The sequence below is a fragment of the Coregonus lavaretus genome (genome assembly GCF_964263955.1).
Source record: "Coregonus lavaretus genome assembly, contig: HAP1_SCAFFOLD_2335, whole genome shotgun sequence".
In the NCBI taxonomy this organism is placed as follows: Eukaryota; Metazoa; Chordata; class Actinopteri; order Salmoniformes; family Salmonidae; genus Coregonus; species Coregonus lavaretus.
The window spans coordinates 7-72,095 of NW_028161529.1; the positions used below are offsets into that span (position 1 = coordinate 7).

The window sequence follows — 72,089 nt, forward strand, 5'->3', positions numbered from 1 at the left end:
ATTTTCCTTCCTCATGATGCCATCTATTTTGTGATGTGCACCAGTCCCTCCTGCAGCAAAGCACCCCCACAGCATGATGCTGCCACCCCTGTGCTTCACGGTTGGGATGGTGTTCTTCGGCTTGCAAGCACCCCCTTTTTACTCCAAACATAACGATGGTCATTATGGCCAAACAGTTCTATTTTTTGTTTCATCAGACCAGAGGACATTTCTCCAAAAAGTGCGATATTTGTCCCCATGTGCAGTTGCAAACCGTAGTCTGGCTTTTTTATGGCGGTTTTGGAGCAGTGGCTTCTTCCTTGCCGAGCGGCCTTTCAGGTTATGTCGATATAGGACTTGTTTTACTGTGGATATAGATACTTTTCTACCTGTTTCCTCCAGCATCTTCATCTTCTGGGATTGATTTGCACTTTTCTCACCAAAGTACATTCATCTCTAGGAGACAGAACGCGTCTCCTTCCTGAGCGGTATGACGGCTGCCTGGTCCCATGGTGTTTATACTTGCGTACTATTGTTCGTACAGATTAACGTGGTACCTTCAGGTGTTTGGAAATTGCTCCCAAGGATGAACCAGACTTGTGGAGGTCTACAATTTCTTTTTCTGAGGTCTTGGCTGATTTATTTTGATTTTCCTAAGTGTATGTAAACTTCTGACTTCAACTGTATATACATGAAACGTACATTATGGAAAACATATCTCACACTCAGGCATAGTTAGTAGTAGAATAATGGATTGGCAAGTATTTGGCACCGTCAACTTTTAGAAGGTTAGTAGGAAAGTTAGGCTAATCATTTAAACCATCTAAATACACTGAGTGTACAAAACATTAGAACACCTTCTGTTGATGGATGGCAGGGAGCTCGGCCCCAGTGATGTACTGGGCCGTATTCACCACCCTCTTTAGCGCCTTGCGGTTGGATGCCTTGCAGTTGCCGTACCAAGCGTTGATGCAGCCAGTCAAGATGCTCACAATCGTGGAGCTGTATAACTTTTTGAGGATCTGAGGGCCCATTTAACATTTAGAAGTTGTTCCTTTTCAGGTCTAGAAGAAGTGACTACAAATTGCTAACTCCCGTTTGTATAAGCTGGTAGCATAGCTAGCATACAGAAATCGGTGGTGGTAGTCAAAGTCGTTTTTAACTGCAATGCATTTTATTGGTGAAGATGACATGAACATGTATTGGGGTTGACATCCATAGAAGCATTATACTCAGATTTTTACCTGAACAGTGTGAAATACACATATAAACAATAAATGTAGGCACATTTTGCTGGGGGGCAATGAGGAGATTCGGGATCTTTCCCCCAAGAGTTTCCATGGCATTTCCATTGTTTGGGTCGAGTTCCATTGACCTCTTTACTGCATCTATTGGCTGCCTTTATTGCGAGGGGTATGTACGGAAATTCTGATTGGTTCCAAGTTTACTAGTTTGGCAAATTTGCCTGAGCAGACAGTATGAGAAAATGTGCAAGAATTGAGGGTGGCAACACATTTTATAGTCATCATAAGAATGTTTGACTGTCATATACCAAAAAAATAATAATCAGCTCCTCCCAGGGATCGATCAACTTCACGTTCTCAGACTTCGGCCCACCACTTATGTCTGCTGCGCTGCTTCCATCAACAGCAGCAGCACAATGCTTTCCGTTGCCTAGCAACTGCAGTAAACAAGTCTTAACATGCAGTCATCATACAGTTGCAGCACAGATAGAACAATGAGACAGATATTTCACCGGATGTATAAATGTGAAGCATCCGCTTGGCGTTTCCACTCACTACCAAATATGGTAGTGAGAGGAAGCCCAGTGGCTGGCAGTGGGAGAAGATGGAATGAGATGGATTTTGGCCGACATTCTGCACATTTTCTCATCAATCTCAATATAGTTTTTTGTTCTTAAAACTATAATCTGTTATGAACAGAGTGGACTAAGTTTTGTAGACTTTACCCTTTGACAAAGTTTTTAAAAAATGGCGTTGTTTAGATGGCATGCAAGGGCGAATATAGGTATTGCACACGCGCACTGCACAGAGTAGGCTTTCCCTAACTGAACCATGCAAATATTTGCTAGAACGCGCCAACAGGATCTTGCTAGCTTGTGCTTGGCTCTGCCCACCTTTTTGTTTGTCCACCTGCCTCTTGAGGATCGACCACAAGTTCTCAATGGGATTAAGGTCTGGGGAGTTTCCTGGCCATGGACCCAAAATGTCGATGTTTTGTTCCCCGAGCCACTTAGTTATCACTTCTGCCTTATGGCAAGGTGCTCCATCATGCTGGAAAAAGCATTGTTCGTCACCAAACTGTTCTTGGATAGTTGGGAGAAGTTGCTCTCGGAGGATGTGTTGGTACCATTCTTTATTCATGGCTGTGTTCTTAGGCAAAATTGTGAGTGAGCCCACTCCCTTGGCTGAGAAGCAACCCCACACATGAATGGTCTCAGGATGCTTTACTGTTGGCATGATACAGGACTGATGGTAGCGCCCACCTTGTCTTCTCCGGACAAGATGTTTTCCGGATGCCCCAAACAATCGGAAAGGGGATTCATCAGCGCAAATGACTTCACCCCAGTACTCAGCAGTCCAATCCCTGTACCTTTTGCAGAATATCAGTCTGTCCCTGATGTTTTACCTTGAGAAGTGGCTTCTTTGCTGCCCTTCTTTACACCAGGCCATCCTCCAAAAGTATTCGCCTCATTGTGCGTGCAGATGCACTCACACCTGCCTGCTGCCGTTCCTGAGCAAGCTCTGCACTGGTGGTGCCCCGATCCCACAGCTGAATCAACTTTAGGAGACGGTCCTGGCGCTTGCTGGACTTTCTTGGGCACCCTGACGCCTTCTTCACAACAATTGAACCTCTCTCCTTGAAGTTCTTGATGATCCGATAAATGGTTGATTTAGGTGCAATCTTACTAGCAGCAATATCCTTGCCTGTGAAGCCCTTTTTGTGCAAAGCAATGATGACGGCACGTGTTTCCTTGCAGGTAACCATGGTTAACAGAGGAAGAACAATGATTTCAAGCACCACCCTCCTTTTAAAGCTTCCAGTCTGTTATTCTAACTCAATCATCATGACAGAGTGATCTCCAGCCTTGTCCTCGTCAACACTCTCACTTGTGTTAACGAGAGAGTCACTGACATGATGGCAGCTGGTCCTTTTGTGGCAGGGCTGAAATGCAGTGGAAATCTTTTTTTGGAATTAAGTTCATTTTCATGGCAAAGAGGGATTTTGCAATTAATTGCAATCTGATCACTCTTCATGAAATTCTGGAGTATATGCAAATTGCCATCATCAAAACTGAGGCAGCAGACTTTGTGAAAATTAGTATTTGTGTCGATCAAAACTTTTGACCACGACTGTACAGTACCAGTCAAAAGTTCGGACACACCTACTCATTCAAGGGTATTGAATCATGTAGTAACCAAAAAAGTGTTAAACAAATCCAAATATATTTTATATCTGAGATTCTTCAAAGTAGCCACCCTTTGCCTTGATGACAGCTTTGCACACTCTTGGCATTCTCTCAACCAGCTTCATGATGTAGTCACCTGGAAATAATTTCAATTAACAGGTGTGCCTTGTTAAAAGTTAATTTGTGGAAATTATTTCCTTCTTAATGCCAATCAGTTGTGTTGTGACAAGGTAGGGTTGGTATACAGAAGATAGCCCTATTTGGTAAAAGACCAAGTCCATATTATGGCAAGAACAGCTCAAATAAGCAAAGAGAAACGACATTCCATCATTACTTTAAGACATGAAGGTCAGTCAATCCGTAAGATTAATAACTTTGAAAGTTTCTTCAAGTGCAGTTGCAAAAACCATCAAGCGCTGTGATGAAACTGACTCTCATGAGGACCGCCACAAGAAAGGAAGACCCAGAGTTATCTCTGCTGCAGAGGATAAGTTCATTAGAGTTACCAGCCTCAGAAATTGCAGCCCAAATAAATGCTTCAGAGTTCAGACATCTCAACATCAACTGTTCAGAGGAGACTGCGTGAATCAGGCCATCATGGTCGAATTGCTGCAAAGAAACCACTACTAAAGGACACCAATAAGAAGATGAGACTTGCTTGGGCCAAGAAACACGAGCAATGGACATTAGACCGGTGGAAATCTGTCCTTTGGTCTCATGAGTCCAAATGTGAGATTTTTGGTTCCAACCGCTGTGTCTTTGTGAGACGCAGAGTAGGTGAACGGATTATCTCTGCATGTGTAGTTCCCACTGTGAAGCTTGGAGGAGGTGGTGTGATGGTGCTTTGCTGGTGATACTGTGATTTATTTAGAATTCAAGGCACACTTAACCAGCATGGCTACCACAGCACTCTACAGCAATATGCCATCCTATCTGGTTTGCGCTTAGTGGGACTATCATTTGTTTTTCAACAGGACAATAACCCAACACACCTCCAGGCTGTGTAAGGGCTATCTGACCAAGAAGGAGAGTGATGGAGTGCTGAATCAGATGACCTGGCCTCCACAATCACCAGACCTCAACACAATTGAGATGGTTTGGGATGATTTGGACCGCAGAGTGAAGGAAAAGCAGCCAACAAGTGCTCAGCATATGTGGGAACTCCTTCAAGACTGTTGGAAAAGAATTCCAGGTGAAGCTGGTTGAGAGAATGCCAAAAGTGTGCAAAGCTGTCATCAAGGCAAAGGGTGGCTTCTTTGAAGAATCTAAAATGTGAAATATATATATATATATATATATATATATATATATATATATATATATATATATATATATATATATATATATTTTTTTTTTTACTTATTTGGTTACTACATGATTCCATATGTGTTATTTCATAGTTTTGATGTCTTCATTATTATTCTACAATGTAGAAAATAGTAAAAATAAAGAAAAACTCTGGAATGAGTAGGTGTGTCCAAACTTTTCACTGGTACTGTACGTTTGCTAGCCTAGCATGGATTTCAACTTCGGTTTATCACTTTTTCTCAGATTTACATTCACTTATAGACGGGTTAGCTGACAGTGTCACGAAAACAATGCGCACTCTTTAATGAGGCATAAGTCTGTGTGTTGTTGTTAGGGCGGCAGGTAGCTTAGTGGTTAAGAGCGTTGTGCCAGTAACCGAAAGGTCGCTGGTTCTAATCCCCAAGCCGACTAGGTGAAAAACCTGTCGATGTGCCCTTGAGCAAGGCACTTAACCCTAATTGCTCCTGTAAGTCGCTCTGGATAAGAGCGTCTGCTAAATGACTACATTTTTTATTTTTTAAATGTAAAAATGCTGTGATTCTGGATGGCCAGATAACTAGCAACAATGACAAGAAGCTACCATGTGGGGAATCATAGGTGGCTCGTTTCAGCTCATTGTATCTTGTTATTGATACCATGTCTTGTTTTGAGGTGTTTTGACTGATGTCACGTATATGCTAATATGGCTCACATTTTCTTGCTAGCTAACCAACAACTGTAACAATGTATTTGAGAGACAACAAGTGCTCATTGTGCAAATGCATTTATGTTTTCAATAAACAGACACAAAATATAGTTTACATGTTGTCAACAATCTAAGCCAACCCAATCTGTTTTGCCCCATAGTTGCTTACGCGTCGGTTTTGTTGCTAAACAACCAACCAGTCTATAAATGTCCATACTCACCAATAATTACATTTGGTAGTTCATTTCAGCATAGTTTTTGAATCTTTACAAACTGGACAAAATGTATAGACGGGTTGGTTGTTTAGCAAAAACAAGCCACTTACGATTCCCCACATGGCAGCTTCGTGTCATTGTTGGTAGCTATCTGACCATTCAGAATCATAACACCACACGGACCTCTGCTTAAAAATTCAATAAAATGAAAGTATTAGAACGGTTATGACGGTTATTTTCTTTTATTCATGGTCTTCATCCATAATCATTGGTTACACAGTTATACAATTACCGTGCTAGCCCTAATAATAACACTGCCATGGTATTGTTTTACAAAAATGTTCCCATTCTCTCGCAAACCAAAAGGATGTTGTCTATATATTTTATTCAGCACTATTCAAGCTGTAGATTAAACTGATTGGCCACATTTTGGTTGAATGCCACAATATAAACTCCATGCAGTGATGTTACCTCTCAGTGATAATGTTTCCTTTCTACCAGTCATTTACAAGTACTGTTTTGATGAGCTTACTTGACACCCCAACTGTTAAGAGCCCCTGAGGGTTAATGGGCAGGCATGAATGAAAGAGTAGATGAGTGTATGTAGTAACACAAGCACAAAAGACTCAATATCTTTGGCTGTAAGAATATACTTGCTTACAAAGACTAAAAGGAGGGAAGGGAATCTGGCAAGCAGCGGCTGATGCTGGATCAAGCGTTTGGCAGGGTTAGCTGTTGGCAAGGTTAGCAGGGATAGTAGTTAGCAGGGTAAGCAGTTAGCAGGGTTAGCTGTTAGCAGGGTTAGCTATTAGCAGGGTTAGCTATTAGCAGGGTTAGCTATTAGCAGGGTTAGCTATTAGCAAAGTTAGCAAAGTTAGCAGTTCGCCGGTGCTAGAGGAAAGTTGAGACTTACGGTTGCAGGCAGGGCTCTGGGTGTGGCGGGTGAGCTCGTCCATGGGCACAGCCTCTGAGCAGCGAGGGCACTGGCTGAACCTGGCCCTGTTCTCACACTCCCCCAACAGGTGCTCTGAGAGGCTGGCTATCTCAACCACCTGAAAGACACGTCAGTCACAAATAAACACACTGGTCTCCAACACAAGGACACACAAAACCACAATTCAATGTGTCTACGCACTACACGGTCAGATCCTTACACCCAAAGCTTACTCCACCCAAAGCTCCTCCAGGTTCCCCACTCTATGGTCCTTCTTCAATGAGTCATTTCATAGATAGGAGTTACTTGAAGTGGCCCTACTGGCCTTTGTGTACCTGTCTACATTGGTCACAGCGGTGCAACATAGGACAGTGCTTCCAGTAGTGCAGGTCCAATCCATCCTCAGTGAAGGACTCATCCTTTTCACCGCAGAATATACAGAGGCTGAAACCAATTCAGAATATACATACGCTATAACATTAAGAATACACAGACTGAAACACATTATTAATATACACAGGCTGAAACATAAAATTCAAAGGCATTCCATGTTGCCAATTAGGTGTTTTCCATTCTTTTATGTATTAGACTATTTTTACAGCATTTCAGTCAGTTTCGTAGCTTCCTTTCTGCTTTTGCTGTGCATCAACACTCACTTATCCAAGTTGTTGACAACTGAAGACTGGTTATCTCCTGCATCTTCTGGGTTGATTTGGGGAGCTGTTTTGACACCTGGAAAGCAACAGGGACACCTTTTTCACAGGTCACTACAAATTAGAGGGACAGTGTACTGTAGTCCCTAAAATAATGCCTCAAAGTGGTGCAACCAGCATTCTACCGTAAAAACAAAAACGTGAACCACAATGGGTTTGGCCAAAACCGTTTGTGGAATTTGAGGTGGGTTTTTCAAAGTTAGTGTACGTGTGAACAGTGGTTGAGGATAGGGTTCATACAGACCTGTTTTTACAGCTTTAACAGCCTCTTTCTTCTGTCCTTTGGTATTTCCCTTCTCTTTTTCCACTTTGGAATTGCCCTTCTCCTTAAAAAAAAACTGCAAATTCAACATCTTGCAGAGATACAGTAGAAGTGTTGTAAAACCATATACCTGTGCTTATATCCATACCAATGGTACATATGATTAATTGTCTTTTGGAAATAATCAATACCATAGAGACTATTAGGTGTGTGTTCTATTTACTTCAGTGGTCTATACTGTGGACATACAGTACAGTGGAATGAGGGTAGTGGAATGAGGGCACAACAAGGAGGAGTGACACAGACACGCTGGCCTGTTGAAGGAAATTAGGTAATAGTGCAGTGATGACAGCTCCACCTACACTGATCTCCTTCAAGGCAGCCAGCTGCTCCTGAAGACTGTGGATCTCCTCCTTCTCCTTCTCCCCCTCCTGCTGTGCGCCTCCCTTCTTTGACGTCTGAAACAAAATGAAAGAAGCATAGTGACACACTTAAGTGCAATTGTATAAGTCTCTCTCTCACACACTCATTCCTTTTCTCCTCTCCCTCTGTCGTTCTTCTTCTCCTCTCTCTTCCCCTCCTTCTCTCTGTGTTTGCCCGGGCTTCTCTAATAGCCCAGTCATGTCTGGAAGCCTTGTAGACAGTCTCCACTGCAGTGATGACGATGTGTCCTTAACTCACCCAAGGAGACATGGCCAGACTTTTAGCAGTGGAACATTACTTAATAGTAGCACGGTCATTACTTAACGGGACTAATGAGGTGAGAGAACACAAGCAACAGAAAAGAAGCAGCTTGTCACCCATCCCTAAACAACTGAGAACTTGTTCAGAATCACAGCTTGTCCAACGTTACGTCATAACTCATTCAAACACACAGATGGGCCGAGCCTTGCCTGGGACTCCACCGGCCGCCCATCGATCCTGGCGAAGCCGTCAAATATGTTCTTGTAGAGCACGTTCTTGCGTGTGGCGGCATCGTTGGCCGGGAGGTAGCTGAGGACGGCGTTTTTGTGCAGGCGGTACATGGCCAGGATGATGAGCACGGCTGTCTCTCTCACCTCTGACGCGCTGTGCTGCAGCGCACCTGTACAGAACTGACACAGAGGCACAGAGGTGATGAACAAGAGCCTTTAGAGAGCTGAAATGGAAACAAAAATACTGGTTTACCAGAAACAGACTAAGTCTAATCTTGGACATAAAATCCTCCTTAAATTGAGAATCTCCATTGAAAGTGCTTTTTAGTCCAGAACAAGGCTTAATTTGTGTCTGGGAAACCACCCTTAAGAGCCTTTACAGAAATTTAACAAAAACAAAAAGAGGATACAGTAGCATGCTAAAAAAGCTACAACATACTGAGTTTAGCATGATGTACCTGTACAGAGGATGAAATACAAAAGGAAGTTGCATGTCCGAAAAGAAGCTAGCATGCTAGCACCACTCAGATAGTGAATGAAACAACTAAATGTATCAATTACAGTTATTTCGACTGAATGAAAAAGCCTGCATATATGATTGATAAGTGGAAATTCTACAGATTTCATTGAAACATGATACTAATCAATGCTTGTTTAAACCAACAGTCATTATATTACGATAGTCTGGTGAGAATGATAGCTCAATCGCCGTCATAGCATATCGGCTAGAGAGCATTCAGAGAGAGCATTTACCTCAAAAGGTAAACTGTGTACTGTACAAAGGGCACCTCTCCTCTCCCTGAGTCAATGGGCTGGGGACAGGCAGCCATTATTCTATGTTGTCTCTCTCTGCTTCTCATTTTAATTACAGGAAATTCAATCACCTCTTTGCTCCGGCTCCATCTCCCAGGTAACGGGAGGGGAAAGGGAGAAATGTATCAGTCCTCGGACCAGGGGGGAATAACCCGGCTGACCCTGCACTCGGCAAAGAGCAAACTAGCAGTGTTCTCCCAAGGACATTTTAACAAGGTGGTGCTGCTGAGTACTGCCAGGGGGAGGCCTCAGAAATTTTTGCGTTTTCTAACACCTGTAACTGCCATTTCCTGCGATCTCTTACATTCTTTGGAGAACCCTGCCTAGGTGCAGGCTCATTATACTCACTAAAGAGAATGGGGAAATGGTAGGCTCAATTCCCATTGAGACCCACTAATTGAATTTTAGTCAAATTCAGGGTTCGTGCCAATGTGGTCAATGTGGCAAGCATTACACTAGGACATTTTGCTATAGCTATAGGCTACTATCTTAAACGAATATATTTGAGCCAGACACAAAAAGGTGCACAATCCAGACCTCTTCAGGTTTGTTTCTAGTTGTTATAGACTCTATTGTTATAGATTCAATAGTAGTCCCAAGCTACCTTGCTGTGCCCATCAGTCTCTGTCCGCTGTAAGAGGAGAGAGGGAGCCCGAGGAGGAAGGTGTGAAACTCAAGCAGTACGGCTCAGTTGCATAATCCCCATTGTTCAGTGAGACGATACAGGCCTGAGGATGGACATGAAGCCATCATCTCACAATAGCAATCAGGTGTGTTGACAAAACTGGAAAATTGGGTCTGGGAATTCACGTTTATGACAGAGAGACCGATTTTGATACAACACCTCACTGACTGAATACACAGGGTTTGACGTATTATGTGTTTTTAGGCCAAGTGGTAAGCCAAGACCCATGAAGGGCTGTCAACGAACACCAACAGTTTTCAACTGAAACCAATTCCAGTCTCAGGCAGCGAGCAAGCAGTATAGTGAAATGCCCTCCCACTATTGCCTTCGAATGCAACGCTTACCCCAAAAGTTCTCAGCAAACATTGAAAGGAGCTGACATAAAGGAGTCGGTGCATTTGCTAGCTGTCTGCAAGCACGCACAAACAAACATGCAAACACAGGCCACCGAGGAGAGTACCGTCTGTGGCTCTTCAACTTGAGAGAGGGACTCCGGTGCAGAACTTAACAATGTGCTCCCGCCTACCATAAAGCCAGCGGTGAAGCAGAGGCCGGTCAAAAGAAGTCTGACGTAAACTAGAAAGGACAGACAATCACACTGCACACTCTGTCAACACTTGGATAGTTGACACATAGATACTAGGTCACTGTTGGAAGTGAAGAGACACATACACAGAGAGAGCGAGACAGAGACAGACAGACAGACAGAGAGAGACAGAGACAGAGACAGAGCATACATTATCCAAGTGGGCACCCCCGGGACTTCGCTAATCGCTTTCTCCAGGAAACGAGTTGACAGGCTGCTGACCCAACTGCAGAATCTCGATAGGGGAGAGAAATCTCAAAAACCAGATTACCTGCTGAACTTTGCCACACAGACAAATGCGTGGGACCATGTTGACCATCCTAGCCGCTGGGTCTGTCTTCTTCCCAGGCCTGTTTATGCTCTCTAAGAAATTCCTCAAGTACATCCCTGCACTGAGGTGGAACGAAGGGGACGAGGCCTACTCACTCAGAAAACCTGGCTCCTGGATTCCTACCAAACATAGCTATACTTACCTAAATATGAAAAAACAGAGAGGGAAAATAAATGTGGTACAGTAACCTTTGATGCATGCAAGAAAGAAGATAATGAACCGGTTGTCTCATTAACATTTGTCTATATCACGGCTCTCCAACCCTGTTCCTGGAGAGCTACCCTCCTGTAGGTTTTCGCTCCAACCCCAGTTGTAACGAACCAGATTCAGCTTATCAACTAGCTAATTATTAGAATCAGGTGCACTAGATTACGGTTGGAGTGAAAATCTACAGGAGGGTAGCTCTCCAGGAACAGGGTTGGAGAGCCCTGGTTTATATGGAGAAAACACAAACTATTCCCTATGTTCATTGGGTACTGCTTCTTGCCATTCAGGGAAAAAAAGCATGTACTGTATATGCCATGATATGATTGTTATTATTTGTAAGTATTTATTTATTTGGTGGTTTTATTTGTGGAATGCATATTTCTGCATATGTGCGTATGCTTCTGAGCCTTATGTGAAGGCTATATTGTATATGATAGCTAAAATATTATATTCTGTCCAGAGAGAGAGAGAGAGAGAGAGAGAGAGAGAGAGAGAGAGAGAGAGAGAGCTGTGTCAGTCACTAATGACAGCATTCCCCCAACTGACCAGAGGTAACTAACGCCTATTTGAATTGAGTGAATTAGGGTGACTGATGCAAAACCCAGACATCAACTATTTGGCCATCCTCTCTCATCCTTCAATTCCACTGATCAACTTAAGATGATATAGATGTAGAACTGCATAGAAATAGACAACAGTCAAGATAAGTTGAGGCCTAAAGTATATGTTTACTCTGGAGTGTGTTGATTGACTTCTGGGGCGTCTTCATTCACTGCTTCTCCAGAGCTTGGATACTGGAACAGCAGATTCTTCTTCCAATCTAGGCCTGAGCCCAGAAACATGTGACAGCAAGTGGCACTAGGGTGACGACAATGCTCAAAAGCCTGAATAAACGTGCCAGAGTCTGGTGCAGTGGTAGTGTTGCTGACTCTAGACCATTCTGAATTATACAATAAATAAACAAATATGAAAGGGGAATGGATGACCACTGTTCTTAAAAAAAAAAAAGCCTGCACACATTGCAACCCTCCAGGAGTGGGAGTAAAAAAATCATGGCTGCCTTAGGTGTTTACCTTCATGACGTTGTCCAGAGTGAAGCCTGAGTTGTCTGTGCCCAATTCTCCCAGCAGCTTCTCCAGTAGCTTAGCCCTGCTCAGGGCCTGCCGTGTGGGGATGTTGGACTTAATGGGCTTCACCAGCTCCCCAGGGACCAATTGCAGGGCCCGCACCTCTTTAAACAAGGCCATGTCCTGCACAGGAGCGAGAGGAAGAGACAAGGCAGCCATTTTGAAACCAGGAGGTAGTAGTAGAGAAGCAGGAGCTACAACCAGGAATTTGAAGATTTAATAAACCCCAGAATGGGTGCTCAGTCCTTGGAGATGACAGAAGTGAATATGAAAAAGGTTCATGATTGCCCTTCAATCATGTTTCATGCTAAAAAACATCAACATGTTTTTCTCTATACTAACATGATATTGATACATTTAACATTTTCTAGAATGCGGACCTTAGGCACAACAATTGCTCCATAGAAAAGTAATAATAATAATAATAATATGCCATTTAGCAGACGCTTTTATCCAAAGCGACTTACAGTCATGTGTGCATACATTTTTACGTATGGGTGGTCCCGGGGATCGAACCCACTACGCTGGCGTTACAAGCGCCATGCTCTACCAATTGAGCTACAGAGGACCACAGTACTGGAGTTTATTAAATAACCTAACTCATCAATATGCTTTTTAAAAGACAGTTTACCGTCTATCCAGATATGTAAGAACACGATCAATGTGGGCACCATCTAAATTGCATATGCTTAAATCATAAGCGTCATTTTTATGTTGGCAAAGCCCATTCATGAAAAGCTACAATACAAACTCAGAACTTTCCAAGAACACTCAGTTGGACACAACCTCTTTGTTCGCTATTATCTTTAAAAGGTGCATAGTCAGACAGAGTCTTTAAGGAAATATTGTGCTAAAGTTCTATAATGTGTAAAGGGCCTTTAAAGGTCATTGCATGCTAACCTACAGTACCCTACCAATGTTTTGGTCACAAGAATGTTCTGGGAAAGTGAGATGAATGCATAATGAATAAGGACGTATTGTTGCTCCTAGAATGGACCTGATGACCCTTTCATGCTCTGTGTATTTTTATGCTACTACTAAAATAAAATAAATAGTTTAATTTGTGTATCCATTGTTGTTTATATAGAACAAGGCCAATACTGTTTTGCACACACACACACACACACACACACACACACACACAGTCCCTCCGTTTCCCTGTAGGGCCCCAACATTTCTAGTACAAAATGGAGCTTGTTGGAGAGTTTGGGTAAAGCATGAAAACAGCTACAACACCTCCAGCTCTTCATCCAAACAGAGCTACAGTATATGTTAGCTACATGTCTAAACATTCTAGATCGGGCGCGGGTGTAGGTGGCATGCAGTCAATGAGACGTTTGTAATGGAATGGTAACGGATTGTATAGCAATATTCCCTAACTAATCTCATCCACAACTACCAACATGTAGTTCCCACCTGGGTGATCGCCAGCAGACATTTTGTGTCTAAACGCCCGCCACACAATGGCCTTCTATCACAGTGTAGGTTAGGAGCGTACTACTATAGCAATATAGGCCTAGCAAGAAATTAGGTCTGCAAATGAAGGGGACCAGGTTGGGAATATGTCCAGGGCACGATAAGTGCATCCATAGAGAAGCAACCCACCTGGCTGAAGCCCTCAATGATGCTGCCCAGGCTAAAATAGATAAGAGGGCACGCTTGCCACAAAGCCTAACTCAGGGATGGGCAACTGGCGGCATGCGGCCCGCAGCCCCCCTTTTGAATGCCCTCGGATCAATCACCCTCCCCCGGGGTCTCAACTTACTGTTGCGAGTTAGTACAGTAAAATACATAAGGTGCAATTTCTAAATTTGGTTGTGCATCAGCAGTTTTTCTCTTTGTATGTCAGTCACTGATAGTCAGTCAATTACCCCATGTCAGCTAACATTTTTTAGATTGCCAAGTTAGTTTAGCGGCCAGCTATCTAAACTTGTTATCTTGGTCGATTTACCGTCTAGGGGGCCCCCATTGATTTTGTTAGTCAGTCTCACTCAGATATCATATTAAACTGCAAACATTCCTCTCTGCCCCATAGCAAAATGAGTAGAATTGCATGAAATTAGTTATAAAACGGCAACATTTTCTCTATACCCCATGGCAAAATGTGTAGAATTGCACGGAATCTACTGTAAAACTTAAAAGATGTCTCTCCGCTGTCAAGAGGGGGGCCACTAAAATGTTTTGCTCACAATGTGTGTGTGTGTGTGTGTGTGTGTGTGGGGGTGGGAGGGGGGGGGGGGGGGGGGGGTATGTATGTGAGTACGCAGACCCGCAAGCAACTGTTCAGATTTTGACGGTGGGGATGGTGTTCAGATTTTTTTGTGGCCCCCCCACCCCCATCAAAGTTGCCCATCCCTGATCTAACTCAACCCACCTGGATGAAAGCTGTGGCCATGGCCCGTAGTCTGGTGGCCGAGTCCCCGGTCCTGGAGAGTAGGTTGGGCCAGGTCTGCTCCACACAGTGGGCCATCTCGGCTCTGCCCAGGGCCTGGCCTGGGATCAGCTGGGTCAGCAGCAGCTGCAGCAGCTTCAGAGATGCCTGGAACACCTACAGGACAGGACAGGACCATCAACAAACACACATCCATTAGAAGTAAACAAAATGTAATCTCATTACAACATTCTGTAATGTCCTATTAAACATGGTTACTTACATTTACATTTTTACATTTTAGTCATTTAGCAGACGCTCTTAACCAGAGCGACTTACAGGAGCAATTAGGGTTAAGTGCCTTGCTCAAGGGCACATTAACGTCATTTAGCAGACGCTCTTAGCCAGAGCGACTCACAAATTGGTGCGTTCACCCTATAGCCAGTGGGATAACCACTTTACAATTTGGGGGGGGGGGGGGGGGGGGGGGGGGTTAGAAGGAATACTTTATCCTATCCCAGGTATTCCTTAAAGAGGTGGGGTTTCAAATGTCTCCGGAAGGTGGTGAGTGACTCCGCTGTCCTGGCGTCGTGAGGAAGCTTGTTCCACCATTGGGGTGCCAGAGCAGCGAACAGTTTTGACTGGGCTGAGCGGGAGCTGTGCTGTACTTACTGAGCTGTACTTACTCTAGGTTTATTTTTGTTTGTATAACATTAGTCAACTCAGTGGCTGAGTGTCCTCCCTGAGATTGGAAGGTTGGGGGTTGGAAACCCGGTGGACCCAATCCCTCTCTGCTTAGTACTCAGCATAGAGAGACTAGCATCCTGTCCAGGGGGTGTACTTGTACTTTAAGCTGCCTCACACAACAAAAACAAGAGATAGGTTCCTGACCTATGAGCTATTCTGGCTTGGACAAGGCTACTTACTCACTTACTTACTGTAACTTAAGTGGTTGCCTCCCTCCTTTCTGTTTTGTTGTTTGTGTTTTTGTGTATTATATGTCTGCCCATTCGTTGTTTATTGAAAATCAATAAACAATTGATCCCCCCAAAACGTTACCAGCATGGCGACTATTGAGGAATGCTGCCTATGACCCCAAGAACACCATCCCCACCGTCAAACATGGAGGTGGAAACATTATGCTTTGGGGGTGTTTTTCTGCTAAGGGGACAGGACAACTACACCGCATCAAAGGGACAATGGACGGAGCCATGTACCATTAAATCTTGGGTGAGAACCTCCTTCCCTCAGCCAGGGCATTGAAAATGGGTCATGGAAGGGTATTCCAGCATGACAATGACCCAAAACACACGGCCAAGGCAACAAAGGAGTGGCTCAAGAAGAAGCACATTAAGGTCCTGGAGTGGCCTAGCCAGTCTCCAGACCTTAATCCCATAGAAAATCTGTGGAGGGAGCTGAAAGTTGGAGAAGATCTGCAAAGAGGAGTGGGACAAAATCCCTCCTGAGATGTGTGCAAACCTGGTGGCCAACTACAAGAAACGTCTGACCTCTGTGATTAACAAGAAGGGTTTTGCTAAGTCATGTTTTGCAGAGGGGTCAAATACTTATTTCCCTCATTAAAATGCAAATCAATTTATAACATTTTTGACATGCGTTTTTCTGGATTTTTGTTGTTGTTATTCTGTCTCTCACTGTTCAAATAAACCTACCATTAAAATTATAGACGGATCATGTCTTTGTCAGTGGGCAAATGTACAAAATAAGCAGGGGATCAAATACATTTTTCCCTCACTATATATATATATATACAGTGGGTAAAAAAAGTTTTTAGTCAGCCACCAATTGTGCAAGTTCTCCCACTTAAAAAGATGAGAGAGGCCTGTAATTTTCATCATAGGTACACATCAACTATGACAGACAAAATGAGAATTTCTTTCTCCAGAAAATCACATTGTAGGATTTTTAATGCATTTATTTGCAAATTATGGTGGAAAATAAGTATTTGGTCAATAACAAAAGTTTCTCAATACTTTGTTATATACCCTTTGTTGGCAATGACACAGGTCAAACGTTTTCTGTAAGTCTTCACAAGGTTTTCACACACTGTTGCTGGTATTTTGGCCCATTCCTCCATGCAGATCTCCTCTAGAGCAGTGATGTTTTGGGGCTGTCGCTGGGCAACACGGACTTTCAACTCCCTCCAAAGATTTTCTATGGGGTTGAGATCTGGAGACTGGCTAGGCCACTCCAGGACCTTGAAATGCTTCTTACAAAGCCACTCCTTCGTATTCCGGGCGGTGTGTTTGGGATCATTGTCATGCTGAAAGACCCAGCCACGTTTCATCTTCAATGCCCTTGCTGATGGAAGGAGGTTTTCACTCAAAATCTCACGATACTTGGCCCCATTCATTCTTTCCTTTACACGGATCAGTCGTCCTGGTCCCTTTGCAGAAAAACAGCCCCAAAGCATGATGTTTCCACCCCCATGCTTCACAGTAGGTATGGTGTTCTTTGGATGCAACTTTGTCCTCCAAACACGACAAGTTGAGTTTTTACCAAAAAGTTCTATTTTGGTTTCATCTGACCATATGACATTCTCCCAATCCTCTTCTGGATTATCCAAATGCACTCTAGCAAACTTCAGACGGGCCTGGACATGTACTGGCTTAAGCAGGGGGACACGTCTGCCACTGCAGGATTTGAGTCCCTGGCGGCGTAGTGTGTTACTGATGGTAGGCTTTGTTACTTTGGTCCCAGCTCTATGCAGGTCATTCACTAGGTCCCCCCGTGTGGTTCTGGGATTTTTGCTCACCGTTCTTGTGATCATTTTGACCCCACGGGGTGAGATCTTGCGTGGAGCCCCAGATCGAGGGAGATTATCAGTGGTCTTGTATGTCTTCCATTTCCTAATAATTGCTCCCACAGTTGATTTCTTCAAACCAAGCTGCTTACCTATTGCAGATTCAGTCTTCCCAGCCTGGTGCAGGTCTACAATTTTGTTTCTGGTGTCCTTTGACAGCTCTTTGGTCTTGGCCATAGTGGAGTTTGGAGTGTGACTGTTTGAGGTTGTGGACAGGTGTATTTTATACTGATAACAAGTTCAAACAGGTGCCATTAATACAGGTAACGAGTGGAGGACAGAGGAGCCTCTTAATGAATAAGTTACAGGTCTGTGAGAGCCAGAAATCTTGCTTGTTTGTAGGTGACCAAATACTTATTTTCCACCATAATTTGCAAATAAATTCATTAAAAATCCTACAATTCGATTTTCTGGATTTTTCTTTTCTCATTTTGTCTGTCATAGTTGACGTGTACCTATGATGAAAATTACAGGCCTCTCTCATCTTTTTAAGTGGGAGAACTTGCACAGTTGGTGGCTGACTAAATACTTTTTTTCCCCACTGTATATATATATATATATATATATATATATATATATATATATATATATATATATATATATATATATATATATATATATATATATATATATATATATATATATATATATATATATATATATATATACAGTGGGGAGAACAAGTATTTGATACACTGCCGATTTTGCAGGTTTTCCTACTTACAAAGCATGTAGAGGTCTGTAATTTTTATCATAGGTACACTTCAACTGTGAGAGACGGAATCTAAAACAAAAATCCAGAAAATCACATTGTTGAATCACATTGATTTTTAAGTAATTAATTTGCATTTTATTGCATAACATAAGTATTTGATCACCTACCAACCAGTAAGAATTCCGGCTCTCACAGACCTGTTAGTTTTTCTTTAAGAAGCCCTCCTGTTCTCCACTCATTACCTGTATTAACTGCACCTGTTTGAACTCGTTACCTGTATAAAAGACACCTGTCCACACACTCAATCAAACAGACTCCAACCTCTCCACAATGGCCAAGACCAGAGAGCTGTGTAAGGACATCAGGGATAAAAATTGTAGACCTGCACAAGGCTGGGATGGGCTACAGGACAATAGGCAAGCAGCTTGGTGAGAAGGCAACAACTGTTGGCGCAATTATTAGAAAATGGAAGAAGTTCAAGATGACGATCAATCATCCTCGGCCTGGGGCTCCATGCAAGATCTCACCTCGTGGGGCATCAATGATCATGAGGAAGGTGAGGGATCAGCCCAGAACTACACGGCAGGACCTGGTCAATGACCTGAAGAGAGCTGGGACCACAGTCTCAAAGAAAACCATTAGTAACACACTACGCCATCATGGATTAAAATCCTGCAGCGCACGCAAGGTCCCCCTGCTCAAGCCAGCGCATGTCCAGGCCCGTCTGAAGTTTGCCAATGACCATCTGGATGATCCAGATGAGGAATGGGAGAAGGTCATGTGGTCTGATGAGACAAAAAGAGCTTTTTGGTCTAAACTCCACTCGCCGTGTTTGGAGGAAGAAGAAGGATGAGTACAACCCCAAGAACACCATCCCAACCGTGAAGCATGGAGGTGGAAACATCATTCTTTGGGGATGCTTTCTGCAAAGGGGACCGGACGACTGCACCGTATTGAGGGGAGGATGGATGGGGCCATGTATCGCGAGATCTTGGCCAACAACCTCCTTCCCTCAGTAAGAGCATTGAAGATGGGTTGTGGCTGGGTCTTCCAGCATGACAACGACCCGAAACACACAGCCAGAGCAACTAAGGAGTGGCTCCGTAAGAAGCATCTCTAGGTCCTGGAGTGGCCTAGCCAGTCTCCAGACCTGAACCCAATAGAAAATATTTGGAGGGAGCTGAAAGTCCGTATTGCCCAGCGACAGCCCCGAAACCTGAAGGATCTGGAGAAGGTCTGTATGGAGGAGTGGGCCAAAATCCCTGCTGCAGTGTGTGCAAACCTGGTCAAGACCTACAGGAAACGTATGATCTCTGTAATTGCAAACAAAGGTTTCTGTACCAAATATTAAGTTCTGCTTTTCTGATGTATCAAATACTTATGTCATGCAATAAAATGCAAATTAATTACTTAGAAATCATACAATGTGATTTTATGGATTTTTGTCTCTCACAGTTGGAGTGTACCTATGATAAAAATTACAGATCTCTACATGCTTTGTAAGTAGGAAAACCTGCAAAATCAGCAGTGTATCAAATACTTGTTCTCCCCACTGTATATATATATATACAGTGGGGAAAAAAAGTATTTAGTCAGCCACCAATTGTGCAAGTTATTCCACTTAAAAAGATGAGAGAGGCCTGTAATTTTCATCATAGGTACACGTCAACTATGACAGACAAAATGAGAAAAAAAAATCCTGAAAATCACATTGTAGGATTTTTAATGAATTTATTTGCAAATTATGGTGGAAAATAAGTATTTGGTCAATAACAAAAGTTTATCAATACTTTGTTATATACCCTTTGTTGGCAATGACACAGGTCAAACGTTTTCTGTAAGTCTTCACAAGGTTTTCACACACTGTTGCTGGTATTTTGGCCCATTCCTCCATGCAGATCTCCTCTAGAGCAGTGATGTTTTGGGGCTGTCGCTGGGCAACACAGACTTTCATCTCCCTCCAAAGATTTTCTATGGGGTTGAGATCTGGAGACTGGCTAGGCCACTACAGGACCTTGAAATGCTTCTTACGAAGCCACTCCTTCGTTGCCCGGGCGGTGTGTTTGGGATCATTGTCATGCTGAAAGACCCAGCCACGTTTAATCTTCAATGCCCTTGCTGATGGAAGGAGGTTTTCACTCAAAATCTCACGATACATGGCCCCATTCATTCTTTCCTTTACACGGATCAGTCGTCCTGGTCCCTTTGCAGAAAAACAGCCCCAAAGCATGATGTTTCGACCCCCATGCTTCACAGTAGGTATGGTGTTATTTGGATGCAACTCAGCATTCTTTGTCCTCCAAACACGACGAGTTGAGTTTTTACCAAAAAGTTATATTTTGGTTTCATCTGACCATATGACATTCTCCCAATCCTCTTCTGGATCATCCAAATGCACTCTAGCAAACTTCAGACGGGCGTGGACATGTACTGGCTTAAGCAGGGGGACACGTCTGGCACTGCAGGATTTGAGTCCCTGGCGGCGTAGTGTGTTACTGATGGTAGGCTTTGTTACTTTGGTCCCAGCTCTCTGCAGGTCATTCACTAGGTCCCCCCGTGTGGTTCTGGGATTTTTGCTCACCGTTCTTGTGATCATTTTGACCCCACGGGGTGAGATCTTGCTTGGAGCCCCAGATCGAGGGAGATTATCAGTGGTCTTGTATGTCTTCCATTTCCTAATAATTGCTCCCACAGTTGATTTCTTCAAACCAAGCTGCTTACCTATTGCAGATTCAGTCTTCCCAGCCTGGTGCAGGTCTACAATTTTGTTTCTGGTGTCCTTTGACAGCTCTTTGGTCTTGGCCATAGTGGAGTTTGGAGTGTGACTGTTTGAGGTTGTGGACAGGTGTCTTTTATACTGATTACAAGTTCAAACAGGTGCCATTAATACAGGTAACGAGTGGAGGACAGAGGAGCCTCTTAAAGAAGAAGTTACAGGTCTGTGAGAGCCAGAAATCTTGCTTGTTTGTAGGTGACCAAATACTTATTTTCCACCATAATTTGCAAATAAATTCATAAAAAATCCTACAATGTGATTTTCTGGAATTATTTTTCTCAATTTGTCTGTCATAGTTGACGTGTACCTATGATGAAAATGACAGGCCTCTCTCATCTTTTTAAGTGGAATAACTTGCACAATTGGTGGCTGACTAAATACTTTTTTCCCCCACTGTATATATATATACACATATATATATATATTTGTGTATGTGTATATATATATATATATACACAGTGGGGAAAAAAAGTATTTAGTCAGCCACCAATTGTGCAAGTTCTCCCACTTAAAAAGATGAGAGAGGCCTGTAATTTTCATCATAGGTACACGTTAACTATGACAGACAAAATGAGAAAAAAAAATCCAGAAAATCACATTGTAGTATTTTTAATGAATTTATTTGCAAATTATGGTGGAAAATAAGTATTTGGTCAATAACAAAAGTTTCTCAATACTTTGTTATATACCCTTTGTTGGCAATGACACAGGTCAAACGTTTTCTGTAAGTCTTCACAAGGTTTTCACACACTGTTGCTGGTATTTTGGCCCATTCCTCCATGCAGATCTCCTCTAGAGCAATGATGTTTTGGGGCTGTCGCTGGGCAACACAGACTTTCAACTCCCTCCAAAGATTTTCTATGGGGTTGAGATCTGGAGACTGGCTAGGCCACTCCAGGACCTTGAAATGCTTCTTACGAAGCCACTCCTTCGTTGCCCGGGCGGTGTGTTTGGGATCATTGTCATGCTGAAAGACCCAGCCACGTTTCATCTTCAATGCCCTTGCTGATGGAACGAGGTTTTCACTCAAAATCTCACGATACATGGCCCCATTCATTCTTTCCTTTACACGGATCAGTCGTCCTGGTCCCTTTGCAGAAAAACAGCCCCAAAGCATGATGTTTCCACCCCCATGCTTCACAGTAGGTATGGTGTTCTTTGGAATCAACTCAGCATTCTTTGTCCTCCAAACACGACGAGTTGAGTTTTTACCAAAAAGTTATATTTTGGTTTCATCTGACCATATGACATTCTCCCAATCCTCTTCTGGATCATCCAAATGCACTCTAGCAAACTTCAGACGGGCCTGGACATGTACTGGCTTAAGCAGGGGGACACGTCTCGCACTGCAGGATTTGAGTCCCTGGCGGCGTAGTGTGTTACTGATGGTAGGCTTTGTTACTTTGGTCCCAGCTCTCTGCAGGTCATTCACTAGGTCCCCCCGTGTGGTTCTGGGATTTTTGCTCACCGTTCTTGTGATCATTTTGACCCCACGGGGTGAGATCTTGCGTGGAGCCCCAGATCGAGGGAGATTATCAGTGGTCTTGTATGTCTTCCATTTCCTAATAATTGCTCCCACAGTTGATTTCTTCAAACCAAGCTGCTTACCTATTGCAGATACAGTCTTCCCAGCCTGGTGCAGGTCTACAATTTTGTTTCTGGTGTCCTTTGACGGCTCTTTGGTCTTGGCCATAGTGGAGTTTGGAGTGTGACTGTTTGAGGTTGTGGACAGGTGTCTTTTATACTGATAACAAGTTCAAACAGGTGCCATTAATACAGGTAACGAGTGGAGGACAGAGGAGCCTCTTAAATAAGAAGTTACAGGTCTGTGAGAGCCAGAAATCTTGCTTGTTTGTAGGTGACCAAATACTTATTTTCCACCATAATTTGCAAATAAATTCATAAAAAATCCTACAATGTGATTTTCAGGATTTTTTTTCCTCAATTTGTCTGGCATAGTTGACGTGTACCTATGATGAAAATTACAGGTCTCTCTCATCTTTTTAAGTGGGAGAACTTGCACAATTGGTGGCTGACTAAATACTTTTTTCCCTCACTGTGTATATATATATATATATATATATATATATATATATATATATATATATATATATATATATATATATATATATATATATATATATGGGGCCCCGTGTAGCTCAGTTGGTAGAGCATGGCGCTTGCAACGCCAGGGTTGTGGGTTCATTTCCCACGGGGGGCCAGTATTAAAAAAGTATGCACTCACTAACTGTAAGTCGCTCTGGATAAGAGCGTCTGCTAAATGACTAAAATGTAAATGTAAATATACATACACACATATATATATATACATACAATACACACACACATATATATATATACAGTGGGGAGAACAAGTATTTGATACACTGCCGATTTTGCAGGTTTTCCTACTTACAAAGCATGTAGAGGTCTGTAATTTTGATCATAGGTACACTAACTGTGAGAGACGAAATCTAAAACAAAAATCCAGAAAATCACATTGTATGATTTTTAAGTAATTAATTTGCATTTTATTGCATGACATAAGTATTTGATCACCTACCAACCAGTAAGAATTCCGGCTCTCACAGACCTGTTCGTTTTTCTTTAAGAAGCCCTCCTCTTCTCCACTCATTACCTGTATTAACTGCACCTGTTTGAACTCATTACCTTTATAAAAGACACCTGTCCACTCTCAATAAAACAGACTCCAACCTTTCCACAATGGCCAAGACCAGAGAGCTGTGTAAGGACATCAGGGATAAAATTGTAGACCTGCACAAGGCTGGGATGGGCTACAGGACAATAGGCAAGCAGCTTGGTGAGAAGGCAACAACTGTTGGCACAATTATTAGAAAATGGAAGAAGTTCAAGATGACGGTCACTCACCCTTGGTCTGGGGCTCCATGCAAGATCTCACCTCATGGGGCATCAATGATCATGAGGAAGGTGAGGGATCAGCACAGAACTACACGGCAGGACCTGAGCAATGACCTGAAGAGAGCTGGGACCACAGTCTCAAAGAAAACCATTAGTAACACACTATACCGTCATGGATTAAAATCCTGCAGCGCACGCAAGGTCCCCCTGGTCAAGCCAGCGCATGTCCAGGCCCGTCTGAAGTTTGCCAATGACCATCTGGATGATCCAGAGGAGGAATGGGAGAAGGTCATGTGGTCTGATGAGACAAAAATAGAGCTTTTTGGTCTAAACTCCACTCGCCGTGTTTGGAGGAAGAAGAAGGATGAGTACAACCCCAAGAACACCATCCCAACCGTGAAGCATGGAGGTGGAAACATCATTCTTTGGGGATGCTTTTCTGAAAAGGGGACAGGACGACTGCACCGTATTGAGGGGAGGATGGATGGGGCCATGTATCACAAGATCTTGGCCAACAACCTCCTTCCCTCAGTAAGAGCATTGAAGATGGGTCGTGGCTGGGTCTTCCAGCATGACAACGTCCTGCAACACACAGCCAGGGCAACTAAGGAGTGGCTCCGTAAGAAGCATCTCAAGGTCCTGGAGTGGCCTAGCCAGTCTCCAGACCTGAACCCAATAGAACATCTTTGGAGGGAGCTGAAAGTCCGTATTGCCCAGCGACAGCCCCGAAACCTGAAGGATCTGGAGAAGGTCTGTATGGAGGAGTGGGCCAAAATCCCTGCTGCAGTGTGTGCAAACCTGGTCAAGACCTACAGGAAACGTATGATCTCTGTAATTGCAAACAAAGGTTTCTGTACCAAATATTAAGTTCTGCTTTTCTGATGTATCAAATACTATAAATAATATAAATAAAATGCAAATTACTTAAAAATCATACAATGTGATTTTCTGGATTTTTGTTTTAGATTCCGTCTCTCACAGTTGAAGTGTACCTATGATAAAAATTACAGACCTCTACATACTTTGTAAGTAGGAAAACCTGCAAAATCGTCAGTGTATCAAATACTTGTTCTCCCCACTGTATATATATAGTGCTGAAGTTGACTCAAGTTTGCCAAAAAGCACCTGGATGATCATCAAGACTCTTGGAAGAACGTTCTATGGACAGATGATTCAAAAGTATAACTTTTTGGACGACATGGTTCCAGTAATGCCTGGCGAAAACCAAACACTGCATTCCACAGTAAGAACATCATACCAAAGGTCAAGCATGGTGGTGGTGTGATGGTTTGGGGATGCTTTGCTGCCTCAGGACCTGGATGACTTGCCTTAATAGAAGGAACCATGAATTCTGCTCTGTATCAGAGAATTCTACAGGAGAATGTCAGACCATCCGTCTGTGAGCTGAAGCTGAAGCGCAGCTGGGTCATGCAGCAAGACAATGATCCAAAACACACAATCAAGTCTACATGAAAATTGCTAAAAAGCAACAAATTGGAAGTTTTGGAATGGCCTAGTCAAAGTCCAGACCTAATCCCATTTGAGATGTTGTGGCAGGACTTGAAACGAGCAGTTCATGCTTGAAAACCCACACGTCACTGAGTTAAAGCAGTTCTGCATGGAAGAGTGGGCCAAAATTCCTCCACAGCGACGTGAGAGACTGATCAACAACTACAGGAAGCATTTGGTTGGAGTCATTGCAGCTAAAGGTGGCACAACCAGTTATTGAGTGTAAGGGGGCAATTACTTTTTCACACAGGGGAATTGGGTGTTGCATAACTTTGTTTATGAAATAAATTAAATAAATATGTAATTGTTGTGTTATTTGTCCACTTATGTTCCCTTTATCTAATATTAGGTTTTGGTTGAAGATCTGATAACATTCAGTATCACAAATATGCAAAAGTCGAGAAAATTAGAAAGGGGGCAAATACTTTTTCATAGCACTGTACATACACACACACACACATATATATAAATAACTGTGTGGATTATTGCGACCATCTTTCTCATTGCAGGACAAGTCAGGGAAAGTGGTTACAACTTACAAGGCCAGCGTTGTCACCAATCCTCTCTAATATTTGTTTAAGGAGAGACCTCTAACAGCGAGCAGTGGGAATGTTAGTGGGACAGGGACAGCATTGTTGGGGGGGGGGGGGGGGTGTAGAATGTGTGTGTGTGTGTATTTGGTGTGTATGTGTGTGGTGTGTATTTGATGTGTGTGTTTGGTATGTGTGTGTGTACGGTTGGTAGGAAGCTCTAATGGTGAATAGCTGCAGTGTAAAGCACTCAGAGAGCATAATCAATCGAAGCCTGTGACAGCAATAAACATATCTGGCCTTCATGTGTGTCTGTGTGTGTCGCTGCTAACAAACTATCCATTTACAATTCACTTTACAAAGCTTTTCAATTGACAACAAAACCTTACACATTCCATTGGTGTCTATTCATGGATGCCAAGAGAAGCCAGGCTTACCCCCAAAAAAAATTACCAAGAAAAAAAAAAATATATATATAAAATAAGGTATCTTTCATCTTCATAATTTTCCTTCAATTCGCAAGTGCGGAGAAAGTATTCAGAGCGAGTGAAACAGCGCCCCTCTGTCTCTGAAGCTCATCTATCTGATGCTGTCTGGTCAAAAATAATATGATATTGTTGCCGCCCATAGCATTGAATACAAGAGAAGCCAGCGAGCATTGGTGCTTTCCTAAATTAGCCAGGGATGTAAATAGGTATTTGGACTTGTGGTTTTACTTAATTCTCCGTACTAGCCAATGATTATAACGGCAATTCTGATCCAACCATAAAATCATACATTGTGCCCCTGGCCTGAAAGGACGGAAGTTCAACATGTAGCTAGATGAAGTAGACTAATGTTAAGTAGCTGGACTGGCATTTTAGCCAGGTAGCCTAGGACAACAAAAACTAAAAGCATGTCCTGTATCATGACAGATTCATAGACCGTTTAGGCAACATGAAAGAGGAGGATGGCATTGGCGTTTCTCTACAAGTAGGGTGAGTCAACATGTTTTTTCTACTTGCACACACAGATAAATCAGTACAATGGACAGTCACATCAGATTTACCTTACGTTGACTGGACTAAATCGTTTTTTGTATCTTTTAGTTGTTGTCACTGTATTGGACTAAGCATTGGTGATTAGATGATGTTGAAATGTTGAAGTTGAAATGGCGCTGGAATAGTGGAGGCAGAGCCTGTTTTCTTTGAGACTTGCGGTAACTCTCCATTGTTCTAAATCAGTAGTTGTTTAGTAGTCCGAAAATGACGAAAACATTAACTTGCTTGACCATGCTGTAGTAGGTTATGTAACTGTTTGTTACATGCAATATATTTTGTGGGCCTCACCGGACAGATGTTGCTCTCCGGTTTTGTGATAAAACAAAGGTGTGGTTGAATTTAATCTGCTACTGTGTCTTCTTATTGTCTCAGCCTTAGATCTATATATCAGTGTCAAGGCATATGAACTAACAGGTTACAGAGCAAACAATGCAATTATCACAACGTATAGGTTGTAATATGCCTTTTTTTCCTGGCTTTGCTTCCCCAGTGATTTTACCCACGCACCGCTACTGACACCTTCCCTCACCAGTTTTTAAAATACTGTTTCATGAGTGTACAATTTCTGTGGAAACTTTGGTACTGTGTATTTTTCTGGAATTTACAATTTATATATTTGTGGCAATGAATGTTTGTTCACGTTACATATTGAGATTTTTTTTCTCCAGTTATGACTTTTGGAAGATGGGAAATAAGACATGGTTAAAGGTTTACCATCTACCACAGGCCTGAAACCAACACTGTCCTTCAGTTTATCCTCCAGCCACTTCCAGCTGACAGCAACAACAAATAACCTGATTGGTTACCTGCCTTCAAAACATGGACAATGCCTTTCACTTTATCATTCTATATTGCGCTGATCGTATAGACTTTCAAGGGAAAACTCTGAACTTGTTCAGCAAACACAGGGAGAAAAGTGTCACAAATAATATCCACCCATGTTAAATAATGCCTAAACAAGGAAGTCCAGAAATAAGAGCATGGTTCGCACACAAAATAGACAAAAATTGGCCAGAAATGTCCCTGCCACCTGCTGTGTAGACTAAGCAAGAGAAATTATATATATTTCTGAAGTTGTGTCTATTTTTGTGTGCAAACCACCCTCTCAAACGGCATGATCAATATTTACTCTGTTCACAAACTACTCAGTGCACACACACTTCTCTGTTCAACACACTACTGTGAAACGGTAACCATATCACTACCCCCTGTGCAGGTTTCCCACAGCGTGGGTTAGATTGAATGTTGGCCTCCATAACTCAGCCCCAGGCAACAAGAGCGGTTAGTCACTGTGGCATGAGGCATATAGATAGCTCTTTTTTATGTTCTACATGTTGTTTGTAACCTCAATCTGGGCCAAGTGTGGTTAAAGGCACTAAAAGGTGAATGTTAACCTACTGTTCTGAGTGATAAAGAACACAACCCCCAAAAAGATCCTCTGGCATCACAACTGCCAGTAAATGATCACACCTAGGCTAAATAGGGAGAGTGTCTGTGTCCAAAATGCCACCCTATTCCCTATATTGTGCACTACTTTTGACCAGGGCCCATAGCGCTCTGGTCAAAAGTAGTGCACTATATAGGGAATACGATGCCATCTGGGACACACCAAATACAATGCCATTTAAAACTCACAGATGATACTTTATCCTTGAGGGCCTTCTTGACCAGAAACACTGCTGCCCTCATCATGTTCCTCAGTTTCTCCTTGGGCGTCCCGGCCGATACTTCCGTCAGCTTCTTGTAGACAGCCAGCAGGGCATCTTCCCGGTAGGACCAAGTTTTTGAATAGGCTCCAGCCACCTAGGGCGGATGGGGCAAGGGGAGGATTAGAAAGTAAGTCAGTCAGTCCACCCTCTGGGCAGTTTATGAGAGATACATCATGCAAAGTCTGGGTTTTTCTGTCTGGGATGTGTGTGTGTGTGTGTGTGTGTCTGTGTGTGTACGCTTGCGTGCATTTATCTCACCAGTCCGTCTCCGTACACCTCAATAGGGAAACTGGCCTCTCTCTGGGCCCTCTCTGTGAGGGGCTCAGGCTCCCCAGTTACACCAGGGCTACAAGGGATGGTGGCCAGGGGAGAGGGCGTGAGAGAGGACTCCTCAGGCTGGCTCTGGGACATCTCCCCCTTCCTCTGCAGGGCAGGTAGGGGTCTCTCGTCATAAGGCAGGGCGGGGACCTGTGCATACAGTCATTCAATGGGAGATCAATGGGACATCAAACTATTGTTTAATTCATGTGGTTAGATCATGTTTCTATATAGATCAATTAACTTCTTTAAGATAACCTCACATGACCCTAATATTATTTTGCTTGCAGCAACACAAATTTATGATTGAAATAAACAAAAGCTACCTGTTGGGTTGGTTAAGAGTTTGGGGTGTTTAAGAGTTTGATCTTGATAAATGAAGATTTAAGCAGGTTTACATTTTACACACCAAGATATCTCAAGTGTTGAGATACACTGAACATTTCAGTGTTCAAGAGAAACAGACCATGTAACAGACCAAACAGACCAAGCTAGACAGACTGGTGAAAAGATTGCTTGATCAGATTATCTACTAAAACAAATGTTGCTTTCATTGACTATGCTGTCGTTGTATGTATAATTAAGCAATAAGGCCAGAGGAGGTGTGGTATACTGGTTACCAATTTAATTAGAGCAGGGAAAATAAATGTTTTGTCATACCCATGGTATACGGTCTGATATACCATGGCTGTCAGCCAATCAGCATTCAGATCTCGAACCACCCAGTTTATAATGAGTTTTAGAACCCAGGTATAATATCTAATCCAAGTATAACTGCCAGCCAACTGGCACAATACTCCTGTCTTGTAAAAGGCTACAAGCAGGGCCTTCCAGCCAGGTTGGCACGTGCTAAAGTCACTCAACTGTTTCACACTTTTAATTAAATTGTGAAACTGAACCTGTTTGCAGTCACAATGGTGAGTAAACCATATAAAATATTGGTCATAATCCCATGTTTGAGTGTTCCAAACACCACTGCAGATTATAAGGAGGGGCTCAGTGTGTTTCTTGTGGCGACATTGTGGCTATAACTCTTCTTCAATAACTTTTTTGGTTTGGTATAACATGGGAAAAAGGAAAAGGTTGTGAAGGAAAATAGCATAAGAAAACTAACTATAACTGGGCATCACTCACATTGGCTGCTAAAATCAGAGCTTTTTAACTAGGGAGGTTAGTCTTTGCTAAACTGAATCATGATTCATTTCACAAGTGAAACAGTAGTGCTACATAGTGTGATTCAGTGTGGATTTCCAGGCTACGGCTCTTATTGGGACTTACGTCTATCCTGGGCACTGCTGGGTGGGCGCGTGGCGTCAGAGGGAGGGAGCACAGCAAGGGACTGACAGGTTTGGGGGGGAAAGGGTCCACAGTCTCCGTGGTCACAGGATCCTGGTTTCTCCTCCTCCTCGTTTCCGTGACGACCCTCATCTTGTGTCCTACTTGGTGGCGGCGTGGGGAAGGCACATCGGGAGGGTCCTTGGATGGTGACTCCATAATCTTCCTTATCTAAAGCCAGCATGAGGAGAGAAGAGGGAGGGCTTTCCTCGTCAAACGGCTTGGCTTTGCAATGTTGGTGGGTGTCAAGGTTGAAAGATGACCTAATGCCATTTCATGTAAAATGATGGAAGATGGGATATGGGATATATGGGGCGGCAGGTAGCCTAGCGGTTAAGCGCAATGGGCCAGTAACCGAAAGGTCACTGGTTCAAATCCCTGAGCAGACTAGGTGAAAAATCTGTCGATGTGCCCATCAGCAAGGCACTTAACCGTAATTGCTCCTGTAAGTCGCTCTGGATAAGAGCGTCTGCTAAAATGACAAAAATATATAAATAATTGTAGACATGCTAGTTAATTTGGATACAAAATATAAAAAAGGCCATTAACTACCATAGTGCAGTGGTTTTCAACCTGTGGTCCTTTTTTGTGTGAAAAATAATAACAGTTGGGACTATAATGATGGTGTATGCAATGTTACATTACTTTTAACAATGGAAATTGTATAACAAACATAATAGGACGTTAATCTGTTACATTCACTGAAAAAAAATAGACAAAAATGTACCGCTAAGATATTTAATGTAAAAACATTCTGTGACTCCGCAAATGGTAGACCTCAATAGCCTTTGACTGTGACTTGGTGGTCCCCGGAAAGGAAAAGTTTGGGAACCGCTGCCATAGTGAACAAACTGATAATGTATTTAAGGTCATGTTTGTTTTCAGTTGATATGTTGTCACAGCACTGTTTTTATGCTGTTTTATCCGAAAACTCAATTAATATTGTTCAATGAGGGCATTAACTTACACTACATGACCAAAAGTATGTGGACACCTGCTCATCGAACATCTCGTTCCAAAATCATGGGCATTAATATGGAGTTGGTCCCCCCTTCGCTGCTATAACAGCCTCCACTCTTCTGCGAAGGCTTTCCACTAGATGTTGGAACATTGATGCAGGGACTTGCTTCCATTCAGTCATAATAGCTTTAGTGAGGTCGGGCATTGATGTTGGATGATTAGGCCTGGCTTGCAGTCAGCGTTTTAATTAATCCCAAAGGTGTTCAATGGGGTTGAGGTCAGGGCTCTGTGCAGGCCAGTCAAGTTCTTCCACACTGATCTCGACAAACCATTTCTGTATGGACCTCAATTTGTGCACGGGGGCATTGTCATGCTGAAACAGGAAAGGGCCTTCCCCAAACTGTTGCCACAAAGTTAGAAGCACAGAATCGTCTAGAATGTCATTGTATGCTGTAGCGTTACGATTTCCCTTCACTGGAACTAAGGGGCCTAGCCCAAACCATGAAAAACAGCCCCAGACCATTATTCCTCCTCCACCAAACTTGACAGTTGGCACAAGGAATTCGGGCAGGTGGCGTTCTCCTGGCATCCGCCAAAACCAGATATGTCCGTCAGACTGCCAGATGGTGAAGCGTGATTCATCACTCCATAGAACACGTTTCCACTGCTCCAGAGTCCAATGGCAGCGAGCTTCACACCACTCCAGCCGATGGTTGGCATTGCGCATGGTGATCTTAGGCTTGTGTGCGGCTGCTTGGCCATGGAAACCCATTTCATGAAGCTCCCGACAAACACTAATTGTGCTGACGTTGCTTCCAGAGGCAGTTTGGAACTCGGTAGTGAGTGTTGCAACCAACGACAGACGATTGTTACACGCTTCAGCACTCGGCGGTCCCCTTCTGTGAGCTTGTGTGGCCTACCACTTCAATACTGAGCCGTTGTTGCTCCTAGACATTTCCACTTCACAATAACAGCACTTACAGTTGACCGGGGCAGCTCTAGCAGGGCAGAAATTTGATGAACTGACTTGATGGAAAGGTGGCATCCTATGACGGTGCCACGTTGAAAGTCACTGAGCTCTTTAGTAAGGCCATTCTACTGCCAATGTTTGTCTATGGAGATTGCATGGCTGTGTGCTCGATTTTATACACCTGTCAGCAACGGGTGTAGTGAAATAGCCGAATCCAATCATTTGAAGGGGTGTCCACATACTTTTGTATATATAGTGTATGTTCCCAGTCACAACAATTCAAATGACCCAAGAAGCCACATTGAGCCACTCACCGTGCCCATGTCCAGTAGGTTGTGGACCTCCAGTTGATGGTACACTGTCATCCTGTACTCCTCCATCTGCTCCTTCTTCTTCTTGGCTGTGTCGTAGTCCTCCTTTTCTATGGCACAGCATTTCTCCACATCATATCGGCCCAGACGTTCTCCTACCTAGCCCACAGTCACACAGGGGGACAGAAGGAGAAGGAAAGAGGAGAGAGGATGGAGAAAGAGAAACAGAGTATGTTTTTTTTTTAATTGTCTTTTTTTGTGATTAAATATTTTCATGTCCATGAATGGACAACAAAAAGCCTAGATGTTGGAAGGAAGTGGCAAACTATCTTATATTGTTCAACATGAGCGCATACAAAAAATTGTGAGCAAATTCTCCGTAAATTGTGGTTACTATGCAACTGGACATTGCCATGCCAACAGGGCATCATGGTATTCCATGGACGGAATCGTTAACGTTTACGAACTGGATATTTGACCATTGTCTATATCCCAAATGGCACCCTATTCACTTTATAGTGCACTACTTTTGACCAGGGCCCATAGGGAAGTAGTGCTCTACATAGGGAATAGGGTGCCATTTGGGATAGACACCATAGGTTCCAGTAACTCCCATGCATAGTTTTACAGGGAAATTCCATAGAACTGAGCAAGCTTGCTAGTCCGGTGCCAGGTAACACAGATATATAAGGCTATGGGTAACACAGCATTAGCTACTAATGTGAAATACAATTAGTAGTAGATATATTTGAAGTATGTGACAATATGAAATAATTGCCTTTTCTATCAATCCTGCATTGGTGTGAGTTATACCCTCAAGGGGCTATGGAGGAAGAGTTTTTGTTTGACCACCTTGGTAACAGCAGTGTATGCAATGCTAATTGGCCAGGCTAACAAGGGGGTTGGAATTGGGTTTGGGAAGTTCTTTGGCTACGGGGTGGCGTCTGGTTTGACGCAACAACCGCAGCTGTTGTACTTATCAAGTATTCATGGGTGATTGGCGACAGGAATCGGAACAATGTTTAACGACTACGATTACAGACACCGACAAAAAGATATGAATGCAAGACTTGATATGGAGTATACTGTATGTGTCCATTTGTAATGCAATGATAACATATCTGTGCACTGTTTCATTGTCAAACTTCTTGCTTGTGATTCTATTCCCCAATTCCAAAACAACAATTTTCCCCTACCCCTAGGCACTTCATGTAGATGGATAGGTAGGTACTGTATAAGCAATATGGCACCTTATCCTCTGATAGGCTAGATGGAATTTCCATCATATTACTTAAATCTAACTATGCAATATTTTCAGATCTACACAAGGACCAAGGGGGAACAGGCTATTAGGTATGTTGTTCCATTTTCACACAGAAGACCCCAGAAGTACCTTCTGCAGGTCAGCGATAGCCTGCTTGAGTGTTTTGGCGAACTCGTATAGCTCCTGATGGACCATCTCCTGCTTCTTGTCATCCAGCAGGCGGATGATGTGGGCTACCTCGGGGTCCTGGTACATGTCAAAAGCCAGGTCATCCAGAGGAGAGATGGACTCACACTTACTGAAAAAGACACAATGGGATAGAGCTGCTTTTAATGCAGAGACCAGAGCTTTATTTCCCACTTGTAGATAACAATGTACCCCAATTAGGTATTCCAAATGTTCTCTGAAAGTGTTTCATTAGTTAAACACATTATTTACATTTGTTGGGTCACAACACGACTCCCAAGTATCATCAGTATTGTTAAAAACAATTTTATTTTATTTTTAACATCTATGGAAGGGGTTGGCTACAGGACGTTTTTCTTTTGGCCCCCCAGTTTTTAGTTTAAAAAAAAGAAGGAAAAAAAAGTGTATATATATATATATATATACACTTTTTTTTCCTTCTTTTTTTTAAACTAAAAACTGGGAGGCCAAAAGAAAAACTATATATATATATAGTGGCTTGCGAAAGTATTCACCCCCCCTTGTCATTTTTCCTATTTTGTTGCCTTACAACCTGGAATTAAAATGGATTTTTTGGGGGTTTGTATCATTTGATTTACACAACATGCCTACCATTTTGAAGATGCAAAATATTTTTCATTGTGAAACAAACAAGAAATAAGACAAAAAACTGAAAACTTGAGCGTGCATAACTATTCAGAGAGCTCCTTGGTCTTCATGGTGCCGCCTCTGAGGCCTTTCGGAACAGGTGTATATATACACTGAGATCATGTGACAGATCACGTGACACTTAGATTGCACACGTGGACTTTATTTAACTAATTATGTGACTTCTGAAGGTAATTGGTTCCACCAAATCTTATTTAGGGGCTTCATAGCAAAGGGGGTGAATACATATGCATGAACCACTGTACCATTATTTATTTTTTAGAATTTTTTTAAACAAGTTTTATTTAATTTTTTTCACTTCATCAATTTTGAGTATTTTGTGTATGTCCATTACATGAAATCCAAATAAAAATCCATTTAAATTACAGGTTGTAATGCAACAAAATAGGAAAAACGCCAAGGGGGATGAATACTTTTGCAAGGCACTGATAGATATATAATATATATATATATATATATATATATATATATATATATATATATATATATATATATATCTACACATACACTACCAGTCGAAAGTTTGAACACACCTACTCATTCAAGGGTTTTTCTTTATTTATATTATTTTTTAGATTGTAGAATAATAGTGAAGACATAAAAACTATGAAATAACACATATGAAATCATGTAGTAACCAAAAAAGTGTTAAACAAATCAAAATATATTTTATATTTGAGATTCTTCAAAGTAGTCACCCTTTGCCTTGATGACAGCTTTGCACACTTCACCTGGAATGCTTTTCCAACAGTCTTGAAGGAGTTCCCACATATGCTGAGCACTTTTTGGCTGCTTTTCCTTCACTCTGCGGTCCGACTCATCCCAAACCATCTCAATTGGGTTGAGGTCGGGGGATTGTGGAGGCCAGGTCATCTGATGCAGCACTCCATCACTCTCCTTCTTGGTCAAATAGCCCTTACACAGCCTGGAGGTGTGTTGGGTCATTGTTTTGTTGAAAAACAAATGATAGTCCCACTAAGCCCAAACCAGATGGGATGGCGTATCGCTGCAGAATGCTGTGGTAGCCATGCTGGTTAAGTGTGCCTTGAATTTTAAATAAATTACAGACAGTGTCACCAGCGAAGCACCCCCACACCATCACACCTCCTCCTCCATGCTTCACGGTGGGAACTACACATGCGGAGATCATCCGTTCACCTACTCTGCGTCTCACAAAGACACGGCGGTTAGTACCAAAAATCTCTAATTTGGACTCATCAGACCAAAGGACAGATTTCCATCGGTCTAATGTCCATTGCTCATGTTTCTTGGCCCAAGCAAGTCTCTTCTTTTTATTGGTGTCCTTTAGTAGTGGTTTCTTTGCAGCAAATTTGACCATGAAGGCCTGATTCACACAGTTTCCTCTGAACAGTTGATGTTGAGATGTGTCTGTTACTTGAACTGTAATCTGAGGTGCAGTTAACTCTAATGAATTTATCCTCTGCAGCAGAGGTAACTCTGGCGTTTGATGGTTTCTGCGACTGCACTTGAAGAAACTTTAAAAGTTCTTGAAATGTTCCGGATTGACTGACCTTCATGTCTTAAAGTAATGATGGACTGTTGTTTCTCTTTGCTTATTTGAGCTGTTCTTGCCATAATATGGACTTGGTCTTTTACCAAATAGGGCTATCTGCTGTATCCCACCCCTACCTTGTCACAACACAACTGATTGGCTCAAAGAAATTCCACAAATTAACAAGACACACCTGTTAATTGAAATGGATTCCAGGTGACTACCTCATGAAGCTGGTTGAGAGAATGCCAATAGTGTGCAAAGCTGTCATCAAGGCAAAGGGTGGCTACTTTGAATAAACTAAAATATATTTTGATTTGTTTCACACTTTTTTGGTTACTACATGATTCCATGTGTGTTATTTCATAGTTTTGATGTCTTCACTATTATTCTACAATGTAGAAAATAGTAAAAATAAAGAAAAACCCTGGAATGAGTAGGTGTGTCCAAACTTTTGACTGGTACTGTATATATTTAGGATTTTCGGTTTTGGTCAGACAAAAATCACAAGGATTTCAGAAAAAAAATAGTTTAATTCAGGAAATCTGTTCCCAAGTATTCCCACATATAAAAAAAAAAGAGACGTGATCATGTCTCAATGTATGAAATTATTGTTGCTTTCAAATACAATCTATTTTTGGGCTTACAGTAGTTGTGGTCAATTTGCAGTGTACTAAATATTATAATGATGTTCTGGTCCCCCGACCATCTGCTCCAAGAAAAATCGGCCCGCGGCTTCATCTATTTGCTTACCCCTGATCTATGGGATATTGTTTTGTTTTTCTAAATATGTTAATGATATCTTGGAGTCTCAGAGTGACTAATTGACAACTATTCCAATTGATGCATCAGTTGTGTTTTTCTATAGCCTGGATTCTACATTAGCCAGATCTACTGTTAACAGACTGTAGTCCAAGCTAAAGAGGAAAAACTGTCAAATGGAAATGGAAAATTGAGTGGTGATCATATGTCAACTTCAAGGCTAATGTTTTGTTTAAATAGCATTGTCACAGAGCACTTCACAGTACAATGCGCCATGAGCCTTCAACCCTTACCCCATGTATGTTCCATCCAAGGCGGTCTCGTGCTGACTGCTGTTGAGGTAGTGCTCAATCAGTTGCTTTCTGCTAGGCTGAGGGCAAACAGAGGTACAATTAACCTCTCTCAATTACAGGCTCTAAAACACACAGCCATAAGGCACAGACAGGTCATCTGCTCAGTAAAACACACAACCACTGTTAACGGAGTCATTATTATGTATACAGGAATGGGGCATAGTCTAGTTGTAAATAAGAGAATGAACAGTAACATGGACCTCCTCTGTGATTACTCTGCCCTCTGAGTCAGATTACCACATTCCTGCCCCATGCCCGTCAGGGCAAGCACGTGAACACACCAATACAGATGCCAATACAGGCACACACAGTGACCACCATGCAACCACGCAACAACAGAAACACTGTGTTTGTGTGCATACTGTCTGTGTGCATTTTGTAAACATGCACTGACACACAGTTTGCATACATAAACAGTGGAAAAAAGGGCTTTCTATTTTCTCTATACATAAATACATATTATGGAAACACATAACACCAAAAATATATATATGCCAATTAGCAGACGCTTTAATCCAAAGCGATTTACAGTCTTGGGTGCATAGCTTCTTTTACTTATGGGTGGTCCCAGCAATCGAACCCACTATCCTGGCGTTGCAAGAGCCATGCTTTACCAACTCAGCTACAGGAGGACCACAATATTCAGAAATATCGACTAGGATTATCTGCAGAACAATGTAGGCCTATAATGTGTATATAGTTAGTCATACTCACCGTCGTGGGTTAAATGCTTATGGACAAGTAATGAAATCAAATAGGCTGTGCTAATAAAAACATTTATCAAGAAATTTTCAAATTGGGAGCCTCACACAAATACTAGTACAGCAGCTCCATCTGGTGTTTCACAGTAATACTGCACCTTAAATATACATTAAAGAGCGACCACTTACAATTGTGTCAACAGCAGTGCCATCCACAGAATCTCCCAAAACATTAATGGCAACCAATGCAACCTGAAATGATAAACAAAAGTCTATGGGAAAAAAATTGAATAAACTATAAAATGTTATGAACATGGTAGTATGTAAGTTAAATTAACATTTTAAGGGGAAGGACTTTATGTGTAGTAGTACCGGTAAGTAGTGATTGACTGTGAGTGAAACATGGTGGAGTACCTGGTTGTAAAGGTTGTAGCGGTTGACATGGTTTCTGTGAAAGGTTATACGGATGTAAGTTCCAATGGCGTCCACGTGAACAGACTTCAGCTCCCGGGCTTTGAAGCCTGTTTTCTCATTGTCCGATAGAGAAACATACCTATGGCAAAAGTTGCATATCAATTCCTATTACTGTGCACCTTTCTTGTAATGACAATGCAGTACATATGATGAAAATGTAGGCCTATATATCATAATAGTAATATAGTTACTTAGAAATAACAGATGCTGAAGTTCAGCATGTATATTCAATACTATATGTGTGTCAAGTGGGAATTGAACTCACAACCTTTGTGTTCACAGCACCATGCTCCATAGAAACATGACAACCAACTAAGCCAGACTCATATACATTAGGGTACACCATAGCAAAATGTTTTGCAACAGAAAACAAGAACACACATTTTCTATCAGACAAGTTCTGATACTCCCTCCCTGATTTAGTCCATTTTCTTGCTTTTGGTGCCTAATGAATATGACTCATCTGTGTCAGGCAGACATCTATTTTCGCTGGTTCTACTGACTCACCCTAGCCTGCGGAGGGGCCCAGAGAGACCAGGTGAGTCGGCCTCTGGCAGTCGGTCCCCGATGTGGAACTCTATTTTGCCTGATATCAGGTACTGGTGGGCAAGCAGCTGCAGCTTACGGACCCGACTCCGCTCTGACAACTGCAAAGTGACCTGCTGAGGGTATGGACAGAACCTATGGAAGGAAACAGTGAGGTTGGTACTTCTAGTACTGCACTTACAGTACATTACTGAAAAACAGATCTAAAAGCAATGTGTGTTTGTGTGTGTATGTGTGTGAATCCCAAACCAGCCCCTCGCCCCTACCAACTTGTTTGGAGGGCCCTCCGTTGTCACATGTTGGTGATGAAACTCAGAAGGTGACTTCAATAAAGTGGCGAGGGGATCAATAAACCCATCAATTTCGGGACACACTCCTGACTTGAATGATGCAATTCATGTTCTACATTTAAATTATAAAACGAGCATGAAATTCCCCCTGTTGTTTAACAAAATATAACTCTCAGTAACAGATACACATTTAATTTGGGAGGTATTTCATTTGTTTCATGTGTCAAGCCTCAAAATCAGACACAAACAAAACGCACGTGTCATATAATTCGGCACGCCTCGCAATTTTTGGTATGAAACTGCGCAAACTCCAAACATATCGCAGTGCATGTTGGAATAGCACTTCACTCTGGAGCCTGCAGCCTTGCTGACTTGGTTGAAGTGGCTATCGGAGGATCTAATAAGACCCTACACCCTAGATAATTTCACTCCCTCAGCTTTGGGACACTTGCATATGACGGAGGCGCATGTGAACGTGCAAATTGAGAGCCAGGGGAAGGGACCGGTTTGGGATTCAGTATAAGTTTGTGTGTGTGTGTGTGTGAGAGAGAGTGTGTGTGTGTGTGAGAGTGTCTACCTGGCAGATCTCCAGCCATTGACCGTAGGTGCATGGACCATCAGCTCCTTGGCACTGAAGTTATCTTCGTGACCGGAGGAACTGACCAGGGTGAATCCTATCTTCCGAGGCATCTTGCTGCTGCACACTATCAAAGATGGAGAAACATAACATAATCTACAACTGAATATCATCTGAAGCACCTTTCACTATCAAATAGATTTGCACAGTAATTAGCTAGCTACCTAAACTCATAAACCATGGAAGACTGACAGCAATCTTCACTCTGGGATTGAGATAAACCTTGACAGCTACACTCCTCTACAATGGACACACTCGTATTCATATTTGATGTGTAGGCTAACCTGGGATATCATTCTGCCATTTAATTAAAAAAATGTCACATTTATGCCCCTAAACAAATTAGTTCAATAGCATACATTTCAATACTCCGTGTTAACTATATGGTATTTCGTTGCATTGCTTGCTTCTGACGTTCCCGGGGTGGGAAGGAATAATCTTGGAGGAGCTGATGACAGCGCGAGCTAAAGACAGGCTAGCTAGCTTGTTCTAGCTAGCTAACGTTAGCTAACTCGTTCCTATTTACAATGGTAACATAAAACTCCTTGAATTCATATAAATATAGTGACACCTGACGCACAATAAAACCACAGTTTCAATAAAACGTATTTCCTATTGAAGTATGGTGTTACTGCTAATATATCAAATATATCTTACCATGAACATTACAAAAATGTTGACAGTTTGCCCAAATCCCATTTCATCTCCATAACCACCGATGACAACAATTAGTAAGCTAAGGTGCGCATGTGCCGCACCATCGTTTCACCGCGAAGGACTGTGGTCCATGAAGTTTTTACAAAATATTTTTGAGTGTCCAGTCTGCACGTGCACTGCGCATATGATCTCCACTGCTCGATGCATATTTCACTGCGTCTTCCATTCGGCAGATAGACATTTTGAAGCGTCTATGCTCAAGTGTTACCGGGTGGCTTAAAGCGTCTGTGCTCAAGTGTTTCCGGGTGGCATGAGTTTGCCTTTTTCCGGGTCTGGTGTAGCAGCATGGATGGTCAAGAGAGTTGGCCAGAAATTGAGAAAGCCTCAAAAGAGAAAAGACGCGAACTGGTTCTGCAAGGTGCAGTTATCGATGAAAAGATATCCTCTAATGGAGGTCTGTGTTCAACAATCTATTCTCTCAAGCTCCTAAATTACCTAGAAATCATCCAATGTCCGAGTTTGACAGAAATTCACGGAGACATAAAAAATCTGACCACCCTTACAAGCTTGATTCTTTGCAGGAATAAGCTCTCCTCTATTCCAAAAACCATTGGAAATCTGAAGTCCCTGAAAGTCCTTGACATTTCAGTCAACAACCTGAAAGCTTTGCCTGAAGAGATAACCCAGCTAAGCGATCTCAATACACTCAACGTGAGCTGCAACAACATCGACTCTCTACCAGATGGACTGTGTCATTGCACGAAGCTCTCTACCATCAACATCTCCAAAAATGACATCACTCGGTTCCCTGATGACTTCTATCGCCTGGATCTCCTCAGCACTGTCATTGCCTCTGAGAATTCCATAGAAGAGCTGAGTGGAGATGTTCACAAGCTCTCTGCTCTAAAGGTTTGTGACTGAAATAATAATATATTGCACTGCTACCTAAAATGTGGCATGACTTCATAAATGCATATTTTCTATTCCTACTGAATTATGGTCATGATTGACAGGGTACCTCTCAGTTAATCTCATCAGCTCTGGATAAGAGTGTCTGCTAAATGACGTAAATGTAAACGTAAACCAGAGACTGTCATGACATTTTCCTGGCACAAGGCCTCTCAGATGGTGAGACACCTGAAACCTGGATAAAGCCCCATTTGGTTATTAATCTTAGTTCATGTTATTACATTCAACTATGATAACAAAAGTATAACATTTTCCTCTCAGGTTTTGGATCTATCCAACAACAAGCTCAGTGACATCCCCTACGAGCTGAGTGACTGCTCCAAACTGAAGGAGATAAACTTCAAAGGAAACAAACTCAAAGACAAGCGGCTGGAGAAGATGGTCAACGGTTGCCAGACCAAATCCATCCTGGACTACCTTCGGGCCGGTGGCCGAGGGAAAGGCAAAGGCAGTAAGCAGGCCGACGGGGACGGGGATAAGGCCGAAGGGGGTCGGAATGCAGAGAAGACCCAGACCAAAAAGCAGCGCAAGCAGAAAAAGAAGAAGAACGAGGAGGAGGAGGATGAGGTGGATGAGTTGAACCGGCTGGTGGTGAAGGTGCTTCACGTGTCTGACAACCCCGGTGCGTTCACTGTAAAGGTGGCCAACGAACTGAAGGATGTGAGGCCGTACTTGGTGTGCTGTGTGGTCAGAGGCATGAACTTCAGGTCCGGGAATGCGCTCAAGAGGTTCCTCGTTGCACAGGTAATGTTGTTCAGAGATGAGAACACGTTAGCCTTGGTACCAGTCTGTTTCTGCGTTAGTCAACTCCTATGTTGCGGTCTTTGACAGTCATATTTGGCAAGGAAACTATGTAGGCTAGTAGTTTGTGAATGCAGAAACAGACTAAGAACACGCTACAAAATAAACTCAAGCTCAGTGGTGGAAAAAGTACTCAATTGTCATACTTGAGTAAAAGTAAAGATACCTTAATAGAAAATGACTCAAGTGAAAGTTACCCAGTAAAAGTTTAAAATTATTTGGTTTTAAATATACTTAAGTATCAAAAGTAAACGTATACATTATTTCAAATTCCTTATATTAAGCAAACCAGATGGCACAATGTTTGTAATTTTTTATTTACAGATAGCCAGAGGCACACGCCAACATAATTTACAAACTAAGCATTTGTGTTTAGTGAGTCCAACAGATCAGAAGCAGTAGGTATGACCAGGGATGTTCTCTTGATAAGTGCATGAATTGGACCACTTTCGTGTCAACATGTAACAAGTACTTTTTGGTGTCAGGGAAAATGTATGGAGTAAAAAGTACATTCTTTTCTTTAGGAATGTAGTGAAGTAAAAGTTGGCAAAAAATATAAATAGTAAAGTACAGATACCCCAAAAAACTACTTAAGTAGTACTTTAAAGTATTTTTTACTGAAGTACTTTACACCACTGCTCAAGCTCATGAACTGACACAAGCTCAACATCCTCTATATATTATGTTACATAGCCTATGATCGATATGTCTCTTTTGCATTATTCAGTTTTCACCACTCTTTCTCTCTTACCTGTTGTGTTTTAGACCAAACTTCACGATGACCTATGTGGTAAAAGGACAACTGCGACCATCGCAACACACGACATGCAGCTACTCAAGGGACCTCTCATGTATGATGCCAGACCACCTCCTATGTTAAAGGTATGACATATTGCATGAAATTCTGCTCATACAACGTTAGACAGCCACAAATTCTCAAGTGTAAGTCGCTCTGAGATGGAATTAAAAAACACATTTACGTCTGACACATTTACTACGACTAACTTCTTGATCTTATATTAGGGCTGGGAATTGCCAGGGACCTCACGATACTATATTATCATGATACTTAGGTGCCGACACTATGTATTGCGATTCTACGTATTCTATATGTATTGCGATTCGATATGTTCGAAATGTATTGCTCACTACAGTATGTGTTTTTCCAAGGTATTTCAAACTCTTTTCATTTGATTGGTTTATGATTACATTTCTCAGGACCTTGTTCCATGTCTTTGTTCAAGTAGTTTATGCAGACAGTGTCATGTCTCTGGAGAATATAAGAAGGCTATTTTTCTATTGGACATAATACCTCTGTTTTCTTGAATAAAATCCAGTATTTTGAAGTACAGTTTTAATCAGCAGTTGTGAGCCATAACATTATTCCATTCTTAATAATTCATGATCCTTTTAAACATATTTTTTGCCAAAGCCAGGCAACAAGCCAACTGTTATAGTGACATCAGTCTGTAATTGAAAGACCTTCATGCGGCTTCACCTCAACAGTTTGAACACAAAATAATTGTTGCTAGTCGTTGCCTGTCACTCTTGGCATATGAACAAATCATTGTATTCATTAACTGCATTCAGGTTTGTGTCAAAGCATTTTGGTCCCATTCATGGTTATTCTAACAAGCAAAGGATCTTTTGAAAAGAGCATAAATCTCTCATAAACTCCCTCTCATAAAATGTTGTTTACTAGATAGTCCCCCTGGGCCGTAAGGAGATGACTGCGGTGGAGCTGATGAGGCAGCTGCAGCTAGAGGCAGAGGACCAGCGGAAACAGAGGAAGAGGCAGAATGTGTCTGGCCTCCACAAGTGAGTATTAACACCTGTCTTTAAGGCAGAGCTGAAAGTATAGGTGAGTCCAGATTTTACTCTCTTCTCCCGAAGTGTATATTTGCAGACTTCCCTTCATGGATTTAACGATGATGGAAACTCTATACAGCCAATGATTACACCAATTCAATGCTTATAAATCCATGACAGGAAGTATAAAAGTGCACACTTCTGGAGGATGTAGAATCGGAAACGCAGCCCAAAGCTGCAGTCGGCCTGATGCCCATTCTTTTTTGTTTGTTATTAAAAGGAGGGGGCAAAAAAAGGAGGGGTATTTGTACCGACCCGTTCTGTATGGGGACCTCGGTTCGTTCCGCACTGTGAATCCGAATAAAGAAAAAAATGTATTTACAAAATAAAAGTTAGGCCTATAGGCTATGCCTACGCAGGATAGACATAGTCTTAGCTTGTATTTTGTAAAGATGTTTTTTTAATGTATTCATTTAATGTATTAATTGGAGACCTATGCCTCTTGAGTAAATCTGAGCAAAAAAAAAAAAAACATTTCAGGCTATTGCGTTAAGACAACTAGAGCCTATGCACGCATTGTAATAAGTATGTATAATCTTAATTGGCTCATTTCAAACTGCCCTTTTGTGAGACAGCCGGGAACTAGTTCTGTACGATGGCCAGTGGTGGTGTCGATAAACCAGAATTGGAGGATCCTCTGTCCATCATCTTTTAAATCTCCAGTTTGGAAACATTTTGGCTTCCTAGTAGATTACAACGGCGATGGACAGAGAGTTGTGGAAAAATACGTTGATAGTATGTCGCCACACTCAACGAGAATAGCCTATGCAGCTGCCAACACCTCAAATATGTTGACATATTTACGCCGACATCACCCCAGTATACCGGAGCAAGACGGAAACGCAAAGAAACAACAACACAACACATCTCACCTCTGCATTCAAGCAGCTAATTCTGACCAGGCCAAATAAATTACAAGAGAGATAGGTAGGCTGTGTTTATATATATTTTACAGTTTTTGGTTTATAGCCGCGCATATGTGCCCATTCTGTGGTTAAAAATGGGGGGTTTCAGGGAGCACCTCGTGAAAGTGCTCGAACCACGTTACGAACTTCCCTCTTGCACCGAATTCAGCAAACTGGTACCCGCTCTAAAAAAGCCAAGCCGAATTTTTCAGTGAATTGGCCAATGCATCCTGTGTTGAGCTTACTTAACAGTGACAGCCCATCACATTTCCCCAGAGTGGGAGATGTACTGTGCTACAGACACGCCCCCTTTATGAGAGTCACAAGTGCTCATATGGCACTGAAGGAAACAGTGTCATGTTGTGTTCGTAACCAAGATGGAAGTGGGAATTTATCACATATGACTGAAAAAATACACTTGAACGGCCCTCCAACTGGTAATTACTAGTGGAAAACTCGTCTATCATCTTAAGCACCCACTTCTCCCACATGGTGACACCTGACATCACCTACTAAGAAAATGTCCTCTATAACAGCATTTTCAGCAATTGAATACAACAACAAAACATTATTTATAAAAAGCAATCTATTAATGTGGTTTCTGAACTCTATTATTTGTTTACATGCATGATAGATGCACTTTTGTTTTATGGTGGATGAAGCTTGTTGTCCATTAGCCAATCTGCGTTTCTCAACCAGTTCAAATCACATGAATGTATCCAACGGGTATTTACGACATCACAACCGGTAAATTCCCAACTCCCACATGGTTACAAACGCAGCATCAGTGTGAAAACTTGAGAGGCCCAACATAACAATCCGGTCACAACAGACAATGCCAGGAACATTGTGGATGGCATTTAATTTTCCCGAACGGTGACCCGAAAACCGCAATACTACCGAACCGTGCGTTTGTCAAACCGTTACACTCCTAGTGGCTCATCGCAATATCTGCGGGGCTGCTCGTGCAACGTCATTTAAAGGTCCAATCAGCAGTTAAAACAATAACAAAGTGGGGTTTTTTGGTAAAAACTAAGGGATGGGAATGGAAAAATGTAATCACTCTCAAATTCATAGACAGAGCTATGCATGCAAGGACTGACCATCCATGATGTCAAAATTATATACTGAACAAAAATATAAGCGCAACATGAAAGTGTTGGTCCCATGTTTCATGAGCTGAAATGAAAAGAACCCCGAAATTGTCCATACGCACAAAAAGCTTATTTCTCTCAAATGTTGTGCACAAATATGTTTACATCCCTGTTAGTGAGCATTTCTCTTTTGCCAAGATAATCCATCAGGTGTGGCATATCAAGAAGCTGATTAAACAGCATGATCATTACATACCGGCTTCTTCACCTGCGGAATCGTCTGAGACCAGCCACCTGGACAGCTGATGAAACTGTGGGTTTGCACAACCAAATAATTTCTGCACAAACTGTCAGAAACCGTCTCAGGGAAGCTCATCTGCCTGCTCGTCATCCTCACCAGGGTCTTGACCTGAATGCAGTTCGGCGTCATAACCGACTTCTGTGGGCAAAAGCACACCTTCGGTGGCCACTGGCACAGATAAATCCCGGTTTTTAACTGTACCGGGCAGAAGGCAGTTTGCTGATGTCAATATTGTGAACAGAGTCCCCATGGTGGCGGTGGGGTTATGGGATGGGCAGGCATAAGCTACGGACAACGAACACAATTTCATGTTATCGATGGCAATTTGAATGCACAGAGATACCGTGACGAGATCCTGTGGCCCGTTGTCGTGCCATCCGCCGCCATCACCTCATGTTTCAGCATGATAATGCACAGCCCCATGTCGCAAGGATCTGTTCACAATTCCTGGAAGCTGAAAATGTCCCAGTTCTTTCATGGCCTGCATACTCAGCAGAAATGTCACCCATTGAGCATGTTCGGGATTACATTTACATTTTACATTTTAGTCATTTAGCAGACGCTCTTATCCAGAGCGACTTACAGTTAGTGAGTGCATACATTATTACTTTTTTTTTAATTTTTCATACTGGCCCCCCGTGGGAATCGAACCCACAACCCTGGCGTTGCAAACGCCATGCTCTACCAACTGAGCTACATCCCTGCCGGCCATTCCCTCCCCTACCCTGGACGACGCTGGGCCAATTGTGCGCCGCCCCATGGGTCTCCCGGTCGCGGCCGGCTACGACAGAGGATGCTCTGGATCGACAGGGATGCTCTGGATCGACCTGTACGACAGCGTGTTCCAGTTCCTGCCAATATCCAGCAATTTAGCACAGCAATTGAAGACTGGGGCAACATTCCACAGGCCACAATCAACAGCCTGATCAACTCTATGCAAAGGAAATGTGTCGTGCTGCATGAGGCAAATGGTGGTCACACCAGATGCTGACTGGATTTCTGATCCACGCCCCTACCTTTTTTTAAGGTATCTGTGACCAACAGATGCATATCTGTATTCCCAGTCATGTGAAATCCATAGATTAGGGCCTAATGAATTTATTTAAATTGACTGATTTCCTTATATAAACTGTAATTGTTGCATTTATATTTTTGTTCAGTGTAGTTAACCATGTTTTGAGGCTATACAGTGTTTGTTTACATTTACTTTGTTTACAAACATTGGACTAAAACAAGTTTATATTTTGTGTTCTGATGGGGTACGACAGTTAAACTAAGCTCATGAGGCATTTCTAAGTTATATTCTTTAAGAATTAATGGGTACATATCGGTCATAAATGTATGTCGCAACTGCTGATTGCCCCTTTAATTGTTATGGCGTAGTAATAAATGAATTCCTATTATTTCATTTCCTATTATTTCATTTTCCATTTACAGTATGTTGGTGTTGTGTCCTACACAGTAATGCATTGTTTTTGTCAAGCACTTCATTCGTTTCAGGAGCTCAAAACAAAGGCGAAATGATTAGGTTGCTCATTCAACACATGAGGGCGCCATAAGGCTTTGAAACTGAAACCATGTTGCCACCATGTTGAAGTAAATAGACGGACTCCTTTATTATGTATGTGTATGAGAATTTGTGGACTGTTGTTTTTAGGACCTACCATGGAGTTTTGTTCACCCATTTTCTGTAAATATATTGACAGCAATAGAGATTACATAATTATTTACAAGGTTAGGTTGAATAAGGTAAATGAGATTAGGTAAATTAAGGTAGACCTAAGTAAATAACTTCTTAATAACATGACACAGTATTTTGGGGAGTTTTCAAAGAGCTCAAATGTCAATTCAATCTGCACCATGAGTATGGGTGTAGACCTTACAATATGCTGTTATGAAAGGGTTATGTTGGCTATTGTAGCCATTGTTGGCATGAGGGCAATTATTACACTTTAGCCATTGTTTCTCAGCTCAAGTTATGTGGCTTTTTTCTTTTACTCAGATACCTGCAGCTTCTTGATGGAAAAGAACTCTACCCATGTCTGGTAGATGCAGAGGATCATGTGATCTCATTTCCACCAATCACCAACAGCGAGAAAACCAAGGTGCGGTGTGTGATCTTTATCAGACCAAGGACAGGTGCCTTTCTCACAGGTCACTGCTCTACTCACACTCATACGCTTAACACTTGCTGATCCAGCAGTGCATTCACAATACAGCTACCAATAGAAAAGTCATAGTTATGATTTAGAATAAATCTTTATGTTCTCAATATCTACATTTAGCCTACCAATAGAGGCCCAGCAGTGTAGAATGCAGTCTAAAACCTTGCTGAATTGTACTTTCCCTTAGACTTTGCACACCTTCAGGACTTTGACTTTGGAAGCTTTAAATTGCAGCCACACCAGATAAAGAATCAAATATGTATCTTTATTGCTTCCTTAATTGCGGACATACTTACATCCGGGTTGCAATAAATTGAGCTTGAGAATAGTGCTTAGCCTTGAAATCAAATGCTGACTTTTAAGACTGTTAGTTGATGATGCAACCAGATGTTGTCTTATCTGAAGATTTCCTGCTTCTATTATTGAGTTCTGATCCCTTATTCCGAACTTTGAGATAGTAGCCTATAAGTTCAAGTGAGTATTACATGCATAGATAAGAAAGTTGAATAGACTTACAGGTGGCAATGCAATGCATTTATTCAATGTATTTATTTTCTAATGCCAGTTGGACATATCTTACTATCAACTCTATCCTGTCATCCCTTTTTACAGATTGGATTAATTAGATAAAAAATAGTAGGCTGCTTTAGCTGGAGACAATATTACATACAAGTGATGTACTGTATCTTTGTCGCATATTATAGATCAGGAAGACGACTAAGGAGCTTTTCTTAGAAGTGACCAGTTCTACCAGCCTGCAGATCTGTAAAGAAGTGATGGATGCTCTCATAGTGGTAAGCTCAGCTCTTTCCCTGTATACAGAGACATACAGTAGGACTGAATCCTACATTGCAATGCACATACATAACACATACAGCCGTTGATTGCATGAATTGAACAACATTTACACATGCATGCATCAGTCAGACACACACAGTGGCTGGCGAGAGCAGATAAGTGTCATGACACCGGGTCTCATGCTCAGTCTCAGGGTGTTGTGCTGGTTTGACGTCTGGATCCTGGCCCTCAGTGGAATAAGTGAGCTCATCGGCCCGGGGCGACTGGCCCGGCGGTGTCCGGTGTCACCGCCTAAACTACGGCTCACAATACGATTGCAACCCTAGAGCTGCCTGTGTGCCTCGCACCCACCAGTACACACAGCAGCAGACACGTTTCAATAACAGCCATGTCGAAACAAAAGCAGCCGATAAGGGTTTAATCCACACTCTGATTCCTACTCTAGAATAACCATTTTTGAGAGAGGGTACGGTTTTGATTGGGTGTGGTGATTGAAGGAGGGATTTGAGGTCAGGTTATGAGAGTCACCTTCTGAATGGCACACATACACAATCCATGTCTCAATTGTCTCAAAAGTTTAAAAATCCTTATTTAACCTGTCTCCTCCCCTTCATCTAAACTGATTTGAAGTGGATTTAACAAGGGATATCAATAAGGGATCACCTGGATTCACCTGGTCAGTGTAGGTTGCACTGTTGAGATGAGACTTCCTGCTCTGGAAGTGCTTGTCCTATATTTCCCCTATATACACTGCTCAAAAAAATAAAGGGAACACTTAAACAACACAATGTAACTCCAAGTCAATCACACTTCTGTGAAATCAAACTGTCCACTTAGGAAGCAACACTGATTGACAATACATTTCACATGCTGTTGTGCAAATGGTATAGACAACAGGTGGAAATTATAGGCAATTAGCAAGACACCCCCAATAAAGAAGTGGTTCTGCAGGTGGTGACCACAGACCACTTCTCAGTTCCTATGCTTCCTGGCTGATGTTTTGGTCACTTTTGAATGCTGGCGGTGCTTTCACTCTAGTGGTAGCATGAGACGGAGACTACAACCCACACATGTGGCTCAGGTAGTGCAGCTCGTCCAGGATGGCACATCAATGCGAGCTGTGGCAAGAAGGTTTGCTGTGTCTATCAGCGTAGTGTCCAGAGCATGGAGGCGCTACCAGGAGACAGGCCAGTACATCAGGAGACGTGGAGGAGGCCGTAGGAGGGCAACAACCCAGCAGCAGGACCGCTACCTCCGCCTTTGTGCAAGGAGGAGCAGGAGGAGCACTGCCAGAGCCCTGCAAAATGACCTCCAGCAGGCCACAAATGTGCATGTGTCTGCTCAAACGGTCATAAACAGACTCCATGAGGGTGGTATGAGGGCCCGACGTCCACAGGTGGGGGTTGTGCTTACAGCCCAACACCGTGCAGGACGTTTGGCATTTGCCAGAGAACACCAAGATTGGCAAATTCGCCACTGGCGCCCTGTGCTCTTCACAGATGAAAGCAGGTTCACACTGAGCACGTGACAGAGTCTGGAGGCGCCGTGGAGAACGTTCTGCTGCCTGCAACATCCTCCAGCATGACCGGTTTGGCGGTGGGTCAGTCATGGTGTGGGGTGGCATTTCTTTAGGGGGCCGCACAGCCCTCCATGTGCTCGCCAGAGGTAGCCTGACTGCCATTAGGTACCGAGATGAGATCCTCAGACCCCTTGTGAGACCATATGCTGGTGCGGTTGGCCCTGGGTTCCACCTAATGCAAGACAATGCTAGACCTCATATGGCTGGAGTGTGTCAGCAGTTCCTGCAAGAGGAAGGCATTGATGCTATGGACTGGCCCGCCCGTTCCCCAGACCTGAATCCAATTGAGCACATCTGGGACATCATGTCTCGCTCCATCCACCAACGCCACGTTGCACCACAGACTGTCCAGGAGTTGGCGGATGCTTTAGTCCAGGTCTGGGAGGAGATCCCTCAGGAGACCATCCGCCACCTCATCAGGAGCATGCCCAGGCGTTGTAGGGAGGTCATACAGGCACGTGGAGGCCACACACACTACTGAGCCTCATTTTGACTTGTTTTAAGGACATTACATCAAAGTTGGATCAGCCTGTAGTGTGGTTTTCCACTTTAATTTTGAGGGTGACTCCAAATCCAGACCTCCATGGGTTGATAAATTTGATTTCCATTGATAATTTTTGTGTGATTTTGTTGTCAGCACATTCAACTATGTAAAGAAAAAAGTATTTAATAAGATTATTTCATTCATTCAGATCTAGGATGTGTTGTTTAAGTGTTCCCTTTATTTTTTTGAGCAGTGTATTTTACTGTGTCAACAAACATGAGTCGAGCGGGACAAGTTAGTAAGAAGTTTACAATACCTTCAACCCAATTTGCTGCCATTGCTTAAGAAATAAAATTAGGAGAATGTAAAGACTTTGAGGTTATACATATTATCTTGTTTCTACTTACACACAATATTAAATGTGTACAGATTTTCAATCCACCCTTCAAATCTCAATTCAACAACCATCCTCAAAGGGGTAGGCAACTAGATTCAACCGCAGGCCAATTTTTTTCTTGGAGCGGATGGTTTGGAGACCGGAACACAATTATAATAATTTGTACATTGCAAATTGACCACAACTAAGCCCAAAAATAGATTTTATTTGAAAATAACAATCATTTCATACATTGATTACATTGAGACAATCTTTTTTGTTGTTGCTGAATTCCTGGTGATTTTAGTCTTCTTTTGACCCAAACTACAATCCTACATTTGTTTTTTTTACAAACATACTCAATTGTGGCCGACCCCTGCTCTAGTTTACTTTCTCAAATAGACCTCATCCACATGGTCCCAATGGTCAGCAATTAACACATCTCTCTCCATTCCCTTCTCAGAAAATGGCGGAGTTGAACAAGTTCACGTCGGATCACAGAGAGGAGGCTGGATCAGAGGGAGAGTCGGATGCACCCCCAGTCCCTGCCTCCGATGGTACCACCTCAGGTGAGCTGGTCATCCAGCAGGTTCGCACCGTGGACCCTGACGGGAACCTCAAGGTCGTCTACCCATCCAAAACGGACCTCTCCACCGACGTCGGCAACCTGAACGTCATCTGGTAGTTGCGCAACAACCAGCCTTTTGATTTATATTTGACTTAGTCTCACACAGTTAAAATCACAATACTGTATATGAGTTGCCACTGTTCCCTTGGTAAGCAAAGCCGATTACATCCACTCATTTCCAAACATGGAAGTAGTGCAATTATAGCCTTCCGGAAAGTTCTTGATTACTATTTGGCACGTACAAACAGCTTCGCCTGTACTAAGGTATAGAATAATTAAACTACCTACCCAACCTAAAATATTGTCATGTTTTTGTATACTTATTTTTATATTGCTACACACTAAAGGTAACTCACAATAACTGTTAAGTCTGTAGCAAGCCTGTGTGGTCTGTAGATTGTAGACATAGTTAATGACAACATTTAACATTTGTGAACTGAAACAAGAATAAAACCTTTTTCCATTACCCGCTTTAATAAATTAAGGGCAGGGAATGTGTATAATGTCTAATATTTAAAAGATCTCTAAAATAAATTGAACCTTGAGGGCAGCAGTGGTTATGCATTTCTTTATTGCACATGTTGAAAGCCAATGCTTTGTTCTGGGTAGAAACATTTATCCTATTTTCTTGATAATTTCAGGAATGCTTGGTTTCATAAATGCCTCCATTTGTCAGTTAATGTGCATGCATGGTGAATGGCCCTTTTGACTGCTTGGGTATTCACAGGTTAACTAAAAAGTGTGGGGTACTATTACATATCAAGTGTCCAGTAAGGGTTGGGGGGTGAGTGTCTCAAAGACACACACACATAGTATAAAAGAATAGCCAGAGAATTGCAGTTAGGTGTCCTATCCGTCAAGGACAGAGTCGGACTACTCGACACAAGATGCAAGTTTCCATTTAAGGCAACCCATTCATTGGAACTATGAAAAGTACTTACAGAGTGCAGAAGAAGCAAGCCTGGTCGGATACAAGCAGGGAGAAAAAGTCACGGTGGAGAAGCATTAGTGAAAAGGAGATGCAGTACTTGGAGATTAATGTGCAACGGATTGACAGGCCGAATGCTCCTCGAGGAGACCCTGCTCAAGCGAAAGCTAACCTGAGACCAGCTCCAAAGATAACAAATCCAAATGAATATCTTACTTGTTCTAGGCATTTAATGATTCAAAATAAACTAGGACGTGCAAGCACAGCTGCTATCACCCAGAGCATCCTTCTGCCACCCATCACTGGATCAAGAATCATTGCTGGTAAGGCGGAGTGTGCAAATGTGCCATTTCGCTCTGCAAGACCCGCCGGGGCACTACATGACAATGGAGACACACACTTGTCAACCTCTGGTATAAGGAGGGAAAATACAGTATTTCGAGTACTGGTTGCTCGACGTGCGCAGGGTTGTCAAATGACTAACAAAGCTGGGTTAGTTAGTGGTAGTCTAACCATGTTGAATAGGTCTACAAAAGATTCCGTCCAGAACCCAGACACTCGCTCCAAACTAGACTGCACCAAGGGGACCTTTGGGGCCCAGCCAGCTGTGGCATCAAGTTTCTCACCAACAGACCCGTTTGTAAGGCAACGGGGAAATTATGTGAGTAACCCTAGTGCCAACGACAGTGGGGTGATGACGGAGAGACTTAAACATGATGCCAGTATCTGTGAAACAAAACAGCAGAGAGATGTCTCCTCTGACGACTTGGCTATTAAAACAGAATCCCAGTGCTCTGAAAACAAAGATACCAGCAAGACTGTCATAGACTCTCTTTGTCCCGATGATGAAGATTATTATACAGACCAGAGAATTGCAGAATGGGTCTTGAAAGTCAACTCCACCTTATTTTCCTTATCAGATGATGAAATGCATAGCGTAAATACTGTGGAGGAGCAAGATAATGCCACCATAAAAATAATCTATGAGGGAAACAAATAAAATAAAGGATATACAGTGGGGGAAAAAGTATTTAGTCAGCCACCAATTGTGCAAGTTCTCCCACTTAAAAAGATGAGAGAGGCCTGTAATTTTCATCATAGGTACACGTCAACTATGACAGACAAATTGAGAAGAAGAAAATCACATTGTAGGATTTTTAATGAATTTATTTGCAAATTATGGTGGAAAATAAGTATTTGGTCACCTACAAACAAGCAAGATTTCTGGCTCTCACAGACCTCTAACTTCTTCTTTAAGAGGCTCCTCTGTCCTCCACTCGTTACCTGTATTAATGGCACCTGTTTGAACTTGTTATCAGTATAAAAGACACCTGTCCACAACCTCAAACAGTCACACTCCAAACTCCACTATGGCCAAGACCAAAGAGCTGTCAAAGGACACCAGAAACAAAATTGTAGACCTGCACCAGGCTGGGAAGACTGCATCTGCAATAGGTAAGCAGCTTGGTTTGAAGAAATCAACTGTGGGAGCAATTATTAGGAAATGGAAGACATACAAGACCACTGATAATCTCCCTCGATCTGGGGCTCCACGCAAGATCTCACCCCGTGGGGTCAAAATGATCACAAGAACGGTGAGCAAAAATCCCAGAACCACACGGGGGGACCTAGTGAATGACCTGCAGAGAGCTGGGACCAAAGTAACAAAGCCTACCATCAGTAACACACTACGCCGCCAGGGACTCAAATCCTGCAGTGCGAGACGTGTCCCCCTGCTTAAGCCAGTACATGTCCAGGCCCGTCTGAAGTTTGCTAGAGTGCATTTGGATGATCCAGAAGAGGATTGGGAGAATGTCATATGGTCAGATAAAACCAAAATATAACTTTTTGGTAAAAACTCAACTCGTCGTGTTTGGAGGACAAAGAATGCTGAGTTGCATCCAAAGAACACCATACCTACTGTGAAGCATGGGGGTGGAAACATCATGCTTTGGGGCTGTTTTTCTGCAAAGGGACCAGGACGACTGATCCGTGTAAAGGAAAGAATGAATGGGGCCATGTATCGTGAGATTTTGAGTGAAAACCTCCTTCCATCAGCAAGGGCATTGAAGATGAAACGTGGCTGGGTCTTTCAGCATGACAATGATCCCAAACACAGCGCCCGGGCAACGAAGGAGTGGCTTCGTAAGAAGCATTTCAAGGTCCTGGAGTGGCCTAGCCAGTCTCCAGATCTCAACCCCATAGAAAATCTTTGGAGGGAGTTGAAAGTCTGTGTTGCCCAGCAACAGCCCCAAAACATCACTGCTCTAGAGGAGATCTACATAGAGGAATGGGCCAAAATACCAGCAACAGTGTGTGAAAATCTTTACAGAAAACGTTTGACCTGTGTCATTGCCAACAAAGGGTATATAACAAAGTATTGAGAAACTTTTGTTATTGACCAAATACTTATTTTCCACCATAATTTGCAAATAAATTCAGTAAAAATCCTACAATGTGATTTTCTGGAGAAAAAAAATCTCATTTTGTCTGTCATAGTTGACGTGTACCTATGATGAAAATTACAGGCCTCTCTCATCTTTTTAAGTGGGAGAACTTGCACAATTGGTGGCTGACTAAATATTTTTTTTTCCCCACTGTAGTTGTTCTGATTTGATGAGGTTGAGCAACCAGATGACAGATGGTTTTTTTTTACTGTCATTTATACTGAACAAAAATATAAACACAACATGCAACAATTTCAACAATTTGACTGAGTTACAGTTCATATAAGGAAATCAGTCAATTGAAATAAATTCATTAGGCCCTAATCTATGGATTTCACATGACTGGGCAGGGGCCAGGCCCACCCGCTGGGGGGCCAGGCCCAGCCAATCAGAGTGAGTTTTTCCCCACAAAAGGGCTTCATTACAGACAGAAATACTCCTCAGTTTCATCAGCAGTCTGGGTGGTTGGTCTCAGACGATCCCGCAGGTGCAGAAGCCGGATGTGGAGGTCCTGGGCTGGCGTGGTTACACGTGGTCTGCGGTTGTCAGGCGGCTTATGGTAGAGAAAATAACATTACATTCTCTGGAACAGCTCTGGTGGACATTCCTGCAGTCAGCATGTCAATTGCACGATCCCTCAACTTGAGACATCTGTGGCATTGTGTTGTGACAAAACTGCACATTTTAAAGTGGCCTTCTATTGTCTCCAGCACATGGTGCTCACTGACAGGGATATAAACCAATTTGTGCACAAAATAATATGTTGATGCATATGGTACATTTCTCGGATGTGCGCCCCTCATGAAACATGGGACCAACACTACATGTTCCGTTCATATTTTTGTTCAGTAAATTATATTTCTCTTTGCAGACTTGATGGATTTGAGGTGAGAAAATAAATATATTAAAGTGTATTTTTGTAATGATGATTAGGTTTGATATATTTGCAGATGACACCTCAATACTGAAATCAATTGCACATATACCTAAATAAAACATTTTCTAGTCCTTGTCAAGAGGCAAACAGCTTGTTTGACAGCGTATTTACCACACCATGTTTGTTGAATAACACAGGTAATTAACATATTATCAATAGCTTTTTTATTAGTATTGCCTGTCCTTTCATTAAAATATTGAATCCACATGGCCTTGATATGCAGTTGAATAGGCTAACAAAACAAGCCCTGTTGTACAATCTTGAAAAAATAATTGAAATAGATAATATCACTTAGTGACAAGAACATATTGAATACCAAGCACTGTAAGTCAAACATTATGTTCATGTTTTTGGACTTAATTGCAATGACATTTAACATATAAGATGAAGCTGTAAAATCACTTTACAACAAGCAAACTGCAATCCCAACACAATCCCTACATTACATAATTCCATCTGTTGAGGGTCCTTCGGTCAGTGGCCAGTCAGCATTTGTGGACATAATATCCAGTGACGTATCCTATGACGTAAACAGCCACCAGTGCAGCCAAAGCTCCGGCCACCTTGATAGCTATGCCCAGGGTGCCAGTGCAGACTCTGTTGTAGAGCCTTTGGGGAGCAGAACATGTCATGTCATAATATGGCCAGTGATTACAGTTTGGGTCAGTCCATACACTATCAGTAAACTCAAGGGGTCAGAATTTGGAAAAGTTAATCAACTAGGATTAAAGGGAGGAAACACTGCACTGAATACAATGTTCAACTTCATATACCTTAATTGAAAGTAAAGTAAGTGTTTCTTGAACTGCCTACAACATTGTCCTTCACTATAATTTGTATAGCCTATCCCCTGTGATAATAAACAAGGGGTACCCTATAATAGTAAGAACAACACTAATTATATCTACTGTCACCCAGTCATGAGTCTTCCTCAGAGCTTACCCCGTTACACCTGTTCCAGCCACATTCAGATTGATGTTGTCTTCATTCCAGCGGTTGTATTGCACACCAGCAGTGTTGGAGTCCATGTCAGAAGCCATTCTTCCCTGAATGTTATCTACTGCAAATACCACTTACTCCTTCAACAACCTGTAAAGAAGAGATAGAGAAGGAGTTGCGCAATATGGACATAGAATAGGTAACATCGTGACAAGACATTTGGTCTTTCTTACCACAATCAATTTAGACCTATTCAGTCCCCCATTTAGGCTAACTTAAATTTCAATAAATGATTGAATTTGTTTTATTTTATTATATCTCATTGTATCATTCAATGAGTATTTGTATGACACACTGAAACTTAAAACAGGTGGCTAGAGCTGTAGGACATTGATCAGTTTGCTCAAACCCACTGGCTCAAACTATAAACAAATTCTCGGCTGGAAATGATTCCTGTTGTTAGTCACCCAAATGAACCTGAAAATAACTGGCAGACAACTCACCACTGCTCTTTCGAGGACTGAAGGCAGATTGTGTTGAAGAAGGCATGCCTCTTGCTCTATATATATATATAAGTTCATCACGGTCAGCATTCATCACCTGGTCATAAATTGAGAAGGCCATAGTAGTTTTATGGCTCTTTCCAATGATAAAAGCACAATTCAAATTCTGTGCTCTGTGTTTGCCTCCGGTTAAAGATACAGTACCTGCAGATCCTTCTTGATAACTGAACACAGATTATTCACATCCCAAAGGCAAAGGTCAATAATTCAACAGGCAATTACATGTTTACTCATAGCCATGAAAAAAAAAAAAAATAATTACTATGTTAAAACCTCAAAATTATGTTTACATACATTTCCCTACTTTACTTAGCTATTTTGGTTGTTTTGAACTAGCCTACAGTGCAAACTGCAATTGCCAGACAAAGGCTATGCATCACACATTCATCAACACCATTCCATGCAATGTTTGCTGAATATTTTGAGCTTTTTTAACTTTTGTTGTAGACTTTTACTGTGGGCCAACGGCCAATTCAACTCTTATGTAGCAGACTACAATCGAAGAGAGGATGCATTTATCCTTTTTGACAGATTCCATTTTGTATGCCTATATTGGACACCTATCGATGTCATCGACGGATTGATTACTTGACCTGTGACCAGGCCTGCGATGGGATCCTTGGGACGTCCCAACTCTGACGTTACCCAATTGAAGTTGAACTTTAAAATGGTTAAGGTAAGGTTTATGGTTAGGGTTAAGGGTAGGGACGTCCCAAGGAATCCGGATATCACTAACCAGCCTGCGACGATGGTTGTGAATAGATTGAGTACATCTACGGCTGGAAGTGACTTTTCGTAGCAGGTTAGGAGAGCATTTTAGCTAACCCTAACCCTTTTCCTAACCTTAACCTAATTCTCTTAACCTGCTACGTTAATTATCCAAACCTGCTGTGTAAATTCTCCTAACCTGCTACTTAAATTAATCTAACCTGCTACGAAAAAGTAATTTACGGTCGTAGCTTTATATACCACTAGTCAAAACCTGCGATGATATTCCCTTTGATACAGCTACGACCGGAAGTGACTTTTTCATTGCAGGTTAGGAGAATAGGGTCAGGAAAAGGGTTAGGGTTACCAAAAATGCTCTCCTAACCTGCTACGGAAAGTTACTTCCGGTCAAAGCTGTATTGAAGTGGCGTGTTTTGACTAGTGGTATATACAGCTACAATCGGAAGTCACTTTTTGGTAGCAGGTTAGATTAATTTACGCAGCAGGTTAGGAGAAAAACATACTGTTTTTAGGGAGTCCCGCTCGGTCATGGCTAGAAGGGATCGAGCTTTTGTCAAATTAATGTCAAAAGTTAAACGTTTTTGCATTTTAGCTAACCCTAACCCAGGGATGGACAACTTTGATGGGGGTGTGGGCCACAAAAAATCTGAACTCATCATGAGGGGCCGCAGTAGCTTGCGGTTGTGCACACCCTGTCACGCCCTGACATAGAGATCTCTAGTTGGTTTGGTCAGGGTGTGAATATCTATGTGTTCATCTAGATTTTGTATTTCTATGTTGGCCGGGTGTGGTTCCCAATCAGAGGCAGCTGTCGATCGTTGTCTCTGATTGGGGATCATACTTAGGCAGCCATGTTGCCTACCTATGTTGTGGGATCTTGTTTCTGGTTTGGCTTGTTTATGTGTAGCCCATTAAAACGTCACGTTACGTTGTGTTTGTTGTTTTGTCGTGTGTTTACTTCATAATTAAACATGTACGCATACCACGCTGCACCTTGGTCCAATCCTTTACTCAACGAACGTGACAGAAGATCCCACCACCAACGGACCAAGCAGCGTGGCCAGGAGGAACAGACAAGCTGGACACAGGTGGGGAAGACATTTTGGACATGGGAGGCCGGCGCATAGCCTGGTGCCTGTATGGTCACATGCTCCTCAAAGCGAGTGCGGGGAGTTGGCTATGCTAAACCTGGCTCCGCCAGCCTCTGCTCTAAGGACTGAGTTCTCTGCTGCTGGAGGGTTAATTCCTCTCTCAGCTCCTTCTGTTGTCTGGCCAGCTCCTTTCTCCGTGCAACCACTGACTCCCTCTCCCTGAGGGCCTCCTGCAGTGCCTCCTTCTGAGTATGAAAAATGTATGCACTCACTAACTGTAAGTCGCTCTGGATAAGAGCGTCTGCTAAATGACTAAAATGTAAAATGAGAAGGGCCTTGGTCAGGGAGGTGACCACGAACCCGATGGTCACTCTGACAGAGCTCTAGGGTTCCTCTGTGGAGATGGGAGAACCTTCCAGAAGGACAACTATCTCTGCAGCACTCCACCAATCAGAACTTTATGGTAGAGTGGCCAGACGGAAGCCACTCCTCAGTAAAAGGCACATGACAGCCCGCTTGGAGTTTGCCAAAAGGCACCTAAAGACTCTCAGACCATGAGAAACAAGATTCTCTGGTCTGATGAAACCAAGACTGAACTCTTAGGCCTGAATGCCAAGCGTCACATCTGGAGGAAACCTGCCACCATCCCTATGGTGAAGCATGGTGGTGGCAGCATCATGCTGTGGGGATGTTTTTCAGCGCAGGGACTGGGAGACTAGTCCGGAGAATGGGAGAAACTCCCCAAATACAGGTGTGCCAAGCTTGTAGCGTCATACCCAAGAAGACTCAAGGCTGTAATCGCTGCCAAAGGTGCGTCAACAAAGTACTGAGTAAAGGCTCTGAATACTTATGTAAATGTGATATTTCAGTTTGTAATTTGTAATACATTTGCAAAAATTTATAAAAACCTGTTTTTGCTTTGTCATTATGGGGTATTGTGTGTAGATTGATGAGGGAAAAAACAATTTAATCCATTTTAGAATAAGGCTGTAACGTAACAAAATGTGGAAAAAGTCAAGGGGTCTGAATACTTTCCGAATGCACTGTAGGTGAGGTAGGTTAGGCTTATATTGTGCAGAGTCTTCACAGTAGGAGTGTGGGGGAAGTAGATTTGACCAATAGAGCACGGTAGTGTTTAGGGAAGCAGTCCCTCAGTAGCCTTTCTTCAAGTTGTGAGTTGGGATGCTTGACAAGTATAGGGAGGGCCTTGGCCATGGTGTAGCGTCTGCAGAGAAGATGGAACACACAAAAGGGCAACACACATCAATGCCATCACTGTAACAAAAAGTGTATACTAATTGTCTTTTTTTGCCCTCACCCTTTGCTGGGGATAGCATTTCCAGAGTTGGGTCTCTGGAGCAGGAGAATGCCTGCCTTTCTGTCCACCTCCCATAGATCCTCCCTAGTCACAGGCTTGTGCTCCATGGTCCGCGACAGAGAGAAATGAGACATCGGGAGCCTAAGGTGGACAACAGCAGATTTCAGCACACACATACAGCACACACCAACACTGATGTGGCATTACTGTACTCACATACAGTACTTAATAAAAGTACAGTAAGCATAAGAGACGGTGCCTACAAGGCCTATGATACACATTATATCACCTACTGAGCTAAACACATGTCCAATGGAAGGAAATGTGTTTCATAGTCACAGCTCTTACCTGTAAGGCTGATCTTCCTTGGAGTCCCAGGCCTGATGCAGGGTTTTGGCTGTGGGGTGGCAGGGTGAGACCAGGGGTGGAGATGCAGCGTGACTGGGGGGAGGCAGGTGACTGGGGGGGTACCCCCATTATGGAGCTGGATGGTGGGGCATGTCCTCAGGTACCTACCCTGCTCACATTGCCTAGATCCTAGAGCGTCAAATATATGCCTCTCTGACAAAAAATGGTAGAGGACAGGACAAAGGATACATATGTTAGAAGAATGAATGTGAGAGTGTTAATAATAGTGTTAGAGTAACTATATTGCATGATAATCATAAAAGGCAGTGTTGGGCCAATGTGTGTAAATCTGAGCAATACTGTGAATGGGAGTGCTGTAAATGAACCATGGTTCAGCAGCATGTTGCCTCACCGTAGCCCCCAGGGTGGGCACTCCAACAGCGGGTGTGGTGGGGCTGGTTGACCCACTGCTGGAGGCGCTGGAGCTCCAGGTCCCCTCTACTCTCATGGGCCCGCTGGGTTCTCTCTCTTTGCACCTTCTGCAGGTACTCATGTCTAGGATTGGCCAAGCAGGGGAACGAGTTAGTGACATATAGTTGTAAATGATTAGTAAATGTATCTGATTAAATTGTTTTGAAATATGGACATTCACTTACAAACACACTACTGTAATACATGCATCAGCTTCCTCACCTCAGGAGCTCCTTCTCTATCCAGCTCTCAACACTGTTCCCCAACTGACGTAAAGCAGAGTGCCTCCGTGTCCTCCTGCCTTTCTTGGCTCGGTCTTTGGCAGATCTCTAATGGTGAGAAATATACATTACACATAGAATAGAAATCTATGATATAATGGTGAGAAATAATATGCATTACACATAGAATAGAAATCTATGATACAATTATAGTGGTAAAATATATTGTTTTTGTCACCAACCTTATCTGTGTTGACCTTCACTAAAGTAGAGGACATCTGATGTTGTGTGATTGATGGGAGTAAAGACACATCCACTATGGTCATATCTGGGCCTTCGGAGGGACTCGGGAACCTGATACTCCTGCCTAATACCAAATACATACTTTAGTGTTAAAGATGCACTCTCTAACTGTTGTATAATTTCAGCCGTTAGTTTTGAAAGTGGTGCTCACAAGCCAAAAGTGGTACCTTTTTTTGTGTACTACATCATCCAATTGTGTACTATGTCATCCATTTCGTGTGATATGTTACGATTTTGGCAATTTGTATGATATCATATGAATTTTGCAATTGTAGTGACATGGTACGAATCCAAACTACCTCTAACTTCCTTCATACAGGACACAGAGACATTAAAATGGTATCAACAAGTTCATCTGACTCTGGAAGTAGATAAAGGGCCTATTTGCCAAAATCCTGAAGTATCCCTTTAAGTAAATGATGGTTTGAACCAAAAACCTCCAATTTGGTCTCCAGACAAATGTCCATTGCTTGTGTTTCTTGGCCCAAGCAGGTCTCTTCTTCTTATTGGTGTCCTTTAGTAGTGGTTTCTTGCAGCAATTCGACCATGAAGGCCTGATTCACACAGTCCCCTCTGAACAGTTGATGTTGGGATGTGTCTGTTACTTGAACTCAGTGAAGCATATATTTGGGCTGCAATTTCTGAGGCTGGTAACTCTAATAAACTTATCCTCTGCAGCAGAGGTAACTCTGGGTCTTCCTTTCCTGTGGCGGTCCTCATGAGAGCCAATTTCATCATAGCGATTGATGGTTTTTGCGACTGCACTTGAAGAAACTTTCAAAGTGTTTGAAATGTTCCGTATTGACTGACCTTCATGTCTTAAAGTAATGATGGACTGTCGTCTCTTTTCTTATTTGAGCAGTTTTTGCCATAATATGGACTTGGTCTTTTACCAACTAGGGCTATCTTCTGTATACCCCCCTACCTTGTCAAAACACAACTGATTGGCTCAAATGCATTAAGAAGGAAAGAAATTCCACAAATTAACTTTTAAGAAGGCACACCAGTTAATTGAAATGCATTCCAGGTGACTACCTGGTTGAGAGAATGCCAAGAGTGTGCAAAGCTGTCATCAAGGCAAAGGGTGGCTACTTAAGAATCTCAAATATAAAATGTATTTTGATTTATTTAACACTTTTTTGGTTACTACATGATTCCATATGTGTTATTTCATAGTTTTGATGTCTTCACTTTTATTCTACAATGTAAAAAATGGAATGAGTAGGTGTGTCCAAACTTTTGACTGGTAGTGTATAATATATTGATAAATAGTTCATTTCTATGATGCCCTTTTCGAATATTTACACTAAGTTTTGTCATTTGTTTCAATGTTACAGCTGAGGCACTTGTCTAGCGTGATTAGTCATTTTATATTGTAAACCACCTTTATTTAACCAGGTAAGCCAGTTGAGAACAAGTTCTCATTTACAACTGCGACCTGGCCAAGATAAAGCAAAGCAGTGTGATAAAAACAACAACAACACAGAGTTACATATGGAATAAACAAAAACAAAAACGTACAGTCAATAACACAATAGAAAATCTATATACAGTGTGTGCAAATGTAGTAAGTTATGGAGGTAAGGCAATAAATAGGCCATAGTGCAAAATAATTACAATTTAGTATTAACACTGGAGTGATAGATGTGCAGAAGATGATGTGCAAATAGAGATACTGGGGTGCAAATTAGCAAAATAAATAACAATGTAAATAACAATATAGGGATGAGGTAGTTGGGTGGGCTAATTACAGATGGGCTGTGTACAGGTGCAGTGATCAGTAAGCTGCTCTGACAACTGATACTTAAAGTTAGTGAGGGAGATAAGTGTCTCCAGCTTCAGAAATGTTTGCAGTTCGTTCCAGTCATTTGCAGCAGAGAACTGGAAGGAATGGCGTCCAAAGGAGGTGTTGGCTTTGGGGATGACCAGTGAGATATACCTAATGGAACGCATACTACGGGTGGGTGTTGCTATGGTGACCAATGATGTAAGATAAGGCGGGATTTGCCTAAAAGTGATTTATAGATGACCTGGAGCCAGTGGGTTTGGCGACGAATATGTAGTGAGGGCCAGAGAACGAGAGCGTACAGACATTTTCATTTTCGTCATTTAGCAGACGCTCTTATCCAGAGCGACTTACAAATTGGTGCATTCACCTTATGATAGCCAGTGGGACAACCACTTTACAATATTTATTTATTTATACATTTTTTGGGGTGGGGTAAGAGGGGGTAGAAGGATTACTTTATCCTATCCCAGGTATTCCTTACAGAGGTGGGGTTTCAAGTGTCTCCGGAAGGTGGTGAATGACTCCGCTGTCCTGGCGTCGTGAGGGAGCTTGTTCCACCATTGGGGTGCCAGAGCAGCGAACAGTTTTGACTGGGCTGAGCGGGAACTGTGCTTCCGCAGAGGTAGGGGGGCCAGCAGGCCAGAGGTGGATGAACGCAATGCCCTCGTTTGGGTGTAGGGACTGATCAGAGCCTGAAGGTACAGAGGTGCCGTTCCCCTCACAGCTCCGTAGGCAAGCACCATGGTCATGTAGCAGATGCGAGCTTCAACTGGAAGCCAGTGGAGTGTGCGGAGGAGCAGGGTGAGGTGAGAGAACTTGGGAAGGTTGAACACCAGACGGGCTGCAGCGTTCTGGATGAGTTGTAGGGGTTTAATGGCATAGGCAGGGAGCCCAGCCAACAGCGAGTTGCAGTAATCCAGACGGGAGATGACAAGTGCCTGGATTAGGACCTGTGCCGCTTCCTGTGTAAGGCAGGGTCGTACTCTGCGAATGTTGTAGAGCATGAACCTACAGGATTGGGTCACCGCCTTGATGTTAGCGGAGAACGACAGGGTGTTGTCCAGGGTCACGCCAAGGCTCTTTGCACTCTGGGAGGAGGACACAACGGAGTTGTCAACCGTGATGGCGAGATCATGGAACGGGCAGTCCTTCCCCGGGAGGAAGAGCAGCTCCGTCTTGCCGAGGTTCAGCTTGAGGTGGTGATCCGTCATCCACACTGATATGTCTGCCAGACATGCAGAGATGCGATTCGCCACCTGGTTATCAGAAGGGGGAAAGGAGAAGATTAATTGTGTGTCGTCTGCGTAGCAATGATAGGAGAGACCATGTGAGGATATGACAGAGCCAAGTGACTTCGTGTATAGCGAGAATAGGAGAGGGCCTAGAACTGAGCCCTGGGGGACACCAGTGGTGAGAGCACGTGGTACGGAGACAGATTCTCGCCACGCCATCTGGTAGGAGCGACCTGTCAGGTAGGACGCAATCCAAGAGTGAGCCGCGCCGGAGATGCCCAACTGGAGAGGGCGGAGAGGAGGATCTGATGGTTCACAGTAGTATCAAAGGCAGCAGATAGGTCTAGAAGGACGAGAGCAGAGGAGAGAGAGTTAGCTTTAGCAGTGCGGAGAGCCTCCGTGACACAGAGAAGAGCAGTCTCAGTTGAATGACCAGTCTTGAAACCTGACTGGTTTGGATCAAGAAGGTCATTCTGAGAGAGATAGCAAGAGAGTTGGCTAAAGACAGCACGCTCAAGAGTTTTGGAGATAAAAGAAAGAAGGGATACTGGTCTGTAGTTGTTGACATCGGAGGGATCGAGTGTAGGTTTTTTGAGAAGGGGTGCAACTCTCGCTCTCTTGAAGACGGAAGGGACATAGCCAGCGGTCAAGGATGAGTTGATGAGCGAGGTGAGGTAAGGGAGAAGGTCTCCGGAAATGGTTTCATCTGGCGAGAGAGGGGAGAAAGAAGTCAAAGCATAGGGTAGGGCAGTGTGAGCAGGACCAGCGGTGTCATTTGACTTAACAAACGAGGATCGGATGTCGTCAACCTTCTTTTCAAAATGGTTGACGAAGTCATCCACAGAGAGAGAGGGGGGGGGGGGGGGAGGATTCAGCAGGGAGGAGAAGGTGGCAAAGAGCTTCCTAGGGTTAGAGGCAGATGCTTTGGTGACAAAACGGATGGCACTGTGATAGACTACATCCAATTTGCTGAGTAGAGTGTTGAAAGCTATTTTGTAAATTGCATCGCCGAAGTCAAGGATCGGTAGGATAATCAAAAAAAATAATAATATCAGTTTTACGAGGGCATGTTTGGCAGCATGAGTGAAGGAGGCTTTGTTGCGAAATAGGAAGCCGATTCTAGATTTAACTTTGGATTGGAGATGCTTAATGTGAGTCTGGAAGGAGAGTTTACGGTCTAACCAGACACCTAAGTATTTGTAGTTGTCCACATATTCTAAGTCAGACCCGCCGAGAGTAGTGATTCTAGTCGGGCGGGCGGGTGCAAGCAGCGTTCGATTGAAGAGCATGCATTTAGTTTTACTAGCTTTTAAGAGCAGTTGGAGGCCACGGAAGGAGTGTTGTATGCCATTGAAGCTCGTTTGGAGGTTTGTTAACACAGTGTCCAATGAAGGGCCAGATGTATACAAAATGGTGTTGTCTGCGTAGAGGTGGATCTGAGAGTCACCAGCAGCAAGAGCGACATCATTGATATACACAGAGAATAGAGTCGGCCCGAGAATTGAACCCTGTGGCACCCCCATAGAGACTGCCAGAGGTCCAGACAACAGGCCCTCCGATTTGACACATTGAACTCTATCTGAGAAGTAGTTGGTGAACCAGGCGAGGCAGTCATTTGAGAAACCAAGGCTATTTAGTCTGCCAATAAGAATGTGGTGATTGACAGAGTCAAAAGCCTTGGCCAGGTCGATTATTGTAGATTTATCGGTGGTGACAGTGTTTCCTAGCCTCAGTGCAGTGGGTAGCTGGGAGGAGGTGCTCTTATTCTCCATGGACTTTACAGTGTCCCAAAACTTTTTGGAGTTAGTGCTACAGGATGCACATTTCTGTTTGAAAAAGCTAGCCTTTGCTTTCCTAACTGATTGTGTATATTGGTTCCTGACTTCCCTGAAAGGTTGCATATCACGGGGGCTGTTCGATGCTAATGCAGTACGCCACAGGATGTTTTTGTGCTGGTCAAGGGCAGTCAAGTCTGGGGTGAACCTGGGGCTATATCTGTTCTTAGTTCTGAATTTTTTTAATGGGGCATGCTTATTTAAGATGGAGAGGAAAGCACTTTTGAAGAACATCCAGGCATCCTCTACTGACGGAATGAGGTCAATATCCATCCAGGATACCCGGGCCAGGTCAATTAGAAAGGCCTGCTCGCTGAAGTGTTTTAGGGAGCGTTTGACAGTGATGAGGGGTGGTCGTTTGACCGCGGACCCATTATGGACGCAGGCAATGAGGCAGTGATCGCTGAGATCCTGGTTGAAGACAGCGGAGGTGTATTTAGAGGGTAAATTAGTCAGGATGATATCTATGAGGGTGCCCATGTTTACGGATTTAGGGTTGTACCTGGTAGGTTCCTTGATAATTTGTGTGAGATTGAGGGCATCTAGTTTAGATTGTAGGACGCCCGGGGTGTTAAGCATATCCCAGTTTAGGTCACCAAGCAGTACGAACTCTGAGGATAGATGGGGGGCAAGCAATTCACATATGGTGTCCAGGGCACAACTGGGTTCTGAGGGGGGTCTGTAGCAAGCGGCAACAGTGAGATACTTATTTCTGGAAAGGTGGATTTTTTGAAGTAGAAGCTCAAACTGTTTGGGCACAGACCTGGAAAGTATGATAGAGCTCTGCAGGCTATCTCTACAGTAGATTGCAATAGATTACTGGAGTGTAAAAATAGCTTTGTTGACCTAACACATGCTTTATATCCCCATGCATTCTCCACTAAAGTATTTCACTGGAGTGTGACTATTTATGTTTGGGTTTTGAATAGTAAATATGAGTGTTTTAACTGAATCTGTTTGACTGTATCTACTTTCTAAAGCAAATCTCTCTAATGGTTGTTTCTGAACTTACATCTTACACTAAGTTTGTGAACTTACATCAGGGTAAGCCTCTGTGCTCCAAGCTTCTTCCCCCTCTGTTGACAATGCTTTTGTTTCATCATCTGATCTGTCCCCTCTCTTCACTCCATCTTTGGGCCTTTCTTATGTCTTGCCCTCTCCCTTAGGTCTACCATCCCACTCTTCAGCTTTGTTCCGCTCTTCCTCATCACCATTGTAAAACATATCCTCTCCTTTCCATTCTTCCTCTTGTACTTCCTCTTCCTCCAATGCTTCCTCGGGTGTTCCATATACCTTGCCCTCTTCTTTGTCCCTCCCATTCATTTCCTCCTCTACCGTAACCCCATCCTCATTCCTCCCATCACATTCTTCTTCCACTCTCTCTACCTCTTCCTCTCCACTTCCCACATCCTCAGATTCTCCAAGAGTATTTCTGTCCCTCTGTTCCTCCTGCTTGAATGAGTCTGTCGAGACAATCACTATTCCTCTGCTGGACACTTGTCCTCCATGCCTCAAACTCTTTCTGTCAAGTGTCGCAGGAAGAAGAACTAGAGGTTATACTTTGTTCTTCTTCTGCTCCTCCACCTCTTGGCTACATTCTGTGTGTGGAGTACAATGTGTTGTTATACATACAGTACCTAGGTCACTATGCCTAAAGGAGTGGGTGTGTCCAAAGGCGTGGAAGGAAGCTAAAGTAATTCCACTACCTAAAAATAGTAAAGCACCCTTTGCTGGCACTAACAGCCGATCAATCAGTTTGCTGCCCATTCTTAGTAAACTAATGGCCAAAATTGTGTTTGAACAAATACAATGCTATTTTTCAAAGAACAAGCTAACTACTGACTTTCAGCATGCATATAGTGAAGGCCACTCAACTTGTACTGCACTGACTCCGATGACTGATGATTGGCTAAAATACATGGATAATAAGATGATAGTTGGAGATGTATTGTTAGATTTCAGTGCAGCCTTTTATGTTATTAATCATAATTTGTTATTGAAAAAACTAACGTGTTATGGCTTTACATCACCTGCCATCACATGGTTGGAGAGTTACTTATCCAAAAGAACTCGGAGAGTATTCTTCAATGGAAGCTTCTCTAACATCAGATACTGTATGTACAGTTCGGTATCCCTCATGGCAGTTGCCTTGGGTCGTTACTCTTCTCTATTTTTATAAATGATTTGCCACTTGTCTTAGAAGAAGCTAAAATGACTAAGTATGCTGATGATTGTACACTCTACACATCAGCACCTACAGGCAGTGAGCTCACTGAGACTCTTAGCAAGGAGTTACAGTCAGTATCAGAATGGGTAATTAACAATAAACTGGTCTAAAATACATCTAAAACCAACAGCATTGTATTTGGTTCAAAGCATTATATTAGACCTAAACTTCAACTGTAGTTGTGCATAAAGGGTGTGACCACTGAACAAGTTGAAGAAATTGAACTTCTAGGAGTAACATTGGATAGTCAGTTATCATGGTCAAGTCATATTGACAAAGTTGTTGTGGAGATGGGGAGAGGTATGTCTGTTATAAAAAGATCTTCTGTGTTTTTGACACAAAGATCAACTGTACTAGTTCAGGCTCTGATCTTGTCCCATCTTGATTACTGTCTGGTAACACAGTCCAGGCTCTGTCACAGCCAGCCGCGACCGGGAGACCCATGGGCGGCGCACAATTGGTCCAGCGTCGTCCAAGGTAGGGGAGGGTTTGGCCGGCAGGGATGTGGGTTTGTTTCCCACGGGGGGCCACAGTATGAAGAAAAAAAACATGTATGCATTCACTAACTGTAAGTCGCTCTGGATAAGAGTGTCTGCTAAATGACTAAAATGTAAATGTAATGTAAATGTAACATGGTCAGGTGCAGCAAAGAAAGACCTAGCAAAGTTGCAGCTGGCTCAAAACAAAGCAGCATGCCTTGCCCTTAACTGCACACATAGAACTAACATCAACAACATGCATGATAGTCTTTCATGGTTGAGGGTTGAGGAGAAATTGACTATTTCTCTTCTAGTCTTTTTAAGAAACATTTGTGTGTTGAAAATGCCTAACCACTTGTATAATGTATTTGCAACATATATACATACTCCACCAGACACGCCACTATGGGTTTCTTCACTGTACCCAAACCAAAAACAGATTTAATGCGTCACTCAGTTACGTATAGAGCCATGTCATCGTGGAATGCTCTGCCACCCGAGGTTACTCAGTTTAGCTTTAAAAAACAGATACACAAAACATGTATTGTATCACAGCACATCTCCTTTCTAAAGATCTAATTTAACTGTATAAAATAATATGAATATGTATAGTGTGTAAATATTATTTATGCTGTCTCTTGGTGTCTTTCCAATATATAACTCTAATTTTATTTTGTTTTATTATTATTATTTGGTATGTGTTTATATAAAGTCAATGACTGTTCTGTACTTTGTGTCACGATCGTTTATAGACGGGACGGACCAAGGCGCAGCGTGATATGCATACATGTTTATTTATATAGAATAAACACCACGACAAAACAACAAACGAAACGTGAAGTCCAAAGTAGACATACCTCACACGGAACAAGATCCCACAACCCACTAGTGCCAATAGGCTACCTAAGTATGGTCCCCAATCAGAGACAACGAGCTACAGCTGCCTCTGATTTGGAACCACACCGGCCAACATAGATCTACACATACTAGATCTAAACATAGACAATCAACATAGCACAACACGACACAGAAAATACACACCCTGACTCAACAAATACGAGTCCCTAGAGTCAGGGCGTGACAGTACCCCCCCCCCCCCCCCCCCCCAAAGGTGCGGACTCCGACCGCGCCACATAAACATAACAGGGTAGGGGCCGGGTGGGCACTCCGCCTCGGAGGCGGATCCGGCTCCGGTTGTGACCACCTCTTACTCTCCACCTCCCTGTTGCGCCCCTGGTCTGGTCTGGACCTCGGCGCGCTGCTTCCCCTCTCCTTCCTCCCACGACGTACCAAGCCCTGTCTGGACCCTGGTGTGGGAGACCCCGAACCTGGAGAGGGGCTGACGTCTGGGTCTGGACTGGAACCGCTGACTGGAGCTGGACCCGACGACGGTGGAATGAACTGCTCTGGCTCCGGAGTGGAGCTGCTGACCGGAGCTGGATCAGGCACCGGTGAATCGAATTGCTCTGGCTCCGGAGTGGAGCCGCTGACCGGAGCTGGATCAGGCACCGGTGGAGCGGACTGCTCTGGCTCCGGAGTGGAGCCGCTGACCGGAGCTGGACTAGACCCCGGTGGAGCGGATTGCTCTGGCTCCGGAGTGGAGCAGCTGACCGGTGCCGGACCAGGCACCGGTGGAACAGGCACGGGCCGTGCCGGACTGGACACACGCACCACTGGCTTGGTGCGAGGGGCAGGAACAGGCCGGGCTGGCGACGCGCACCACTGGCTTGGTGCGAGGGACAGGAACAGGCCGAACCGTACTGGGAACACGCACCAC

The 72,089-nt window shown here is 42.9% G+C and overlaps 3 protein-coding genes across 3 annotated transcripts; 1 reads left to right on the top strand and 2 right to left on the bottom strand.

The window, feature by feature from the left end:
- Positions 1-6,530: 6,530 nt before the first annotated feature.
- Positions 6,531-40,521, bottom strand: LOC311120453 (centrosomal protein of 104 kDa-like; the record flags this gene model as incomplete). The annotated part of the gene is made up of 19 exons (XM_084195044.1): positions 40,487-40,521; positions 39,770-39,896; positions 38,864-39,037; positions 38,297-38,435; positions 38,072-38,134; positions 37,122-37,198; positions 33,828-33,996; positions 32,438-32,593; positions 30,137-30,364; positions 28,799-29,008; positions 28,467-28,634; positions 14,564-14,737; positions 12,136-12,312; positions 8,420-8,620; positions 7,889-7,984; positions 7,509-7,590; positions 7,208-7,283; positions 6,887-6,995; positions 6,531-6,669 (listed from the first exon to the last, which is right to left on the bottom strand). Coding segments are annotated over exons 2-19 (2,551 nt in total), but the record flags the coding sequence as incomplete, so codon positions are not given.
- Positions 40,522-40,779: 258 nt separating this feature from the next.
- On the top strand, positions 40,780-53,004 carry LOC311120452 (leucine-rich repeat-containing protein 47-like). Its single transcript, XM_084195043.1, has 7 exons — positions 40,780-41,395; positions 41,717-42,199; positions 43,022-43,138; positions 43,959-44,074; positions 48,428-48,530; positions 49,295-49,384; positions 52,291-53,004. Exons 1-7 carry the CDS (start codon positions 40,832-40,834, stop codon positions 52,510-52,512), a joined length of 1,695 nt encoding a protein of 564 aa, XP_084051169.1. The 5' UTR covers positions 40,780-40,831; the 3' UTR covers positions 52,513-53,004.
- Positions 53,005-57,252: 4,248 nt separating this feature from the next.
- On the bottom strand, positions 57,253-57,795 carry smim1 (small integral membrane protein 1; the record flags this gene model as incomplete). Its single annotated transcript, XM_084195042.1, has 2 exons — positions 57,253-57,376; positions 57,710-57,795. 2 exons carry the CDS (start codon positions 57,793-57,795, stop codon positions 57,253-57,255), a joined length of 210 nt encoding a protein of 69 aa, XP_084051168.1.
- Between the last annotated feature and the right edge of the window lie 14,294 nt (positions 57,796-72,089).

Bases quoted from the DNA above. Each gene is read 5' to 3' on its own strand.
- LOC311120452 (XM_084195043.1), top strand. From the start codon at position 40,832: ATGGATGGTCAAGAGAGTTGGCCAGAAATTGAGAAAGCCTCAAAAGAG. The intron at 42,200-43,021 runs GTAATGTTGTTC...GTTGTGTTTTAG, and splicing joins AGAGGTTCCTCGTTGCACAG to ACCAAACTTCACGATGACCT. The intron at 49,385-52,290 runs GTAAGCTCAGCT...TTCCCTTCTCAG, and splicing joins TGATGGATGCTCTCATAGTG to AAAATGGCGGAGTTGAACAA.